General features: G+C 49.1%; 3 protein-coding genes across 6 annotated transcripts in view; 1 reads left to right on the forward strand and 2 right to left on the reverse strand.

Annotated features, from left to right (window-relative positions):
• Positions 1–1,511: 1,511 nt before the first annotated feature.
• Positions 1,512–38,730, reverse strand: LOC122385343 (protein lozenge-like). Of its 2 annotated transcripts, none has more exons than XM_043373548.1 (6): positions 38,063–38,730; positions 29,372–29,485; positions 13,665–13,811; positions 6,715–6,789; positions 5,974–6,093; positions 1,512–3,447 (listed from the first exon to the last, which is right to left on the reverse strand). In XM_043373548.1, exons 1-6 carry the CDS (start codon positions 38,439–38,441, stop codon positions 2,882–2,884), a joined length of 1,401 nt encoding a protein of 466 aa, XP_043229483.1. In that variant the 5' UTR covers positions 38,442–38,730; the 3' UTR covers positions 1,512–2,881. The 2 variants fall into 2 exon arrangements, with proteins under 2 accessions (XP_043229483.1, XP_043229481.1); XM_043373546.1 differs by having other exon boundaries at positions 13,665–13,814; positions 38,063–38,727.
• A 1,332-nt stretch (positions 38,731–40,062) lies between these two features.
• LOC122385334 (photoreceptor outer segment membrane glycoprotein 2-like) lies at positions 40,063–41,343 on the forward strand. The gene has a single exon (XM_043373534.1). The coding sequence runs from the start codon at positions 40,063–40,065 to the stop codon at positions 41,341–41,343; it is 1,281 nt and encodes a 426-aa protein (XP_043229469.1).
• Positions 41,344–63,044: 21,701 nt separating this feature from the next.
• LOC122385347 overlaps positions 63,045–72,089 on the reverse strand; it is a 16,467-nt gene continuing 7,422 nt past the window's right edge. For 2 of the 3 annotated variants that reach the window (XM_043373559.1, XM_043373560.1), the window contains exons 2-6: positions 67,891–68,056; positions 67,275–67,382; positions 65,754–65,865; positions 64,526–64,682; positions 63,045–63,845 (exon numbers count right to left, since the gene is read on the reverse strand). In XM_043373559.1, the coding sequence (XP_043229494.1) occupies positions 63,461–63,845; positions 64,526–64,682; positions 65,754–65,865; positions 67,275–67,382; positions 67,891–68,056 (928 nt within the window). In that variant the 3' untranslated portion in view covers positions 63,045–63,460. Of the gene's footprint in view, positions 63,846–64,525; positions 64,683–65,753; positions 65,866–67,274; positions 67,383–67,890; positions 68,057–69,056; positions 69,076–72,089 lie in introns of those variants that run through there. The other variant, XM_043373561.1, reaches the window with a different exon arrangement.

Raw genomic sequence — 72,089 nt, forward strand, 5'->3', positions numbered from 1 at the left:
GCCGACGAGGGTTAATGTACTAGTTCATGTAGTACATGTATGCGCAGGTATAGTATCATCTCAGCTAAAATATATCTCTAATTCATGTTAGACACATTCTAGTGTTGTTACAAAAATTAACTTATTATATTTCCAATTTATTTGACTATTATGCCTGACGAATATTTATTTTTCAAAAAAATAGGTGTTATCTCCAAAATGGAAATTTTTCAGATTTCGGGGACCACACCATCGGATTCCTCGCAAAATTTTGGTCCAGAAAACACTAAAATTGGAGATGGGTATTTTCAAAAGTTATTTACCGTCTGTTGGGGCAATGTGTCGTAGAAAACAGCGAAACTTCTACACTCGTAGAAGGCAAAGAAACTTTTACTATTGGACGTCCAGAGCAGACCTGACGCGACGGGCTCGCAGCCTGGCTGCATCTTTGTGCAATGTGCATCGTTGTTGTTGTTTTTGTGTCGCGATTTGATATATTGCTTTCATATTTATTATATGTTTTGCTGAGGGCGATAGATAAGCCCCATGAGCCATTCCGATATGTTTAGTGATAGTTTGGCACGTTTAGTCGCCACAGTCAAGCCACATCGATTCTCAGGAATTTATAGTTCATTGATTATCTAGTCAGATATATGAATGTTGTATTTTCGCTGAGCAAAGTGCATCGATGTGCTAGAGTCTGCATTGAGCGACGTGCATGCATGAAATATTAGCGTCATATTGCGGTGCAGCTCTTTATTTGCCCATTTGTGTTGTATGGGTTATGTTGTGCGACTTGTTTCGCAGCTCTGTGTGCAATATGTTGTGCTGTGCGTGCTATATCGACTATATATACAGTCGCTGTTTCCCCTAATCTGCAATGACTGTTGTTGGCCGCGTGTTCCCTGTTCTTTGCCGACTGCGCTGCTGTGTGTTAGGTGTTCTGTTGTGCTATATCGAAGTCCATCGTTGTATCTCTCGAGGCGGTGTGCGGCAGAGTATCAATGCGAGCGTCGCCCCTGCTGCCTTTGGAGGACCCAGCCGTGCTCTCGCTACATGACAGTGAGCCGGCAGAAGTCATTCCTCCCTTCCCTGTACCACATTCCAGACACGGTTGTCGCCACTACTGGAGATGCCTATGCCTATCTGCCCTGATGTGTTTGTGATATACACCAAAAATATTGTTTATCGATGTTTGATGTGCTGCTATTTTGTCTCTGGAATTATTGAATAAAAAATTACAATGCCGATGCATTTTTCGAGAGTGACGCCACCAAACGTGATTCAATGACCCGTCTTATGTAACTCGCATTCGTTTTCTGGTCCTGGTCTAACGTTTTCTCTCCATATTCGGAAATTGCAAAACATGCATTGTATGGTTTTCTGTGAAATACCTGCCAGGAGATATAGAAACACTCGCCCAGAAATGTTCGTAATTAATGGTATCATGGACTTATCAACTGTCAATGGAATAGTTGTTTTAGTGACTTGTGCGAGGTGATACGGGGTGGATTCAACTCAACAGACGTCGGTAAAATGTTCGGTTTATTATGCTCGAACACAAACAGCTCAGCCGCCCAGTCGGCGGGCGCACCAGTCATGTGCTGAATAAATACGACCGTATGAATGCACAGACACCCACACACCCAACAGTCATCTCCACCTGCATGCATGCACAGAAATACGCAGACTCATACACGTACACTAACAATCGGCATATTCCCAACTCGATATATACGCAAACACACAACTAACATAATCGCTCGCGGCCAGATCAGCACAGTTGTCCATGCATGTAAGCATTTTTGGACGTACGATTGTCGCCCGCGACCGCTAATAGTTCTTTGGACTGACTGTACAGTAGCGGCAATGTACGTGAGGAACTGAATGCCACGGCCGGCTCACGCTAAATACATATACAACAACGGCGGCGGTGGCTGTGACCGGCGGCGCGCGCGCTGGGCCGCTGGGTACGGGGTGCGCCGCCGGCCCGGTCTGAAACTGCAGCCGGCGGCGACCGATTACCGCTAGGGCCGGCCGGTCGGCCCTCAGGAACTCTTACCTCAGGAACGGCTCCACTTGCCGCCCCCAACTGAAGCCGAATTGCATCCGTCTGTACCATCACACTAACTCGACTATCTCGGGAAGAACACAATCGCACATAGCCATGAATCAACAGGCACACAGGGACGGCTGTATGTGGCGGACGACGGGCCGCCCCCTCCCCCTCCCCTCCTTTCGGAAAATCCCGGCTGGTCGGCACCAGGCACTTCCAGCTCCCCACTGACGCATCGGACTGCTCTTGGTGCACAAAGTCGCCGGGTCAGCTTAGTGAAACATAAGAGCAGAAGAACAAATCTGACGCACCGGTCGGCACTGCACCTTACGCATCAGGCTTCACGAAACACCCTGCCTCCGGCGGCTCCTGACGCACCAGGCAGTAAAAATCAGCCCAGCTGTTTCAACGGTGAAATACGACCTATGAATGACAGACACTCGACGCTTTGATTTACATCGGCGATGCCAGCTGTCCTCTCGATATCACTAAAAAATCGTAGCATTAGATTATTTCACATTGGTGGGATTTCACACTCGTATGAATACATCATGTGGTGTCAGTTATTTGCCTTTTGCGACTTTTCGGATGACGCGTACCAGAATTACCTACACAGTACACTCTTTTGATTTTTGATGCTATAGCGGTTCTAGTAGGTACTAACAACGCCACTTACGGGCTAAGTCATGGAGAGAAAATTTACCGACTACATGATCAAAACGTCAACAGATAAGACTCTTTGATTTCCGGGAGTGGTGCGAGCCGCTGTGCCAGCGCGGGTGTCTGACGGGGCGGCGGCGTGCGGTGAGTGGCAGCGGTGGTCGCCGGCGCCCCGCTCACTACCGGCTACTGACGGTGCTCAGACGGCCACGAGTAGGGTCTCCAGACGGACGGATCGCCGGCGCCGGCCCGGTACCTGGCGTCCAGGCCGTCGGCGCCCATGGCCTGCTGGTGCTGATGGTGCGCCCAGTCGGCCGGGTAGTGCTGCTCACCGGCGGGACGGTACTGGCCGGCGGCCACCCCGCCGGAGCCGTCGCGCTGCTCGCCGCCGTGCGCCGCCAGCTGGCCCTGGTACAGGTGCGGGTACAGCATGAGCGGCGCCGCGCCCAGGTAGGAGGGCGCCGCGGCCGCTGCCGCCGCCGCCTGGTAGCCGCCGTACGCGCCGGCCGCCGAGTAGCCCGAGCCGGCCGCCGCCGACGACGGGAAGCCGTCGGAGCGGGGCGGAGAGACATCGCCAGCCGCCGGCGCGCCACCCCCCTCCGGCTCGGACTTGAAGCCGGGCGGTGTAAACGAGCCCACCGGCGGCTGGCCGTCGTGCTGCTGCTGCTGCTGTTGTTGTTGTTGCTGCTGTTGCTGTTGCTGCTGCTGTTGCTGCTGAGATGGGGTCGCTTGCTGGGCCGGGTCTGACAGCACTGAAACGATGAAGCAAATTAAGGATTAGCATGCTTAGTGTAGCTTTGTGAAGACTCACGCACGCTTAAATACTTGCACAAGCCATGTAGGTACTGAAACGGTGAGCAACGCACACTTGACAACAACGTGAAGGACATGTATCCACACGGGTACGCTTCATTGGCCTTGTGAAGCAGGCATGCGGAGTGCGGACGGCCCGGCCCGGGCGCTACAGCAGCGGTGTGGGTGCGCGCACCAGTGAGCGCCTGGTTGAGCGGTCATGCGGACACTGGAGGGAGGGGATACTCTAGCCCCTGGCGTGCCGACATCGGCCGCCTGCGCTGTGGCACAAACGGACCGGACGAGGCCGGCCGCCGACGCCCAGTTGCAGTGCCGACCCGTTCGCGCAATGCGCGCTTTACGAAAGCTGAAGCTAAACTGGGGAGAAAGTGTTGCAAAACTTATCCTGCAAATACCTACCTGAGTTAAATTTCCAAAAAAAAAAAAAACTTTTGGTGAGCGGTAGGCCGTGCGGGCAGAGCCGTACTATTATCGTATCTGTAGACCGAGGTCGGTAATTTATGTACATTTAAATTTTTACACCTGTCAGAGGAGCACCTCGTGATGGTCCGCTGTCACTTTCTCTTCACCAGTTTGAGATGATTTAGTCATTCACACACGAACAGCATTTATAGGTCGAATAATTTTTCACTAAATTATAGGTTTAAACCTTTTGGGTTGTCGCATGTGTCGAGAACTCAGTCTTTTTGAACGAACCGTCACTCGCCAGTAGTCACCGACAGTGCTAGGCACTAGTTTCAGCTGCTCCTTTCGTCACGGGATATATTACCCGACCGCGCAAACCAACCAGTGATTTTCGCTGGAAATATTATTCACGCAAGGAACCGTGACTCGCAGCAAAGTAGTTATTACCCTGCCAGCATGTTATTCATATGTCTCGTGACCGGTCTTACGAGTATATGTCATCAGCCGAATGCGGTGCCGGCGAGGGCGGTCATGCTTAGACGCTCTGCAAGGCATTGGGAGGTAACAGTGCGCATGTTTGTAGATTCTCCTCGTCATCCTTGGGCAATGTGCAATGGTTCTTTTTGGTCCTCAGCTTAAATTGACCCGGTGTCGGTCAGTGAGTGCAGCTGTGCCTTTGGCTGATAGCATAGCATCATCAGGGCAACGAGCGGGTCGGGCGCTCTACAGCAGGTCAGCTAAACTTATAAGTACACTTGTAGACGGGCTCAGTGACTGTTCGAGACGGTGACGTACTTACGGTTTACCTGCCTCAGAATCGCGAGTGCTTGAGAGGAGAGAGGGCAGAGAGAGAGAGAGAGAGAGAGAGAGAGAGAGAGAGAGAGAGAGAGAGAGAGAGAGAGAGAGAGAGAGAGAGAGAGAGAGAGAACAGAGAGAGAGAGAGAGAGGGAGAGAGGGAGAGAGGGAGAGAGAGAGAGAGAGAGAGAGAGAGAGAGAGAGAGAGAGAGAGAGAGAGAGAGAGAGAGAGAGAGAGAGAGAGAGAGAGAGAGAGAGAGAGAGAGAGAGAGAGGAGGGGGCGAAAGTTAGCCCGGTATCCGCGGTAGCACATGTGACATGTGTGGGTGTGGGTGGCCGGGGCTGCGCTATATGTGGCAACGGTGAGGGCCTGAAATGTGCATGGGCGGCTGTGGTCATAGATGGCCCCCTATCAAGCTGCGCATAAGGATAGTTCGGCTTTTCTCTCAGCTATTTGTCCCAATGCTAAGGATCTATTCCTAGGCAGCTGTGTTGTAGGCTGTGGGGTCCCGTGTTCCGGTCATTATACGGCCGACCGCTATAGGACCAGCAGCCTGCCGCGCCGACCACCGCGGTGCCTGTCTGACACAATCAGCCAGCTCGTACCTACAACCCGATCGGGGGGACCTCCGCCACACTCTGTCGGCCAAACAGTGCTCGGCACGCCATGTCCGTATAGCTGAATAATACATACGAGAGGCAGTTAATCCATAATTCATACTGTCCCGCCAGTGTGTGGATGGTCGGAAGACATTAGCGTCGATTATATGTGAAACGGCACTGATCGTCACCACATGGCATCAACCGTCATCAATCCAATCCTCCACAGCCATACAAATCCTTCCATTGATTGAAAACGAAAAGTGGGCCTAAACCTGCGCCCTAAAGCAGACGTTTTTATGCTCCGTATCTCGCGGTATTTTGTGCCGATCAACGATTTACGTTACATCCCTCTCCTGAAGTTTTCCGGCCGTTTCTGCCGTTTCAGCAACCCCTTATACAACAAACGGCATCCTCACTCATGTGCCGTGTATGATTGTGGAATATATGCCCTGTCTTGTCTATATTGAATGTGCAGTAGGCATATACGTGGCCTATGCGACCCTTATGACCCGTTTGACCCGTCTCGTATAGTGTGTAGTAAGCAGTAGGCACATTGTGGTCCGTGTGGTCTATGTGGTCTGTTGGTCCTGTTTTGGTCTGTCCCGTACATGCACAGTCGACATGTGCGGTCTGTAGATATACCGCCGGCCGCCCTGACTCACCGGCTGGCAGGTGGTGCTCCAGCGCGCCGGAACCCTCCTGTCCGGCCGTCTGGTAGGTGAGCGCCGCTGCCGGCGAGTACCCGGCGCCCTGCAGGGCCGCCGCGCTGCCCGCTAGGCCGCCTGCAACAGAGACAGAGCCAGCGTGAGAGGGGGAAGGAGAGCCGTAGCCGATTCCGGCAACTAACTGAGGAACATAAGTACCAAGTGAAAACAGTGATGCAGCACGCACTACGCAGTAGATAATTGTGAGCAATATGAGGAAAGAGCACACTCGTGTTGTGTATAATTATGACGCAATCTGTAGAGTTCCCCGAGCTGTTTTATTTTTGTATCGTACATAAATGCAGACTTGCTTCCAATATGTTGTAGACGTGCGTGTGTTATCGGGTTTCCACAATTGTGCAGCGTTTCACCACAATCTCGGTGAACCACCCGGGTCGGTAGGTATATCCGGCAGTTGCGGTGGCGTGCTGCTATCGTCCGGACTGGCCGGCCGGCAGTAGCTGAGGGACTGCCCAGAGGGACAGTCCGGCGGCCCCGGAGACGGATGTGTTGCACTGCCTGCAGTAGCTGAGGCCAGTGGACCGGGGCGGGGCGACGGTACTGTGGCAGCGGCCGGATTCGGACGGATAATGGGTATACGTAGCGTGGGTGCTCATGCTATTTCACACAAGTCTCTCATTAACCCTCCATCCTTCGATCACCGTCTCCTCCCCCTCTAGCCCACTCTCACTCACTCACCTGGCAGGTACGAGTAGGGCGACGGCGCGTAGCCGCCCCAGTGGCCTGTTGACTCCTGCAGCAGTTGACTGGCTTCTGCGAACAACACAAGGAACACGTCGTCACACAAAGGAAGCGCCGGCAGAGCAAACGACGGCCGTCGTCCGCGCGCGCTGGGAAACACGTCACCAGCCGCCTCGGGACAGACGATAAAATACACCCTGCAGAGAGGAGGGGAATAGGTCGCAACTGCACGCGCCGATTTGTCGAACAAACGGCGCTGGTTTGTTGCCAAGGAGCTGGGACTTTCAAGTCTGAGTCGGTGATGGTCGGTGGCAGCTGCCCTGTGGTCGGCAGCTGCAGCTATTTTGCCGCTTTCGAAATGTTCGGAGACCAGCTGCCACCGGTAGCTGGTGGACCATCACCTCGGCAGTCGCCACGGGGCGGACACAGCTCGCCACTGGTGACGTGCAAACGGATGGACGCAACATAAACAACGGAAATGGCCAGCCTAGGGGGACTTGTGCTCCCGGCCGCTGGTCCGGGGAGGCTCGTGCTCCCCGGTGCCGGCGGCGGCGGAGTCAGAGCTGACCGTGAAGTCAGCTGGCGTCTCAGTCATGTCCGGACCGGAACGGGGATGGTCGGTTCCTCTGAGCTGACCGGGGGTGGGGTGGGGAGGGGGTATGACCATTGACCACAGAACAAAGACCTTTGATGGTTGTCTAGCGAGCTCAACTCCATCGCGCCTTTCTTTCGACCCACCGGTGAACGGTGAGCTTGAGCCGCAACAATACAGTAGTATTATAATAATAATTATTTAATTTACATGAAAGTGCCTAGCCTGCAATTATTTGAAACTGTCTTCTTGCGCGATCAGCAATGAGCCCAATCAGAAAACCCGTTTGACAAGCGGGCTGACACCAAATAGACCCTGGTACTGCCGTTTCTACTCTTTCTTAGCCTTCAGTCTACATTCATCAACGCCGTGTCGGTGTCTCCTCTCACGGGCCCGTGACACAGACCTCCTCTCGCCGCCGTTCGAGCGCCGCCGGCGAGGGCGACCGTCTCACGTCCGGCTGACATTATGCAAATGGCGCCGGCCGTGGACGTCGGCGGCGCCCCGGCGCGCCCCCCGGCTCTCTCTAATGGAGATAATTAGACGGATAATGTGTGAGAAATGCCCTGATGAAATCAGAATTGGTTTGTTTAACTGATTTGTTATGGTGATGCGACCGTCTCCGAGCCGTCACTGGCGCCGCCCTGTCGACCTGTCACCGATCCCGTCACAGCGCGGGTCACAGGTCACAGGGCACAGGTCACATCGCAGGTCACAGGTCACATGGTACCGGTCACGGGCCACAAACGTCCGGCACTGATCCACCAAACTGGAACTATGTAAGATACAGATCAGCTCGTCGCCACGCGATCGGTCGTATCTGCCGCTCGTGTATCATTTGAAGACACGACCAGCAAATCATGACCACTTAGGCATAAACCGGAGAAAATTGAACAGGTGCACTAAAGATCTTGCACTAAAGCTCCCCTTCCCTTCTTCGAGAGAGGCTAGGAGGGCTCCAAGAGCACTGATTGCCCGCCCCGGCGCCGCTCCGTCGCCTCTCAACAGCCCTCCAGCCGCGCAGCACACGTGCGCGTCGGATGTTGATGTTCCCGCTTCGCAGAAGAGCTGCGGTCGAATCACCGCTGAGGTCATGGCGCCACCCCGCGTCGAATCACTGGCCTCGCGGTGACATGTGCGGAGACTTCCCTGGCACAGTTAGACGTTAGTACGCTCGGCAGGGATGAGGGATGGGAGAAGATCAGTTGTGAGTGACGGCACCGGCTGAGGAGGAGCGGCAATCCGCCGTGGCTGCCGTCCAGGGAATGGGCAATGACTTCTCAATCACCACCAACAGCCGAGAGAGACAGCACATGGAAGCCGTAATCGCCACGCCATATGTGGAAGGCTTTTGGTGTCAATACATACATACATTTTGGTGTCAATACAGCACCGCGCCGGCAGGGTCATGGCGACCATGAACCATGACAGGACCATGGTCATATCTTTCTCAACTCTTCCCACCTCCAACACATTTTCCAACTCTTCCCTCTCCTTTAGTTATACCATCCTCAACCTTGCATCCTCGTTGTCAGCCCTACCTTGCCTCAGTTATGTCACGTCACACACAAACGGCGCACCTGAAATAGTCGGCCTTCATCAGACATTCCTAATGCTGATGCATTACAGGAGCATTCCCACACAGTGCACGACTTATCGTGCAAGGTGGCGTGCAAGGTGTGGCTCCTCAACTGAGTCATTCACATGATTCGCATAAGCATCCTTAAATTTCAATATTTGGTTTTTAAAATTATGAAAATTCAGAAACGTCTTCTGACGCTGTGAACGGCATTTGTTCGTTTCGAGATAGCACTAAATGGATAAGAGAGGCCGAGTTAAATAGGCAAGAGCTCATGGTTTTTGGCAAGTTTAGCGATTTCAATAAGGTAGAAAACTTAAATTGATACGTGCCTTTTTAAGCGCATGTGACATAGACGTTCACGGAACATTTTCCAACATAGTTAGGTCCCAGGTGACGCCTTCCAAGCAACTTTTGAGTATCTTTATGACCCACTGCTTTTTTCACTGCTCTACAGACGTTCCACACATCCAGAGCTCCCTGTGTGGGTGGTATGCCTCGCTCAGCAGGTACCAGCACGGTAGCCAGGCCTCAGTAGCCGGTGCCGAGCGGTTCACCGTTGGAGCGGCCGGCGGCCGGCGTTCCGCGGCGTGGGAGTGTGTGGTGCGTTCAACCCGCCGGCGGCGACGGCGCCGAGCCGCCGCGCCGACCGACAGCGCGCCGGCACGGCAGATGGCACACTGTATCAGAGACGTGCAACGCCGGAACAGGAGCCCGCGGCTGAAATGGACTGGAACGATATGGTGACAGGCTGGACGGATCCACCGAGAGAGAAATCCTCGATGAGTTTGGAATACATAGGCACTGGCTTACCGGGTTATTTGTGTCTCAATTCGAGCCCCAAACACAGACCGTTTAGAATTATTTGTGTGGACACTAGACAGGGTTATACCTATATAAGTGTAAAGCGCCCCGCATGACGCTGACTCGAGGTCGACAAACGGCAGCTGAGCGGTGAACGGCATCAAAGGCTCTGTGCGGTGGCCGTTTATTATATATATCGGCTCTGTTATGGAAGTCCCTTGCTTCAGTGCTACTCGGCCTTCGTTGGCGAACAGCGCGATCCTTTGCGCCTCATTTACAAGCTGGCACGTAGTCACCCAGCATTTTGTGGAATCTGTTTTGACAGCTCGGCTGCCGAGCAGCGCTGATGCGCAGCCGACCAGCGCCACCCGCCAGTCCGACCGCGCCTGACCGGAAGATACCGCACCTCACTAAACGTCGCCGCCGCCGGTCCACCCACCGTCGCCGCAAAACCGACACGGCCGCCGCGGCGCACCGCTCTGTGGCCGCCGCTGTGACCCGCTCGTTAGCACCGACTCCAGTCCGCCGCGGCCGCTGTCCGCACCATAATGAGCGGGTTTAATCGGCGCCGCGACTGCCCCGACCCTAATTGAGCCGCCGCCAGGAAGGCGACTGTCATTGCCCGACAATTGATGACATTTGCGGCCCCGACCAGCCAACAGTGCGCTCCCGTGTGCTCGCCGCCTCTTTAGTGCACTCATTTGGAGATCATTAACAGCTGGAAAGGGTGCAGCAGAGGGCTGGGCCGGCGTCCCATATTGGGCTGTTGGGTGGCGGCGCGGTGGGGTGATACTGCGAGGGCTAAAGGCTGGTCCCCCGTCCCGTATCGCTCGTTGGTGACAGCACGGTTGGGTGATACCGGTGTCTGCGGCAGCCGGATCGCCTGGCTGACGCGGCGCCCGCGGCAACACTCACCGACCGGCGGACGGCGGGCCGATCCGCGCCGGCTGTCGGACCATCGAGCTAGTTTGGAATCAATTCGGCCCACAGTGGGCCGACTGAAATTGGGTAATTTCAATAGGACCGCGTGTAATGATGACGCATTGTTGGGCGCCGGCCGCCGAGCGGTGATGACAACCAGGCCAGCCGCGCATGAAATGACCACAACCGCCGGTCGGAGCACCCAGACGGTCGCGCGCCGCTGAGCAGTACATACAGACACAATGGGACGGCCTGGGTATAGCACAGCGCCGCTGAGCAGTATACATACAGACACAGCCGGCAGTACAGACCAGTAGGCAGTACAGAAGCAGTGAACACTGAGCAGTACAGTCACATTGAAGCCTCAGTTTGCAGCACAGCACCGCGGTACGTGCGCCCGACCCCCGTGCCGTCCCGACTCCCGGCGCCGCTCTCTGTCGGCTCGGTGCCGTTCTTTGACGCCCGGCGCCGCTCTCTGATGGCGCTCTGACGGTTCGGCGCCGTTCTCTGACGCTCAGCGTCGCTCTCATATCGGTCTGTTGCCGCGCTCTCTGACGGCTCGGGAAAGTGGAGCCGGAGCGTGGCACCCGGCTGCGGTCGTCGACAAGCAGCGCGGCCGTTTGTTCCGGCTGACGGCCGGCCGCCCATGGCCTGACGGAGCGGTGCGGCACCGGCTCCGAGCCGCACAGACCGCAGATGGCCACCGAAAACAGGCCGACTGCAACCGGCAACAGCTAACTGTGTCTGTCTCTTCAGACTTAGGGAACACGTGGCCACGCCGAGCTGGCTCCCTCCGCACTCGCGACAGCCGGCATAAGGTGGAGATTCGTTTTAGATTTGAGTGATAGGTATGATTAGAAATGCATGATAGCATTGCTAAGCCAACACGACCGGGACATAAATAATCGGCCAGCCGCAAGACCATGATGCTTGTTTGCGTATACCTCGAAGACCCAGTTATCATTTCATTGCTCAAAGTCAAAGCGACATACTGCACCAAACTTGACGAGGAGCCTGAAACCGATCATCCATAGCGTTTTAATAACCCAGAACCATGTTGAAAGGCGACAGGCGCCTGGCGCTGCGGTTTGGTTTTCAGTTTCCACCATAACTCCGGTAAGCATTGGTTTGGTTTCGGTTTCACAACCGCCCAAAATTGACATCTCGCGCCGGGCCATTATTAGTGGCAGCCGGCCGCAGTGTCGCGTGCCACCGACCGGCACAGCTGCATATTTCACGTGTCGGACACCGCAAACGAGCCTTCAGGTATACGGAGCGGAGCGTGCTGCCACCACTGGGGACGGGGACCGGGACACTGACGGAGCGGTACGGGGACGGCCCGACGCACAGTGGGACATCGGGCCGACAACACGAGCCGCACAGTGGGACTACAAATCGACAACACGAACCACACAGTGGGGCAACGGATTGACAACACGAGCCACAGAGTGGACCGGTCACCGTACTCAGCCTAAACCCCAGAGCACAGTGGACCTCCCAATGTATCCATCATTAGGCTCATGACCCTGCAACCCCGGCGCTGATTGCAGGTACACAACTGACACCCGGCGACCGGAACGGTGCGCGGCGTCCCGCCTCTTTCCGCACTAACCGGGTGTTTATTTTTAGCGGTCGCTAATTTTGGCACAATTAGCAGGCGTGAAGTGCGGCGCGGTCGGGCGGCGACGGTCGGCGGCCGGGCGCCGGTTGCAGCGCCGTTCCGCCGAGTGCTCACACGTTGCGCGGTGAGTGCACGCCGCCGCGCCGCCGCTATTTGCCGGTGATACAGTGGGCGCCGGACCGGCGCGGCGGCACACAGGAGCCGTTGTGAGCGCTGAACAGCTAGAGGCAGACTGTATGTCCGCTGACTGCACACCACCGCGCCGATGGGGCCCGTTGAAAGCAGCTGAACCCGATATAATGCTCGATAACAACAGGTGTAATACCAGCAGCATAATACAAATGTATGCCTGTTGAATGCGTCTTTCAGCAGCTGTTTTGACACCCGTCAGATCAACGAAACTGAGCGGGAGTTCCCCACAGAACTTCCTCGCTCAGAGCTTCTAATCGGATTTCAGCTCCACCTCTAATCATAAGCGCACCTAAATGTGTGCTATAGAGTCATGGTCGACTACCAGTCCGCTTCCGGCTTCCGTTTTCCAATCTGACGTGCAAACGCGTAATAAACCTTCATTTGGCAAGCGGGCAAGAAGGGGTATACCTAATTAGGAGATCGTGGATGTAAGCTATACCTAAAACGAATGATATACCTCTGTTAGACAGAAATGCCTACTAGCATGCTATAAAAAACAGCATGCGCAGTCCACACCCTCCCATATTTAATTACCATCGCGGAACATCAAAGAAACTGGAACACCCTGGCACGTTTGGAACTGGAACGTCTTAACAACGTCACGACATCGTCAATTAACGTCACACCACCGTCAGTTAACGTCACAACACCGTTACATCACCGTCACACCAACGTAAGCTAATCAGGCGGTATACCGTCACATGGTTGCACTAGCAGGGCGGTTGGGCTGGGTGTTAGAAAGTAGGTATCGGTTGCAGACCCCCTGTCTTCCGGGCAAATGCCGGCGCAAACCCGTTGCGACCTGCTAAGATTGGTGATTGACGTAAACATCCATTTGATGCTGATCCAGGGAGGACGGCTAGCGCTGTCAGATTGACCCGGCGGGCATATTATTCGATATAGTGACCAGGGCACTGGGCAGTCCGCACCCTTTGACGTTGACCGCAGGGCGGGTGATGCCGAGGCTGACCGCATGGCCGTGCTATGGGACTGAACCGGCGCGATTACTGCGAAACTAGCCCGCTGGGCAAGGCTGTCAGACTGACCCGGAGCGCTATACATACTGTACAGTGTAAACTGACCCATCGCGCTGTGCTGCGCTGTGAGACTAACTGTGAACTGTGCTGTGCTGTAGGACTGACCCTCTAAACTGTGCTGTGCTCAGAGACTGACCCTGTGAACTGTGCTGTGCTATGAGACTGACCCTGTGCTGTACTGCACTGTGCCGTAGGACTGACCTGGTGTGGCGGCCGGCGCGCCGTGCACCTTGAACGGCAGTCCGTCTGACTTGCGCCGGTAATGCTCCAGGTCCCTGAGGTGGTCCGAGAACCGTGTGTCCAGGAACGGCCGCTGCCCGATGCCGTAGGCCCGGTACTGGTGCTGTCCTGCTGGTCACACGCCGGCATACAGGTCAGATAGCTCTGACAAAGGTTAGATAGCTCAGACACACAGGTCAGATAGCTCTGACAAAGGTTAGAGAGCTCCGACAGACAGGTCAGAAAGATCCAACAGTCGACACACAGTTCAGTTTTGACACACAGGTCATGGAAAGTCCTAACACACAGCTCCGACAGCTGCGACGCACAGCCCACAGGCTAGGTAGCTGCAACAGACTGATAAGATCCGACACACAGGTCAGAAGTTGTTCCAACAGACAGGTCAGCTCCCACAGCCAGGTTCGATAGTCCGACAACGGTCAGACAGTTACGGCATAGCCGCACAGAGGTCGGATAATTCTGACGGTCAAAAGTTGCTCCAACAGACAGGTCCGATGGCTCCGACAAACGCCGTCATGCAGGTTATATAACTTCCATACATAGTCCTCAGTTCCGACACACAGTCCTGACAGCAGCGTCACAACTCCACCACACAATTCTAACCAAATCCGACACCTAAGAATGACAACCCGACAAACAGGTCAGACAACTCCATCACACAGGCTAAATATGTAGCCCCGACAAACAGACCATGTAATTCCCATACATAAGTCATAAATAGTATAAATCGCATAAGTCATATAATTACGACACATACCAAGAAGTCAGACGGTTGTACGACTCCGACACATAGGTCAGATAACTCCGACGAGGTCACAAGTTATTGGCGGCGTTACAAACATTACAACTAAAAATGTACGGGTCCGATGACAGGTAACCCCCGACACAAACCCCTGTTCCCGTTCAGACACGACACAGTCGATACAATGAGTAACACCAGGGGTGGATTAAATTTATATTCCTCGTCTTAAAACACTAGCGGGTCCTAAATAGAAGGTATACATACAGGTATACATGTACTAGCCCGAATTATGAGCCACTACCGTTCAGACAAGCGTTCATAAATTGGTCGTGTGGTGTATTTCATTTGCCGGCCATTCCTCCAGTTCTCTGTGGCGGCGTTCCGATGGGGGTTCCGCAGGGCTCGTGACGGTGGCCGCTCACCGCTCGCTCAGGGCTGCAGGACGGCTCAGTAGCCGGCTGGACGGCCCCTGCTGCTGCCATTTTTGGGACAGTCCGTCTAACGAGGCTACCGGCTGGTTTTGCACAAAGACACGGCTGGCCAGCCAGTACCTAAGCCGGCTGGCCGCCGAGAAAAGCCGTGCTAAAACCTGTCCGTCACGAGAAAAAAGCTCATCAGACCAAGGAAGCTTTTCCAGGAATGATATGGCCAATGCCCGCTCCGGCGAAGGAGGTGCCCCCCGAACTTTTTTCGGAGCGAGATGCTGCCTCGGTCGGTTGTTTTGTCACCTGTTTTCTCCGATGAGGCTGACGTATTGCAACATGCATTTTTGTAGAAAGTTGAGCTTGCTAAGCCTAGAACAATAGTGGTTATGATTTCAACACAATTAGGCGTGTTCAACAAACAATGCAGAAGTTATTTGGAATGACAAAGCCGTCGACTTTCAGACCTTTTGAGCTTATTCCTACCGGGCAGGTGAGTCTGATTGCGTGCCTGTCATGCTATGCATGCCAACACATTTTATGACAATGCCATTATGCCGTTTACCCGCATTTCACCCGTCTTTTTATCTACCTTGATGTAAACTGACAGTAGCTGAAAGTTCGCTTGGTATGTAGGAACTCAATGCATATTGTAGCATGCCAAACCGTGCATAATCGTATAAAAGCGTTCCTTTTTCGGTCTGCAATTAACATGGCAATAGGTGGAACGAAATGATAATACCTAATAACACATTTCGCCCGCAAATGGGGGCCAACCTGTTGGTGATAAATTAAATAAATAAGTGATACTTTTTCTTTTCTGTCCTTTCCTGATGTAACTACTGACATGAGGGAGCCCATTAGGTATTCTAAGTTGCATCATTATGTTTATGTCGATAATTCCAGCTTCCACCTGGCGATGGGGACCGCGGGGTGGTGGTCCCTCTGACCATACCGTCTGAATTAGCAGCCCCTTCTGTCTCCCCTCTCACTCTTTCCGACCTTCAGTCCTGCTGCACCGCGCCGAGTGGTCAGACCAGTCAGCCGGTGTTCCCGGCGCGGAGCCTACCTCCCCTGTGTGCCCGGTGAGCCGCCGTTCTAGCCCCGACTGACGTCCGTACCGACCCGTCCCGTTCCGTCCCGTACAGCCCCGCTCACCACCGCGCCGCTCCGCTCCGCACGCCACGACGCCAGTTCCAGAAACACTAGCGCGGAAAATACAACCTCTTGCTCACTGCAAATGATTCACTTTTGCAACTTGGCTGCAATTTCCGGAATGTATAAGCCACACGTGGTCCGTCCGGTGCTGGCGCCCCTTTCATGGTTGATGGTCGGGACGGCCGGCCCCCTGCCGCGCGGCCCGGAGCGATGGCCTGTTCCGGTCGGGTGGCCCACGGCCCGGGGGAGTCGGCCCACGGCCCGGGGCAGTCGGATGGCCCACGGCCCGGGCAGTTGGCTGGCCCACCGCCGGAGGTAGCGCGGCGCACATTGCAGTTCCCCGTTCGGCGTCAGCTGGTCGCCGTCCGACCAGCGCGGCCCACAGCACACACGGTGAAACGGCGAGAGCGGACGGCCGGCCCGGGCGTAAAAACGGCACACGCTCCGGGAACAGAGCCGGGCCGGAGTCCGGGCCGGAATTACCCCCGCGCCGCCGCAGACCGGCGGGCAGGGGAGGGGGCACGGCCGCCGATCGCGGCGCTTCCATTCACCTGCCGCACTTTCAGTCTTCGGAGGTGCGAGCGAGCAAAAATGGAACGATGCATAAAAATAAACAATCGAAATATCCTATAAAAATAAAATCATCTAGAAATGAGTGTTTCCTGCAATTGCAATACATGACGTTGGCTGTCACCGGTCGCTCTCGACTCACAAGGTCATGGACTCATTACAGGTGTCACTCAGGAAGAATTGACGGGCTTCCCTGGCGGGCTGGTCCGTTGGTTATGGTACAGACCCGGTGCATGAAGGCGCGGGGCAGGCAATGCGAATGTCGTGTTGGTCCTTCTCCTATAGCAGGAGGCGATATGAAGAATGCGACGTAGCACTAAACGGATTCATTATTGAGGATACTAAGGGAATGAGACCACCTTTGGGATTGTTGAATGTTTGTGTGCCCTCTCAAAAGAAAAGCTCCCAGCTCCCTGAAACAGTAAACCCGAAAGAGTTATGGTTGGTACACGGTTTCGGCGGCGCTTGCTAAGCGGAGGGCAGTCCGGTGACGGTGGTCCCACTGGGGCCGTATGTTTGGACAGCAGGACGTCCCACTGCCGTGAACGAGCCCACAGGTTATCCGGTGAGCGGGCCGCCGCTGCCGCCCTCAATATTTACACGTGCAATAAGGGGCCGTGGGAGCGGCGGATGAAGCCGGCGCCGGTTTGTTTGGAGCGGTGATAATATTAGGGCGGCACCGGCACAGGGCTACCGAGAGGAGCCGGGCGGCGTCAACCCTTTGCGACGACCGGCCAAACTACTTGCCAAACAATGCGCCGACCGACAGTTAGCGTGCATCAATTTTCACAGAGCTGCACTGGCGCCGCCATCGTGCAGCTAATTGTGGACGGCTCCTGCAGTTGATGAGTTTTTAACACGGCCTTTAATTGCAGTTTCATATGAATGTGGGTGTATTAGCGGCGCGATAAAGACCGGAGCCGCGCGCATGGCCGACGGTGAGCGAAATTTGCGCCATAACTTTGTCAGAAGAATGCCGCGCATCGGCGAGCACGGCCGCCTAGCTGTGCATTCACAGATAGCGCTCGTAAAACCAGCGCCGGCTGTGTCTGCTACAGCGCCCAACTCTGACACGGTCTGACGCTTTCCCCATGGTTCACGAGCTCAGCCGCTCACCGGCTCACGAGCTCACCGAAACACAGCTCACCGGAACACTGAGCTCACAGGCACACGAGCTCAACGCTCACTGAGCCCACCGGCTCACCATCACACCAGCTCGCCGGTCCACCGGCACACCGGCACACGGCACGCCTCTGTTCACCGGCACACGAACTCTTGCCGCTCGTGACTCTGCGTCAGGACAAGTTTTTAGTTTTTTTTTGTACCACTCGTCGGTACCATCTGGCGGAAAATAGGGTATAATGAGTCGTCCGGCGGTGGCGCGCGCTGCTTTTTGTGCCGCTGCTGTCGGCTCGGCTCGGTACAGCAGAGGCTCGGTGCGCGGCAGAGCGGTGTCGCGCCAGCCACCTGGTGCCGCGTCTGCCGCGCGGCGCAACGAGCGTGGCCCGATGTCGAGACTCCGAGAGGGCACTGTACTGTGCACGGTGCAAGCTGAGGCCGTCGGCACAGCAAGGCACCACACCGAATGGCTTGCTTTCGTCTCAATGCTCAGTTACAGAGCCCACACAGAACGCACAGAGCGGCTGCCGTTCGACTCAGTAGGTAACAGCACTCACAGAGCTCTATAGAGGCTGGGAGGAGCGCCATGAGCCGGCCGAACATCATCTCTATGGCGCTATCAGCAAGGCCATATCAACACAGCGCCGTATGTATGTACTTTATATTTACAGCGCCTAACGCGGTATGCACCGAAATACACATGCCAGCAAAATTGAGCTTCTGAAATGAGTGGATAAGTGTAAACAGCTCTACTGCGTGCAAACAAAACCCATGATGTGTGTAAAGTTTATGTGCATCATGTGTCTGATGATTATTTGAGAGCATTTGCACTGAAAAGCTCAGCGGCGCCCATTCCTGTGACTTCTGCCTTCTGGTCTAAAAAAATGAAGAAAACGACCGTTTAAAATAAGATGCGCATTGCGCACCTACGATAAATAATCGTGTTGAGGAAAAACGTGACAAGGTGCAATTTTGCCATCTCATGCGGTGCACATTTGAAAACAACAGCAGGTTTAAAAATTTAAGCTGTTTGCCATAAAACAAGTGAAGTTTATTCCTCACTCCTGCACAGCGCAAGTCGCAACTACTGCACTAGGCTATATTTTGATACGGCGGAGAAGGGGGTGACTGGATGGTTTCAGGAAGCAACAGGGCCCAATCTCACCAAGTGCGGTAAACTCAATTTGGGGTAAAATACCAAACTACCCCACTCCGTAACTACAAAAATACTACCCCGAAATTAGTTAAACTAGCTTGGTGAGGTTGGGCACTTGGCCCAATCTCACCAAGCTAGTTTAACTAATTTCGGCATAGGCGTAGGAACAGGGGGGGGGGGGCCGGGGGGGGCCATGCCCCCCCCCACTTTTCAGCCATTTTTCAAAGTAAAATCTTTATTTTTGATTCAAATACAAAACTAAGAGCAGGAAATCGTTCAGCAAGGTGAGATGAGCACAAAACTGCAAAGAATTTCTTCATAGGGGTATTGGGGCTCCCACAAAGTGACATTAAAGTTTCGCTGGCCCCCCCACTTTTCGTGAGGTTCCTACGCCCATGAATTTCGGGGTAGTATTTTTGTAGTTACGGAGTGGGGTAGTTTGGTATTTTACCCCAAATTGAGTTTACCGCACTTGGTGAGATTGGGCCCAGGACAGACAACCACTCTTAAATGTCATATAGACCAGTATAACGCCTATTGTGGCGACTAACGGAGCGAGCGAGAGGGTGGGCCTTGCACGTGCGAAATTGCGAGGGGTTACCTCCAGCTGACTTGTGCACGGCACCTTACTAACCGGTCTCTAGCGATGTGCCAAATTTGAGCACAATCGGCCCAGCCGTTCTCGAGATCTGGAAGCGACACCCTGCACGTGCGCACGTGCAAAATGGGTCCCAACTGACTTGTGCACGGCACCCTACTAACTGCTCCGTAACCGTGTACCAAATTTGAGCGCAATCGGTCCAGCCGTTCTCGAGATCTGGAAACGACCCCTGCACGTGCGCACTAGGGGTACCCATTTTTGGGTCAATTTTCCAAATTTTAGGTGGGGGTGGATTTTCCCATTATTTGGTCTATTCTGATTCCACCTGTGCCAAAAATACCGAAATCAAACGATTTCTAGGGGTCGCGAATTCAAAATGAAAATGCCAATTTTAGCGAAAAATAGACAAAAATAATGCTATTTAATTTTGAAACAAGATTACCATGCCAACAGGTTGGGGTCAATTTTCCCATTATTTGGCCTATTCTGATTCCATCTGTGCAAAAAATAACGAAGCCAAACGATTTTTGGGGGTCACGAATTCAAAATGAACATGTTAAGTTTAGCAGAAAATCGACCAAATTAACATTGTTTTATGTTGGGACAAGGTTGTCATGCCAACAGATTGGGATCGATTTTATCATTAGGGGAGACCCGGGAGGTATGGGCCCCCTGGAGGTATGGGCCATCGCAGTTTTGAGGAAGTGTTGACTGTTTTTACACATTTGACGGCGTTAACTGGTAGCAGCCATTCCATTATACAACCCACGTGATTTTCAAAATCTTCCTCAATCTTCTTTGGCAATGAGCGGTGATAAACCGTTTTTGCCCTCTTCGAGTTAAATACGGTACATACAGAAAATTCATGATAAATTTGAACCAGGCTCGTTTTATGATGTCAGACCATCGCTAACATAAAGTTTAAAGTATGGAAATTATGACTGGATAGACAATTTGAAGCTTTCTAGCAAGATTATGAGCTGAGATGCTACGCACATTCTGGCGTCCTAACCGGGAGGTTCGGGCCATCCACCCCGTTGATCCTAAATAAATAAAAACATGCTTTCATTGAATGTCCCAGTCAATAGGTTTTAGTTTTGTCGCGCAAGGTCGAAAATTTAGTTTCAAATTTCATTCGAACAGAAAAAAATATTATTGATCTTATTTCATGGTGCATGATTGAGTTAACCAAAATACATATGTGCCCAAGTGACCTTCATGAAGTAAGCTGTTGGCCGCTTATGCGGTCCCTGGGCTCTAAGAGAGATCAAGGTAGATAACAGCAACGAGTATTGTTCTCATTATCGAGAAAAGAATATGAAACATGGCGCCGGCCCATACCTCCCGAGCCATGGCCCATACCTCCCGGTGTATTTTGGTGGATCGAAAAAGCACATGATGTATTGAAAGTTATTTCGAGACAAAATAGTTGATCCCCGATGCCTAATATCAGGCACACGTTGCAAGCGAAAGGCAATTTCACGTACACAGAGTGAAAAACCGTGTCTAGCCACTGCCCACTGGAAGAAAATTGCCTTTTCACAAAACCGGCCCATACCTCCCGGGTCTCCCCTATTTGCTCTGTTCTGGATCTATAGCAGTGACAGAAATAACGATTTTAGACCACTTTTATGGGTCGCGAGCTTCCATTGGAGTTTTAATTTTAGTGGAAAAATGATTTTATTTGAACGACTATGAATATGCAAAGCCAATGTGTTGCAGTGGTATTAATGACTGTTAGACACCGTGCAACATTGCTTTAGTTGTATATTCGACGTGCAGCGGTAAAAGAGAGCACCAAAAATATTTTGGTCAATGAACAGCATATGCTCATTTACACTCACTCTGGCTTAGACCGTCATTAGTAGCTAAAGACCGCAACTCTTAGAACGAATGGCTATGTAGTCAGGAGGGCCAAAATCAGCAATCGAAGCTTTCTCATTGGGACCACCTAATTTTCAATGAGTCGTCTCATTCAGCAAAGGCAATGACCGATCCCCAGGACATGAGCATTGACCTATCGATACAATCTGGGTTTGAGGGGCATTAAAAACCGTTACGGTATGTGACGATATAACTCGCATGCCGTTTTTAACGGAAATATGGCATGAAGTAGATAAACAAGTTATCAATTGCTTCTGTATATCTCTATACCGACATAAAAGCAGCACTAAGCTATGCCGGTATGCGCGACTGATGACCTTTGCCAATTTGCTAGCTGAACTCCCCGAGTCCCGGAGTTGCAGAGACGGCTGAGAGAGAGAGGCGCAAGCTTTACACCACCGTCGGGTGGCTGATGTATGAGTGTAGCTTTGCCCCTGCCCCACAAACACCCAAACCCGCACACAGCCTGTGCGTTTGTGCATATGGAAAGGAAGCTGGCTAAGAACATCACAGGACAGTAACACCGAAACTCCATCCTCACCCCATTATGAAAGAAATATGTTTGCAATTTTGCTGATGACGGACAGCACTGGCCTGGCCGAACGCGTGCACGACTGCTCGTGACTCCAGTTCTGGGCATGTGCCACTCCTATACCAGCTGATGACTTGAGACGGGTGCAGATATCATGTTATGGAACCAGTGCCTGGTGACGGCCGCTGCCAGCAGTATCCTTGCAAGATAACGGACCTTACACTGCACACTGCACTCTACAGGCTCAGTCCAAACCCTCAGCTGATGCTGAACTGAAGTCGACGAATGCCATTGCTTAAAGCTGAAAATTAGGAAGGTGCCAAAGTCTAGACGGCTCAGCCAACTCCGAGGCAGAACCGTTTACTGACTTCTGGCATTGGCACGCACACTCCCTTATATGATGCGTCCTGGTACCACCATACGGCCCATGCAGGATGAAAATATCCTGCTACATTAGGTTCTTCAGACTCAGACGCCAAATAGGTACCTGAGATCACAAGTGATCTGTGCAAGAAGCTGTGAAAGGTCTTCGTCACATATCAACCATGCACGTATCAGCGCATGGCTAGTCGCGTGTGGTCGAATATGAACTCGTGAATGATCTGCAGTTGTATCGGAAACTCTTACACAAGAACGGTGTGTATCTGTCCCCACTGAAGAAATGGAATAGTACGTACATGGTGGTTGGTGGGCGTGGAAAGAATCGACGATTTGAAGTTTATGTTTTCGGATTAGAAGTTGATATTTTTGGGTAGAACACCCAGATTTATCCTACTCTGTCTCAGAGGTCTATTACATCGTAGCCGTGAGCGATCAGGACTGCGTTTCTTGTGGAAGCATACGGTCAAAATGGTTTGATCGTTTATTAATTACATTATTTGAAGTCCATTCGGAGCTATAATCTGTGAGATGTATCCTGAGCTTATTTGCACGGACACAAAGAGCCTGTCATGAACTGAGACGTGGCAACTGAAAGGTCACATTTTAATTTGACGTCACAGGTCATCAAAGGTCACCATTACAACTCATGACCTTCAAGAGGCAGAAGATATCAAAAATGATTACACGCTGAACAGAATGATACCAACAACAGGAGCAAAACATCCCGGGCCGGGATGTTTGCTCCTGTTGTTGGTCGCCGGGATTCCCGGTTTCACCAAATGTTACAATATCGACATCGTAATGATCGCTAGTAAAGCATTTAACCGGAACCACGTGATGGAGCACATCGATCTGGATGAAAAAGGAGCGCTCAATGACCCCTCAACCCGACTTTCAAAACAAAAACTTTGCCTTTAGTGTGATTTATTACCAGCGTAAAATAGGCATATTTCTAGGTAAATACGCAAATTTCAGTCTCAATTCGCGACCCCTAAACCACCTTTGATTTCAATATTTTTGGCATCATTGGAATCACAAGCCGCGAAATAATGGGAAAAACCACCCCCATCCACAAATTTCCAAAATCGGGAAAAATGGGTACCCCTAGTGCGCACGTGCAGCAGCACCCCAACTCTGGCACATGGATATGCATTGCCTAGTGGGTGCCTACCTACATGCCAACTCTCAGCGCAATCGGCCCAGTAGTTACCGAGATATTGCAACAATTACAAAAGTGACACCTCTTGGTTTTGCACGTGGCACGTGCATAAGCGGTCACCCACATGCATCGGGAATAGTGCAATACTTGGTAGAAGGAATGAAGCTACCCTACAAAAATTACCGCATGTAAATCGGTCAAGTGGTTGCTGAGATATAAGCCTCCCAAAAGCGTGACCACGGCCGGCCGGCCGGCCGGCCGCTCATACTCAGAAATTTCCGTTAATCTAAGGAAAGACTACGCTCGCTTCGCTCGCTCCGTAATAACAAACCAGTATAACGCCTTTTGGGGCGACTAACGGAGCGAGCGAGAGGGTGGGCCTTGCACGTGCGAAATTGCGAGGGGGTACCTCCAACTGACTTGTGCACGGCACCCTACTAACTGGTCTCTAGCGATGTGCCAAATTTGGGCACAATCGGCCCAACCGTTCTCGAGATCTGGAAGCGGCACCCTGCACGTGCGCACGTGCAAAATGGGTCCCAACTGACTTGTGCACGGCACCCTACTAACCGGTCCCTATCCGTTTACCAAATTTGAGCGCAATCGGTCCAGCCGTTCCCGAGATCTGGAAACGACCCCTGCACGTGCGCACGTGCAGCAGCACCCCAACTCTGGCACATGGATATGCAGTCCCTACTGGGTGCCTACCTACATGCCAACTTTCAGCGCAATCGGCCAAGTAGTTACCGAGATATTGCAACAATTACAAAACTGACACCTCTTCGTTTTGCACGTGGCACGTGCATAAGGGGTCACCCACATGCATCGGGAATAGTCCAATACTTGGTAGCAGGAATGAAGCTACCCTACAAAAATTACCGCGTGTAAATCGGTCAAGTGGTTGCTGAGATATAAGCCTCGCAAAAGCGTGACCACGGCCGGCCGCTCATACTCAGAAATTTCCGTTAATCTAAGGAAAGACTACGCTCGCTTCGCTCGCTCCGTAATGATCGAAGGAGTTCAATTGCTAAGCGCGCTATACCTTAAAATTGTGTTTTCATTCAAAACAAACCTGAGTGGTAGGACATTTAGCGATAAAGGATGCCGAAATAATGGCAAGGATAGGTTTTTGAAGCTGCACCAGCGCTTGACCCAGGCACGAGTTGCCCCATCAAGCCGCCTGTTATGAGAGGGCACAAGATGAAATCGATGGCCAAGTTATGAGCGGCGGTAACTGTGTGCTTTTCCACTGGTCCCAAACGTCATTAGTCATCTGAACGATGGCGGCGTCGATACTCACAGATTATATAGGGTGGCCATGTGTGACCGTGTGGTCTGGCGCTCGTTGCTATGAGAATTGAGGCCACCTGGGACATGCCGTTCGCTGCTATGGCATATAAGGCGTTTCGGTGATTAATTGCTCAGATATTCCGTCCTTAATGTTTGTAGCCTAACAATAGAGGACTCCCGGAACCAGAAATGGTCAATGCATGATATAATTTATGCCTGTCCTTTTAAGTTGCTACATCCAAACAATTTTTCACGATGGTGTTAGATGTTTAACCCTCGCCCTGGCAGGGGGGGGGTCGATGCGACCCCCCCTAAGGTTTTTCGAAGATAGCGTAAAAACGGCGGCGCGCAGCGCCGCCAAATTTGGCACAGCCTATGGGGCAACCTTTTTACATATGACCTGAAAATTTCAGGTCCGGGTGACCTTGGGTCAGGTCACCAGGTCAGAAAAACCGGTACAAGGTCATGGTCAAATTTTAATTTTCTTTTTGCACCTGTCCAACTCACAGTTTTTGACTGATTTCCTTCAAACTTTCAGGATGTGCTAAGTTCACCGAGTTGTATAACATATAGTCCGGCTTTTTTGAGGTCACTGACCTGAGGTCAGTTAGAGGTCATTACGTCGTAATGTTAAGCCTATGGGAAAATACTAAATTCGGAAAATACTGGAGATATCCGCTTCGTTCTATCACTTTTGTGCTTTGAAACCACGGTACTTAACAGCAGGTCACTTGGTGCTTCTTTGTTTGGTGTACTTATCCATGGGTCAGGTCAAATGAGGTCAACTGAGGTCAAATGACGTTATTGCCAATAACTTGGCACATAATAACGCTAGAGCTTAAAAAATGGTATCATTGTGTTCCTGGTGATCAGTCGAATTGAATGATATGCGATATGATGCAATTTGGTTAACTTGAACTTAATTTATTAATTTAAGTTTACTTAAAATTTAAGAAAAACTTTAAGTACACTTAAGCAAGTTAAAAAGTATATCATTCGACGCGCCTTGACGTGCTGAGTTCACTGGTGCTTTTCTTTTTGCTCTATCTTAATTAGATCAAAAGTTATAAGCGAAAAACTTTTGACCGTTTTTTAGCGAAATTTTTACATTTATACCCCCCAAAACCCCCCTAAATATTGACCTAGAGCAACCAAATTTGCACAGGGGCGAGAACTCCAGGGGGCCCACCTACCTACCAAATTTGGTGTTTCTAGGTGCCATAGGAGCCAATCGCGAGGGGGGGTCGCATCGACCCCCCCCCCCCTGCCAGGCCGTGTTATGAAAAATGCCCTGCCAGGGCGAGGGTTAACTTATTCAAAACTTGATGAAAAGATTGGATAAATCTGACGTGAAAAGGTTTGGGTTTCCGACAACCTACAGCGCTATCAGTGTTGAAAGAGCTGGGAGCTTAGTGCTTACTGATTTACAGGGATTTGTTTCCCTTCAATGCCGTCATGGCGGAGTTAAGCTAAGCTATCTAATAAGACTATAAAAAGTGCAAGCTATCTTTTACACGACAGATATGGGTATACCACTTCTCTTAGACCTGTAGCAAGGGAAAACCCATAACACTTTATAAGCTTTGTGATCGTGAATTTTTCTTAGGTTAATTGATTTCGTTTCGCAAAATATCTTTTTAATTGTCGCTTTGCAGCACCAATTTCACTAACACGAAACGATGTGGCGATTTAAAGAGTCGTTTTAATGTACATTGTCCTTCAAAATGACCAAGAAAAACATATTGCAGCTATTTATGTTGAGTTAACTTAAATTTGAGTAAATATAAAGAAGAGCTAAAAACGCCTGATAATGTTCCCTCACCAGAAGAAACGTAGGCTGAACGATGGTCCAAATGTAGACTGCACGCAGCAGTTGTTGAGTCATTCCATAACTTAGCGTTCCTTTCTAGTTTCTACGACCATGCACGTACAGAACAGCTGCTCCACGAAGTTTTCACTTTGTCGCAGTAGCGGCGGAACACCTTCAATTAAGGGGAGGGGGGGGGGGGGGCACCGCCGACTTTTGGTCCCATTCTTTTCATGTAACGCCCATAGGGCTGATGTTAAAATGCCAAAATCAAAGGGGGTACGGTGCCCCGGTGCCCTCCCCGTTCCGCCGCCTATGCTTCGTCGGCCCAAACATTCTCTCAGAAAATACTGCTGTCCGGATTTTTGAAATTAAAGATGTCTTTTAAATATACCTATTTTAAATAAATCGGACGGTAATACGTGACCCCGGTAAAAAGTCAGAGCCTCTGGAATTACTGCAGCATTACTCACAATGCTGCCATAATTGCATCTGATTATATCACTACGTATTTAAATTATAAAATAAATTCGCTCAAAGGTTATCAGCCTCAGCTCCTGTAGGGGAGAGCGGGGCCAGTTGAACCACTTTTTATATATTGACATGCACAGCGAGATCTAGTTGTCATATCGAAAAATGCACAATGCCATGAAAAAATATGCTCTTTTGGCTTTATTCTAAGATATGTAAAATTATGTTTCAAACATATTTTGCTGCCAAACGCATGCTTATAAAACAGCTCTACGCCCGTTTCAAATGACCCCGATGCGAGGGTCAATTGAACCAGCCCATGGGGTCAATTGCACCTATCCTTAACAATGGGATGTTCTCCTCTTTAAGGCCACTTTCTTAAGGAGATATTTTGTCCGGTTTACTTTTCCAAATGCTACATTCAATAGGTCGTTGGAAAGCTAAAAGTGCAAAGTTCCTCATAATAGGTGACATAAAGTACATAGACTATGGTAAAATGGGCGGATGAGAAAAATGAGAAATATATCAGACTATAGTGTGCTTTCAAGCAAAAGGCTGGAGAAAAAGGGGTCAAAAATTGAGCTCTATTAAACTACTATTTCAGTTTAAAAGCTCATTTCAAAGGTGGACTATTTCCTTTAATGTTTACAGCCCCTGAACAATAGCCATTGCAAAGGTCACCGGGGTCCATTGAAACGGCCTGTGGCCCTGTTTCAACCGACCCTCCGAGAAGCGTTTCAATTGACCCCATCCGCTCCCGCCATCTCGCACGTGCCGTAAAGCACATGTCAAACGAGCTGGAGGGACGGCATCATGCTGAATGAAGGGCCAAATAAGGTGTTATTCCGGAGCCAGGAGTTCTTCTTTCAGCAAACAAAGGCATATGAGATATCACAAAATATTCATAAAAACGATTTCTCCCAAACGCCCCTCAAAAACACAAAAACAAGTGTCAAATCAAAATTACCGTCCGTTTGCCGCCCAAACGCCGTTGACAAAGGAAGTGGTCGAGCGCGGATGCGCAGTGGTGTCGGCAACGCCATATGTTGCATACTGTTGAAAATAAAGCCATGTTTCATCTGACCCCGTGTTTCAACTGGCCCCGCTCTCCCCTAAGCGACCGCTCCCGTTTAGACGAACAAGATTAAATAATTGTGATAATGTATATTTAGAATATTTACAATCCATTTACGTGGAATACAATCGTTCTGATACAGCAGTGAAAGTAAGGCCCGAATGGCGGCCATCGTCTAGCTGGCAGCCGATCGCCCCGCCCTCGGCTCCGCCCACCGCCGGCGGCCCGTGCGACATGAAACGACGCCGACGCGCGGGCATCCGACACCTTAGACTAAATCGCTACTGGGGATCAGTCAAATTCGACACCTTAGTCTGAACTCTGAATCGCCACCGGAAATACGGCATCCGCCACCTTAGTCTAAATCGCCACTGGGAAACGGCATTCAGAGACTTCAAAAGCAATAAAATCCATATTTTTGTGATTGAACGTTACATACCGTAACCGGCATTTGCAAGAGGATGAGGAAGCAAAATAAAAAAGAAAAACAAAAACAGAACACAACAAAAACAAAGACGTAAACCAATTGGAATCCAACCAAAGGAAGTTGGGCAAGACTGGAAGTGCGTTTCAAATCCGACACCACAGAGATGTACCATCTAGGTATCCGGATCCCGGCTAAAGAAGCTTCTTCACCATTGGCGAATTAAAGTATTATAATTACCTTATTATTATAAAGCATTTTGATTAGGTATCTAATTATTCCGCTTATATGCCAAATACTATTACAACACATTATGCTAAACAAAAAGCGCAAATAACAGAGGATAGCGTGGCTAATGACGTGCTTTTCACGAAGCCGTTGTCTCATTTTGCGTCTTTGAAATATGTACATTTAAGTGGCATTTATGTGGCATGATTTCGTCTTTATGTAAGCATAGGGTGTAATAAAACTGGTGTTTATCACTTGATTTAAAAGGTCAGTTTTACTATATCTATCAAAAATAAAATCGGAATCGGTTTGTATTGGTAATTCCAAGATGTAGGGAGCGGCGGACGGAGGGAACAGCGGGAGCAGCGGGCAGCGAGTACGCTCATGGCAAAGGCTGCCAGCCGACTGCTAGGCCGACGGATGGGGTCCCGATCGGGGTCATGGAAAATACTAGCCCTTATTCACAATGGTCATCTCCCTTAGAAATAAACAGCAAAACTCTAGAGAAGTGGAGGCCACGGTACCTACCCTATATCCCTTCAGGTGCCAGCCAATTGGTTCGGGTAACCCATGGTGTTAGTGTCCTGAATGAAAGGACTTGATGTCACTGAGACGAAGGGCCAGACCACTGCACGGGTAAGGTACTCACGAGTTTTGCTGCGTGGTTCCCGAGGTCCGTCGACGGTGACTTTCATGCACTTGTTGTACGTCATTATCTGAGGAGGTGATGTCGAGATCTGGATGGTCAGGTTGAAGCTCTTCCCTGAAAAAGAGAACGTATTTAGTGCAAGGATGGCACAGACCACAGAGCGAAATATGTGCAAACAAGGAACAACGTGAGCTGTTCCTGGTTCTGTCGTAACTGTACACATAATTTTATGTAAGATCACATCTTACATTAAATTATTAACTACTCTGGTCAGTGGTCACATCTTCAGCGCTGATACGTTTTAAGCCGATACCCGACTAAACTACACTTATACGGTCAGATAAGGTCAATTGCAGACCACTTACAGATGCCAAATTAGAATACTTAAAAACGGGTAAATTTATGTTCATATTTCATAAATGATATCAAAATATCTATGATGTCCGTTTAAAAGCAGAGACGAGTGAAGATGGATTTGAATAACTGCAGCAGTGGCCAGCGAGGTCCGTTTGATAATCGCCAATGAACAGTGATGCTCATTTGCTAGACGTCAGAGGCCAGAGAGGTCCGATTAATGAACGTCAGAGGCCAGAGAGGTTCGATTTATGGCCGTCAGTGGCCTGGCCAGTCAGGTCCGATTTTAGCATCTCGGCTGTCCGAAGCAATGGGCCGGGGAGAGGGAAGAGACATCCGAGTAAAAACCGTCAACAGCCGGCCGCCCGCGGACTTGACAGCCAACATGGCTGATACGGAGCCTGTGCAGGGATTCACGTGTACCGACCATGCTACCAAAAGGAAAAACGCTGCTGCAGAAATGCAGCGATGGTATAATTTTTACCTCTCTCCTGTAATCGGCTTATACAGCAGCGTCCGTGCATTTCTGAGCGTCATGCAGCTACCTGTTCCAATGTCAGCTGGAACATGGACGGCCATCACAGATATGGCATTTCCTCAGCTGCAGCGGCAGCGGCAGCAGCCATTTTACTCTGCTGGGACTGTGTACACCAGGAGAAAACAGGCCTCGGACAGATCACCCTCCCTGCTCGCTAATGACAGCACGGGACTCAACAGTGAATATCTCGGTAATAAATCATCACCGCGTCTGCAAAGTCACATTGCGTACCGGTGGATCCGCCTAGAGTCTAATCAAAATTCGCTAAAAATGAAAACAATCCAGACATTAAAGTAACAAATGAAATATCTTTTACAATTGATTTCACTTTTACAAGATGTGCGTTGCGATATATGTCGGGCACAATTTTTATTGATGTTTGACTACAGTCGGGATAGTGGCTGGGCCTGGTTTGGGTCTGCATGTATCCAGGAACCAAAACTGCAGGCGGCAGCAGGGACCAGGAACGTGGCAGTAGCGGCAGCCCGACGCCGTGGCGCAGGCGGGTCACGTTACTAATCGTGTTTTCACCGTAAGTGGATAGGTGGCGGCGGAGACTGAGACCTGTGGGAGGCCGGGCGACAGCCGCCACACGATACGGTCGCCAAACACAACACACGAACGGCACTGACAAACACAGTTATACAGCGCACGGGCGAGGTGCCCACGGCACCGAGGGTAGACACATGATTACGGTAAGACATAGGCAGCACAGCACATGTGCCCCTGTGCCACTGCCGCATGCTACACGACAAGACACTGCTGCATGTCACAAACACCACACGAGCGAGGCGTCAGACAGGACCACGAAAAGACACAACGCAACACTATTGTAATCCGTAAAACACAGCACATAAGCCAGGTGTCACACAGCACGAGCAATGGCACGTCCACCGGTACATACACACATAGCACGTGCCAGGGGGCCCAGCGCCTCAAGACAGTAAGACACCACTGAATTAAGCCCATGGAGAGGAGTACGACTTAAAGACCCGTACACTCAGCTGCCAACTAGAGAAAACAATAAATTTTTGCACTCCCACGGATGTATCCATTTCAGCTGCTTTGATTGAACGGGAGCCTTAACCCGCGCGGGGCTGGGGTCTCCAGCCGAACGCGCGGGGCTGGGGGGGGGGGGGGTAAATTTTACCCCCCCTGTTATCTCCCGAACTAATGGTCCGATTTGGAAGATTCAAACGCCAATCGAAAGATCTCATCACGAACAACTAATAACATGTACTTAATTTTAAGTTTGAGGTCAAGGTCAAGGTCAGGTCAAGGGTACAAATTGCAAGTTCCTACAGTATCGGCCTTGCACCGTAGTTGCCGAAGAATGGAGTCATGGACTGAGACTGATCGCCCAAAACGTGTTCTTAGGCTACCAAGACAATATTCGTTGCATACAATATCATTCAGAGGTCAAGGTCAAGGTCAGGTCAGGTCAGGTCAGGTCACCAAAAACAAAATATAGAAAAAGGCATGTGCGTCACATGTTTTATGGGTCATTTTACTCATAGAATTCAATAGGCACACTCAATAAGTGATATGGACTACCTCTGGATGAATTTCAGGTCGAGGTCAGGTCAAGGTCAGGTCAAGTGAGGTCAAATTTTGAAGTTGGTTGTTAAGGCCTAAAAAGGTGTCTATCTGATGCAGTTTTTCACGGCGAATCGAATGGTGCTACTTTTGTTTCCGTACGAGGTCTAGAACTTCCAAAAAAGTCATTTTTCAAAAATTTTGTGTGTCGTGACGTCATACAATTTTGAATAACTCCCACATTTTTGAACCGATTCGTCTAAAACTTGGTATGTAGGTGCACATAGACCACTTCTCTGACATATATTCCGTTTTTTTCGATACACTAAAAATTTTGGATTTTATAGCTATTTTTCCAAAAAAGTCAGTTTTTTTAAAAAATTTGGGCCAAAATCCAAAATTTTCAAAAACCGAGATAGCCATTTGATAGACAAAGTAAAATTACGTATATCCTTTTTGTTACGTCTTGATTCCTTTAAAAATGAAGATGTTAGCGGCGTTTGAACTTTTGCCGTTTTTGAGGCGAAAATGGCGAACATGACGTCACTAAAACGTCAATTTCTCAAAAATTTTCCGACGGATTTCGCTCAAATTTTCAGGGAACGTGTCAAATTGATGTAAGAAAAGGTACTGAAAGTTTGGCGGCGCTGCGCGCCGCCGTTTTTGAGATATTGCAAAAATTCGCGAGGGGGGGTAAAATTTACCCCCCCCCCAGCCCCGCGCGGGTTAAGCTCCGGGCTGGGTAGCAAATACCCAATGTCCGGGATTGTAATGGGACAGCCTCAAACCCCGCGCACGCCGCACACTGCTGACAGAAACGAACCAGAAAACAACTCTGTTATGCTCTTACGCGGCATAATCTCTGCGGCATGCTGCGGCCCGAACTGAAGTTAAGATGTCAAGATGTCTGCATGCTGCACGGTGCACACATTGTTGACTTCATTGCGATCGTGACTAGCCCGTGCCGGCTAATGTTTTGATCAGGCTTAAATTCGCATTATGATAATGATGAAGGATGTGGTGCTAATGTTGTCACGGCGGCCACGCGGTATCAGCGGCGGCCCGGCCCTTCCGGCCGCGTCCGCGGCTCCAATGGCCGCCGGTGACGTCACGCCGTGTCGTGACGTCACGGGAGCGGTGAGCCGACAGTCACGGCCGTCTGCCACCGCGGCCGGTTTACCACGAACGGGCTGGCCGGCGCACCAGCCGGTGCTGGCCGTGCTGGGCTGCAGCGCGCTGATCGGAGGGCGGTGCACCAGTCATGAGACACGGTATCGCGGAGAATACGGCAGCGTAGCCGGTACCTACTTGATATTCCGCGCGCGAATGTCTTCACTTTCATTGGCCGACAGGTGTTCGGAAACAATACAGAAGGCATGAGGCTATCATTTCCTTCAATCAGTCTGCCAATTTGTTTCCTTTACACCACAAAGCAAGGGATGCGAAATTTAGATGCAGATGACAGGTGGCGATGCCTCCCGACTCCGGTTGACCATGTGACTGCAATGGTAGGCTGTGCCGCACATCACGCAGGTCCCGAACAGTCTGTCCAGCTGTGTCTTGACGTTTACTAGGTAGGTACGCTTTATTGCTGGATAAGCGGCACAGTGCACATTTCAGTAGACTGATGGCAGGGAAGGAGTGGAAAATCTATCGCCTATATTTCTTTCCTGGAGTATGCGTCCTTTGCCAATGTTTTGATGTGTCTTGGGTCAAAATGATCTTCACTGGGCAGCAGCGATCAGTTGAAGATTCATGGGCCGCAAAAATGAGGATGTAGAAACTACGGTTGACATACAATAAGCATTCAGATCTTTTCCTTAACAAATCATCCATACCAACCAAAGGCGCTTGCTTCTACCTACACCCATGTCGAAACATACATAATAACATAACATTCTGGTAACGGCTCATTGCTGTTGCATCTGACCAAATGAGCATGTATGAAGGTAAATAAAAATGATTTATTATGTGTACAACCCGAGGTATTCCCCCAAAATAAAATTAAACGGATTCGTCGCATTTTCACCTGTTAACCATCGCATGACTGGGGAAAGGGGGGGGGGGGACTCTACAGAGCCCCATCCCGTTTTTTCCTGAAATCTGCGAAACGATGAACATATCGACACGAAAGTTTCATTACTCTCGGTTATATCAATGTCACACCTTATGTCCAAAGGAAAATTGCGCAGCTACCATAAATGGGTCAAATTTTAATAAAATAACGTCAGAGTGAAGAAATGATCGACCGATTTTGATGCAAAAACATGGGCTCACGACAATCTCTCTTAAGATCACAGCTTTTGAGCTAAAAACAATTAAGAACTTTGGAAATTATGCTACACGCATAACTAAATTATGCCCACACTACATTTTGCATTTTTTTGCAAGTTATCTTTGAGTTTGAGTAGAGGCGGAACGCCGGAACATATTTGATCGAACACATACGGACAACCTAATCTATGTAGAATGTTTTAGCCCCTTTTCTTAAAAAAATACACCTTATTTGCTTGCATATTTTGCCGTAGTCAGTTGCCAAGGCATTCACCAATAGCAACAATTCGGCTGCAATTTGTAATGCGTGTGACATCGCATACCAAAACAAAGAATACCACCGTGTTCCTGAGCATAAACTGCATCCTATAGGCAGATTTTTATTCAACAATTTGAACTTCAAAATTTGACCTTTTTATCTGACCGTGACCTGAACTTCGCAAAAGCAAGCTGCAAATGGCTTCAGATGGCATTAGATGACACTATTTTCGAACTCTGGCCAAATAGACCATAAAACATGTGCCGCATGACCTATACAAGCCTTAAAATTTCCACGATAATGTGTGACCTACCCTGACCTATAGCGTTGACCAGAAACATACAAAGTACGACCTCGTTACCATATCTTCGGCACACATTTATGAGAGAGTAAATCAAATATGTACCTACTCAATGTGTCTGATTTGGCGACGGCCAGAGGCCGAAGAGTAAACATGCCTAAATGACGATAATTATTACTTTGAACTGACGTGGGACGTCATCGGTGACCTCGCGGCCAATACAATTAGGTTTTAGTCGACAGTTTTCCAGGGATATCAAATGTCGTTGAAATTTTAAAATCGGATCAGCAGTTTCGGAGCGGAGGTAATGAATGTTCTGTCGAGTCCACATCTCAGTCTCTAGCATTATGAAAATACCGCAGTCGTGCGCGGGTAAATACCCTTCAGTTACTTTACCCAAAAGAAGTTGTAACCTGTAATTTACACATCACTTCAATGGTCAACAGAATGTAAGCATCCAAGTCGAATTGGAATACTTTGCTAAGAGCTAGGAATCAGGATGCTGCTTTAGATAGAATCATCACCGTGCTATTTAGGTATATGTAAGTGCATGCGGCTCAAAGGAATTGAATCACGAATATCGATAGTTGATGAGCGTTTAGATAGGCCTTTAACCCTCGCCCCATTAGGGGGAGGCCAATTTGCCCCCCTGTTGTTTTGCCTAAATAGCAAGAAAACGGCGGCGCGCAGCGCCGCCAAATTTTCAGTACCTTCCCGGGCATCAATTTGACACCTTCACACAAAATTTCAAGTCTTAGGTCACCTTAGGTCAGGAGTTATTGAGGTCAAACTGAGGTCATGTTCGAGCAAAAAATATGAGCAAAAAACATGCAATCTTGAAACGCTCACCAAATCTACAGTTACCAAGCAATTTCAAAGTTCTTTATATGGTCATGTAGACAAAAAGCGGCGCTACATAACTGCTATCTCAGATGTTTAAAATTTTGGCTTTTGACCCCTAAAAATTAAAAAAATGATTTTTTAGAAAAACTAAAAAATCCAAAAAATCCGAATTTCGAAAAACGGAATACATGTGATAGTACTTGCGCTCTTCTATATGCATACCAAATTTCAGATCGATATCTCGTTTTTTGCCCAAGTTATAGCGAAAAAACTGTTAAAAAATGATGACGTCAAATTTTTTAACTCAATTTTTAGCGATTCTAGACCACGTAGGGCAAAACAAAGAGCACCATTGAACTCCCCGTGACGAGCTGCATCGAATCGATACCCATTTTATGCAAAAATATCAACTTTGAAATTTGACCTAATTTGACCTGACCTTGACCTGACCTTGACCTGACCTTCACCAGAACATAATCATAACTGACCCCAAAGGCTGCCTGACCCACATAATCGTATTTGGCATAAAAAATGGACCATAATACATGCATCACATATTTTCATATTGTGACCCTCAGTGACCTGACCTCTGTGACCTGACCTGATATCAGTGACCTCAACTAGCAAAATATGTGTTTGAAGAACATTTCCCTATCGATGATTTTCAATGAAATGCATTTTACTCGATTTTACAACGCATTTCTTGAAATGCCTGTAAACGGTGATTATTCGACCTTTGACCTGACCTGTGACGTTATCGGTTTGACCTAGGTCAATAAAATTAAGTCACAAGGTATTTCCCTGATTGGGCAATTCAACACCGTTTGCGGCTTGTCGCTAGGTTGCGTGGTTCTCGAGATCTTAGGGGGGGCAAACTGCCCCCCCCCCCCCAACAGGGCGCGTTGCTCGGCAGAGCCCAACGGGGCGCGGGTTACTATAGGTATTCATTTGTTTAAAACTAAGACTGAAGTCAGGTATTAAAAAGTTAGGCATTGCCGACGTTTCGCATTTATTGCTTATTCATGGCATGTAGGATGCCCATGAATCATCTTATGTACCCATGAATAAGCAATAAACACGAAACGTCGGGCAATACCTCATTTTTCCATATTTAACTTCAGTCTTAGTTGTAAACAATTGAATATTTTATTACAAGGCCTTCCTAAACACTCAACACTTGTCGATCTAAACATCCTAAATAGTACCTAAATATCGATCGTATTCAATGTTTGACATTGCCCTTTTCATCGCAAACGTGACTACATCGGAACGTTCTCGCGACTTACCATCCCAATATCCTAGCATAGCCCTATGCCCTACGCATACGGGATAGGCCTATGGATTGCCAATGCATTTTTTTTTTGCCTATGCCTATAACTGTGCATTTTGTACGGTTGGCAGATGGTCCAATATCACCACTATGCACAGCCATGCTCAGTTGATACAACAATTATCTGCGCTACATTTAGTGTAAATGAATAGCATTTCATAATCGAAAAATTCTGCCACAGGTGTGAAACAGCAGGCAAACCAATGAGCTTGGCAAGTTTATTCTGTAAGAGTAATCACAAGTGCATAGGGAGAACTAAATTGTGTTTTTAATGTGCAGATGATAGAATGGGTAACTACTTATTCTCATAACATATACAAACATCTTTTGAGGGAGCATTTACCGAAGGGATGGATGCTTTGCAGACATGGCTGCGGCTAAGGCCCATGGGTCCGGTTTTGCCGACCGATAGGTCAAATGCCACCCACTGATCACACCTAGGGCAGCCTACGGCTTCTTTATCAACATATTGTCGTCGATAGACCGATGAAGTGACATGCAGAAGTGAGATGTGACGTCTTCATTGCTTGTGTGGTACAACTGAGTGGTGTCATGGATTGAACTGAGTGCAGGCACGACTGAGTAATGTCATGTGCTGATAACACCACCGAGTGATGTCATGCACTGAGTGGTGCGACTGACTGATGTCATTTGACATCGACAAATCTCTGTACTTGCCAGCATCCTTGTCACTGCGATGTTTTCATTTCCACAGAGCGGATGTATATGTGACACGTGGCTCGTCAATGACGAATATAGGCATGGCTCGGTAAATGTCATCCGACCCCATGCAGGGAAAATAGCGGGCCACTGGCATAAGATGCGGCGCGCCGTGTGCCATGAGAGGGAGCGGACCCTGCGCATGGGATTGAGACGGCGAGTCCCGTGCAGGCCGACCGGACGATTCAGTGGTGTGACGTGTCGGCGCGCTCTCTGGAAGTAGCGGCCGTGCACGGCGCCCCGTAGGCCTGCCAGAGCGTGACTCAGCGGGACGTCCACACAGCAGGCACCCCACGCAGTGGCTGTGAGAGACACGGCGGAAACGGCCGCACGCCGCGCCGGATGCCGCGTCTCGGTACGGCCGTGTCGGCGGCTCCTACGGCCGGCCGTGCCGAGCACGGCTGGGAGGGCTCCCCCTGCCGTGCCGAGCACGGCTGTGGGGGCCCTCCCTGCCGTACCGAGCCGTGTCTATCGGCAGCTCAGCCGGTTGTCAGCGCGATAACTCCGCGCAAAGCGAGCCAATGCTCTGGACCCACCTCTGCCGCTGCGTCCGACGAAGCGCAGGTCGTTGAATTTGGCCACCTGGTTCTTGATGAAGGCCATGTTGTTGCGCAGCTCGCCGCAGGGGTTTTCGTCGTTTCCGACGCGCAGGGTGACGGCGGTGCCGTCGGCCACCTCACCGAGCGCGATCACCTTGAACGCCACCGGTAGCGTCTTGTTGGAGCGCCAGTGGGCCGGCAGGCAGGTGCACACGAAACACGGCGACCCGGTGCGCACCAGCTCGTGGCCGTGCTCGGTGGCCACCTGGTTGTAGGTGCGCTCACTCAGGTACAGCTCGGGAGCCACGCCGCTCATGATCGCGCCGCGCTGACGCTCCTGGTAGCCGGCGAACAGCAGGTCCTCCGTCAGATGCATCGGGGGCGCGGCACCGGCGGCCTCGCACCGACGGCCGGACGCGGGCGCGAGAGAGCACGGGTTGCACTGCAGCGGCGCGGCACGGCCTCCCACCTACACGCGCGGCGGCGGCACCACTATGAATGACGACCGCACCGCAGCCGCAGCCGCAACCGCGCCGCCGCCACTGACTCACCCGCCCGCGACGCGCATGCGCGCTGGACGTAGCGCCGGTCCCCGTCGCTCAGTGTAATTTGCATATAATTGGTGTATGGTGTGGCCGTGGTCCGTCTGTGACGATCGGTGTATCTCGGCTGATTGAAGATGTACGACAGCGGGTCTGTCTGTCGGCGGGGGAGGCCCTGCGCGCGGTGACAGCCGCTCAGCCGCCCGTCCGTCGTCCGCGCCTTGCTGACTGACGTGCACGGCGCGGTGTGACCGCCGCCGACCGTTCCGGCGTTCTGCCGACTACGGCAGCGTGCCGACTCCGAGGGCGTAGCAGCCTGCACGACAGCGCCCGCCGCCCACCTGTGGTGCGTGCCTACAGGGTGTCCCAGAATTGACCGAACATTGCTGATCAATGTATAACAGCGAAAAATTAATTACAATTTCTTCTTTTTATTGTCCGAAGATATCGTCTGAAACACCATGTAATGACACATGTACCTAATCGGCAAACTGGTCACAATATAAGACAAAAATTGCAGATATGAATGCTGACTCATGGTGGCTTCAGATGTTTCACACTTCTGACGAAACTGACCGTATAGGCCTTTCTTTTCTGAAGACTTGCTAGAGGATTCTACAAATATTTTCGATTGGATTTACGCCAAACTGTTGTCATGCCATGAAGTATTCTAAAAAAAGCAAAAGTTGCCTTCACAACTTTTGCGTTGCTTTTGAATCTGAAGTGCAGCATCTCCAGTCTCCATGCCACGGAGCATGGTGCACCGTTCTGGACTTCCAGCAACTTTAGTTTTCAAAACGGACCTTCCCTATATGTTACCACTACCATTGCCCATACCATATGCATTAGGTATACAATACATACCATACCATGGATACCTACCATACCTACCATTGAGTATTGACTACTTTTTTCAGTAGGCATCCTGTTGGATTTGTAGGCAGCTTGTTGCTCGATATTTTGCTGTAGGGCTTCTGAGCGTTACATAGATATTTTGGTAATTGGTTATAGGTCCTTTCAAGTTTCACCTATAGGTATGAGTGAACCGAAAGGACAATAGAGCGATAGCAAGCATTGCACGAGCCTTTCGACAGCGTTAAAGCCAATGCTTGCTCAGGATTGGTTAGAATAGAGGCTTGGTTGATATCGCTAACATTTGTTTGATATGATCCGATGGGATGTTTTATTCAATCTCACACAGTGCAGGCATCTTGCTGCCTGTCCAGCTTGCTTCGCTATTTTGTAGCAGTGGCGGGCTGACAAACAAGGCTGTGTCGGAACATGCGTTATGAATAATTGAGTGAAGAAAAAGTAACATTTGTGTTGCGTAGGACGATTTTTTTTTCTGATTCTGACCGCCAATTCAAGCGGTTGAAGCATTACTATGTGGAGGCAGCCTAGCTGAGCAGGTGGCGCTCGCCATGGCCGCGTGCCCAGTTGAGTAGGCCGCTCAGGATGTCCGGCGTGCCGTCCATCACGCTGTCCGAGGGCTGTCGGCAGCTGCTGCTCACCCTCCTGCTACTGCTCGCCGCGCTCTCCATCAACGCCGGAGTGGTCCTGGTGGTCATCGCCGCCCTCCTGAGACCGCGGCTGGACGAGCACGTGCCCGTGCTGCCCAAAGGAGCGCTGCTGCGCGAGCTACACCTGCTGGTGGGTGGCGGCGCCGCCAGCCTGGCCACCGGCTGTCTAAGCCTGATCTGGGCCACCTCGGCGCGGGCGCGGGGCAAGTCGCGCCGGCGCGCCGCGCAGCCGCTGGGCTGGATGTGCCTGCTGCTGCAGCTGGGCGCCGCCGGCCTGCTGCTGGCGCTGGCACTGCTGGTCGAGGTGCGGCTGCGCGCCTTCCAGACCGTCTTCCACGCCGGGTTTTCGCGCACCCTGTGGCGGTACGCAGATACTGCTGCGCTGAAGGGTTACGTGGACCGCACGCAGGCCCGCTACCAGTGCTGCGGCGCCCTGGGCTTCTCCGACTGGTTTGTGGTCGACTGGTACCCGGTCACATTGTTCGTGGCCAGGTATCTGGAGGTGGTGCGGCAGCGGCAGCGTTTCGCCAAACTGGGAGAGCGGCGCGGAAATCAGCTGCGCGCCTCGTTCGCGATGCAGCAGTACGGCTCGGAGCAGCACGCCCAGCTGGTGACGGCTGCCATCGAGGAGGAGATGAGCTCCCAGCAGCTGCAGGCCGACCTGCTCGCCGCCAAGCAGCTGGGCTTCAGCGAGGTGCCGTTCAGCTGCTGCGACCCGGAGAGTCCGCAGTGGTGCCGGCAGATGTTCGTCACCGAGCCGGCGCCGCACTACCGGCCACCGGCCAACCTGACAGTGTTCACGGCCGGCTGCAGCGGCCGCGTGCCGGCCCTGTTCGGCTGGTACCTGTGGCTGGCCGGCAGAGCGGCGCTGGCCGTCGCCGCTCTCCAGCTGGCGATGGCGCTGGTCTCGCGCTACTGGCAGACGAGCGCCAGCAGCGCGCTGGCCGCCGGCCGCCACTTGTCCCCGGCGCCCGGCTGGCTGATACCCACCTGCTCGGGCCGTGCCGGGTCCGCGGCAGAGCAGCTGCCACTGCTGGACCTGAAGAAGCGAGACCTTAGCAACCAGCTGGACACTGAGGACACTGAAGTGAGTGAACAGATAGAAGACGCCGGACAGCACGAGGATGATGATGACGATGTTGAAGATGGTGGAAATGGCGAGGATGAAGATGAAGATGACGAGGAAAATGACGAAGACGATGGTAATGATGAATGAAATACAGCATACTAAGTTTACTTGCTTTGTTCATCCCTGGTTGATGTTATTACGAACCTCTCCCATCGGAAAGAACTTTGTCGTCTTCCCTCGATATCTCCTCAAGAAATTGCCGATATTGCCCGGCCTCTTCAAACATATGTTAAACACATACATACTGACAACAAAAAAGAACAAAAGAACAGCAGAGCTCAGTTTGGTCGGCCAGAAATGACACAAAAAAGTTAAGTTCAGCTTTTGGCACTCTGACGCACTGTTCCCGCTTTGGCCGGTAGACATCTTAAGCATATAGGTAACTTCGTTTTTCATTGAGGTGACTGCGTAGCAGGACTTCTCAGTACCTATAGTATCTGTGAGGGACGTCACTTTAGACCCAACCTTCAGAGGCTTCTGGCCGTTTATGTCCAAACGTTAACAGTTGCGCAACGCGGGGAAGGGTTCTCTCGCATTATTTATGTAATGCATTATCGATTATATCATTTACACAACACCAGTTAAAAAAAATCCTTATGCTATTCCTGATTGCTTATATATGAGACAAGGGATGCATGCTAGTTGCATGGTTGAGGCGTTGCCGGCTCGTTGTGGCGCGCAGGAACCTCATAATTGAGGCGTTGCTGGCTCGTTGTGGCGCGCAGAAGCCTCATGCTTGAGGCGTTGCTGGTTGATTTTGGTGGCAGGAACTCTTATCTAATTTCATGAGACTAAATAACCTTTCAGCCGGACAACTAATCGCTGGTGCCATTAGACTGATCCCAACAAAATATGAAGGTTTAGTGCAAACGTTTTCTTCTGACCCGCAGTGGTCAATCAAAATAGAAATACCTAAAGTACCTAACTACATAGACCAGACATTCGGTTTAGCTGAAAGTTGAGCATATTGTCTCCAAACTCTGACAATGATGATTTTGATTTTCCATAAAAACTTGAAAACGACTTTTGTACAGAGTGTAACTCCATTATCTACGCTGTCTGCATCATCGACTTTGGGCGGTGGCCTGATGCTCCCAATTGCTGAACGCGTAGGCGCAGCTCCAGTCGATTGGTGTCGAGACCGTAAAGTCGGCTCATGCCGCGGGCCTTGTCCAATGTCGAAGTCACCGACCATTCTTGACCCCACATCGGCGAGCACACCTTCATCGCTAGTGCTTCCCGCAAGCCGTCGGCGAGGTTGTCTGGGCGCCTCTCGCAGAACCTACTCCTTTTCATACAGTTTCCAGGGGCATGCCACTTCTCGTGGCTTCAATGATGGGTCCTCTGCGAAAAGTGGCTCGCCATTTTTGTTTTGCCATTTACAAATAATTGGTTAATAGATTAAAGTATCTTTAATAAAAAACGATCAATAACACCATTTTTGCTCATCAACGTACAACGATATAAAATAGCAACAGCAACCGCGAACCGCATCTATTAAAAGCACGCGATCAATTAACCCGCGCCCGGGCTATCGGCGGCCCCTACCATCCGTAGGGTGGGGGACGTTTCGCCCCCCCCCCCTAAGATCTTGGAAATTTACCGGCCGATTTTCAAAATTCAAACGGCGTTCGTTAGTCCCACCGGGGAAATACCTTGTGACTAAATTTCTTTGACCTAGGTCAAACCGATGACGTCACAGGTCAGGTCAAAGGTCGGATTTTCACCGTTCACAGGCATTTCAAGAAATGTGTTGTGAAATCGAGTAAACTGGTAATTTATTGAAAACCATCGATGGTACATACATTGTTCATCAAACACATACTTTGCTATCTGAGGTCACTGATACCAGGTCAGGTCACAGCGAGGTCAGGTCACCGGGGATCATAATATGAAAGTGTCGTGTGATACATGTTTTATGGTCCATTTTACATGACAAATGCGATTATGTGGGTTAGGCAGCTTTTGGGGCCAGCCTAGGTCACGTTTTGGTGAAGGTTAGGTCAAGGTGAGGTCAAATTAGGTCAAATTTCAAAGTTGATATTTTTGCATAAAATGGGTATCGATTCGATGCAGCTTGTCACGGGGAGTCGGTGGTCTTTGTTTTGCTCTACGAGGTCTAGAATTGCCACAAATTGAGTTTGAAAATTTGACGTCATCATTTTTGAACAGTTTTTCGCTAAAACTTGGCCAAAAAGCGCGGTATCGATCTGAAATTTGGTATGTAGATAGAAGACGGTAGGTACTATCACACATATTCCGGTTTTTCGATACTCAAAAAACTTTTTGGGTTTTTGGCTAATATATAAAAAGGCTTTTTTTTATTTTTGGGGGTCAAAACTCAAAAATCTTAAAAACCGAGATAGCAGTTTTGTAGCCCTGTCAATTCTACACCTTTTATGTCTGGATCATTTCCTGTGTCTTCAAAGCTGTAGGCCTGGCAGGTCTTCTCTCGAAGGTCTTTTTAAATGACAGAACATGACATCATTCTGACGTCATTTGTGGCCAACCTATCATAGCCTCTGGAAAATTTTTCGGTCTCAATGTGTAAAATTGATGCCCGGAGGGGTCCTGAAAGTTTGGTGGCGATATCTCCAGCCGTTTAGGAGATATCGACGGAAAAGGACGGGGGGGGGGGGCGTTTCGCCCCCCCCCCTACGGGGCGCGGGTTTTAATAAGGGAAATTGAGTATCTGTAGTAAAATATTGAACATACCTAAAATGTAACAAATATCTGTAGCCACTAGCCAATCAATAGGGAGATCCCCAATTTCATTTGAGGTCTTAAAAAAGAGGTGCTGCATTTATGTTAAAAATAGCAGCTTTTATACTTGTTTTGTCGCTTTCTGAGATATTTCTTGGAAGTTCAGACTGTTCGCTTCAGATTTGAGGTCGGTTTTTAATACTAGCGTCGCTCGGGGGCTTGAGTTTCTCTGCTGGCCAATCGCTCAGCTCCCTGGGGCATGCAGGGTCGGTCATTTTGGTCGAGGACCGAAAGCATGTGTAGAAGGAGGGGGCTAAATATGCCGCGTTAGAACTAAAGGGAACTATAATATCTTGATTCTCAGAAATATTTTTTGCGCTTTTCTAACGCTAACAGGTCCTGCATTGGTTTATTTTCCAAGGGCTGTAAATTTACACTGTTGAAATAAAAATGCTAAATTTGTGACATACCTACCAAATAGCCTCGCTGGCCGGGTATTTACTATTTTGGCCAGTGGGCCGAGGCGTGAGGCTATTTGGGCGGTGTGCAGATTGGTGCGGCCCCAGCGCGGCCGCCGGACTACAGTTGGCGCCAAACTGTTTGAGACCCTAACTTGTCACGATTGCTTTCGAATGCGTGAAAAACTTTAAACCAAATCTAGGAAATGGTCGTTTCAAGACCTGCCAAAACTTTTGAATTGAATCAATGACCTATATATTTTGCTGTCATTCAAATATTCAGGTAAGGCACTTGTCAGTTGTCACTAACTCGTAATGTTCACTGTATAGTGTATATCCATCCTGGATGAGATGCTTTGGCCCTATTTTCTAAATAGAGGGACACTAGGGTGACCCGCGTGCTCCGCAACGCGAAAAGGGGTATTTTCGATTGACGGATGTTTGGTTGTTCTTGTGTCGGTTTGGTTATCTATCCATTTCGGTCGATTGCTTTTTGATGGCTAAATGATTTGGTTTGGAAAGAATATCCATCGCATCGAGGTGCCCGTGTCTGATAAGCATGCTTTTTACTTCAAAATCTGTCAAATGTGCTTTATAATTGAGGTGCGTAGTTTTAAGACAAATGAAAGGCGTAGATAATTTTCGCTAAAAATCGTTTTGCAGAGGTTTAAAACATTTATATTTTTAAGAATACTGTTGCTTGTCATGCAAACGTGATGATTGGATCTTGGAGAGAATTGAATGCTCTTTCTAATGATAGCATTTTCAATTGTCAAGCGTATCAGGTTAAGCAGCAAATCCCGTGTATCTTTTTAGTGGCACATTATGGACAAATACCATTTTAATTCAGCGATTTTTCCACATTGTTTTTGATCAATTAGCTGTCCACAATTTTTCCATGAGAGGCGGTACATTTCTCTTGGCAATTGACGTTGTTTCAACTCTCTCAGTCTGATGGTCACGGGAAAATAAAATAAAATCCAAAATCCGTTTAAAATGGCACTTTTTGAAATGAAATTGCCCTCACACTTGCACGTGGCGCGTGCCACCCCTGCACCGCACACTATTCGATTGCCCGTTCGATTCTCTACACGATGCTGTTTTCCCCGTGCCGATCGGGCGCACGGCTACCGAGATATTGCACGGGGAACGGACCCGTGTCGGGCAAATTTAGCCATTTTCGCCCGTTTTTGCCAGCCGATTTATACATGTAAAGTCTATGACGCGAATTTGCACTTTTTGGGCACGCGCCACGCGCTCGCTATCGATCCGATCGAGCCGAGACCGCTCAAAGGCACGTTGTCCATCCTTGTTCTAAAACTTGCGCAAATTTCAGCGCGGTAGGTGCAACGGTGTGATCTGTAACCCGCGCTACGTAGCACCATGTCGCGACCTTCGTAATAGACAGAAACTACGCCCTCCTCAAATAGTAATATAGACAAGCGGCTGCGCCACTTGCTGCGCGGCGTAGCCATAAAATGCGGCAGCAGCCAATTTGGCTTCGAACGGTGTTTGATTTAAATTGATCTGTCGTCTGGAAGCAGAGATATGGACGGAAACGTGCAGAGGAAAATTTTGAGCATAATAACTTAGTTGGATGAAATTTGGGTCATACGGGATCAAGTCAGGTCAAGTTGGTCATCCCCGGTCACACTGGGTCAGGCCACGTCGTATAGGTCACCACGTCACATTAGATCGGCCTGTACCACACTTCTACTACTTCTACCCCTACCCCTACCCCTACCACTACCACTACTCCTACCACTACCTCTACCACTACCACTACTACAACTCCTACCACTACCTCTACCACTACCCGTACCCCTACCACTACCCTACCCCTACCACTACCCCTACCCCTACCCGTACCACTACCCGTACCACTACCCCTACCACTACACCTACCCCTACCACTACCACTACCCCTACCCCTACCACTACCCCTACCACTACCCCTACCACTACCCCTACCCCTACCACTACCCCTAACACTACCCCTAACACTACCCCTACCCCTACCACTACCCCTACTACTACCCCTACCACTACTACTACCCCTACCACTACCCCTACCACTATCCCTACTAATACCCCTACTACTACCTCTACTACTACCCCTACCACTACCCCTACCACTACCCCTACTACCCCTAACACTACCCCTACCACTACCCCTAATACTACCACTACCCCTACATATACTACTACCACTACATCTACCACTACCACTGGGTCATGTGAGGTCACAGACTATCAGATAAACTGATAAACTAAAAAAAAGAGTTCCTAACCCTGCTCCTACTCGTGTCAACCCATTATTCTTTGCCCTATTTGGTGGAAATGGCGCCTTGTGACAAATGTGGCGCATTACGACAAAAGTGGTGCATTTTTAATTGTCGTTTTGTCATGCATCCTTCCACCGAATTGCACGTTTGTCGGACCATATTTGACAAAGTTGTGCGATTCGCGGCAAAATGGCACCTCGAGACAAATGTGGCGCACTACGGCAAACGCGGTGCATTTGTGTAAGCACATTGAAAACTGTCTTTATTTACCGAAAATCAACACCTTCATTCGCCTCTGTTTATCAAAATAAATAACTTGCCAATCTGCAAATGAGAGGCACCCGCCGCCGATCGTCATGCATTTTAGTTGCAAAGTCCATCAAACCCGGCTGCCGATGCCTTGAAGACTGAGCAAATTTGAGAGGAAATACGCACTTTTCCAGGGCGTGCCACGTGCGAACCATCCACCCCCCGAGACTCGAACCTCGACACTGCACGTGCCCGTGACGTCATCAACACCGTGCGAAAATTTCAGCCCCATCGACCGCACCGTTTGACCTGAGCACGGCGTCAAAGCACCCCTCTGCACGGTGCAAACACACAGAAACACATACAGAGTTTCATTCTACAAATAGTATAGTAGACAAGCGGCTCCGCCACTTGCTTTGCTGCGTGGTAGGAAAAAATTGCGGCACCAGCCAATTTGCTTTCGAATGGTGTTCGATTCAAATCGATGTGTCGTCTAGAAGCATAGATATGGACGGAAATGTGAAGATAATTAAAAAAGAACTGTTCTGGGGGCTTTGTTGGATAAAATTTGGCTGATACGGGGTCAAGGCGGGTCAAAGGGATCAGTTCCGGTCACTTTGGGTCAGGCCAGGTCACATATGTAGGTCACCTCTCGTTCGATGGGATCAGCCCGGGCCACTGTTCTACTTTTACCTCCACCACTATTTACCCCTACCACTACCCCTACCCCTACCACTACCCCTACCACTACCCTTACCACTACCCCTACCACTACCACTACCCCTACCCCTACCCCTACCCCTACCCCTACCACTACCCCTACCCCTACCCCTACCCCTACCACTACCACTACCACTACAGCTACCCCTACCCCTACCACTACTACTACCAGTGGCGGCGCCACGAATTTTCGCCAGTGGGGGCAAGATTGAGGTGACCCGACTGTTGTCTGATACGCCGATCTGCAAAATCCATGAGCATCGCGGGCCCGGAAGGGGAGGGGGCGTTTTCGCCTCCCCCCTGGCGAATATTTCCGATACCTCACGAACGCTTAGGGATAGAAAGACGGAACTTATTGTACCTTATCCCCCATTAATTTGACATCTTTTGAAGCAAACAAATTGGACCTAGCCTCCTTGATAACGTCTCAGGGCCGATTTTTCTAGACTCCTGCACGGCAAACTTCGGCGTCACAGACGTGAACTTCAACCAGATGCCCAAAATAGAGTTTCAGAGATAAAGACAAATTACGAGCACGGTTGTGTAGCAATTGACCAAGAAAAATTACTTAAGTATTTTTGGTGACCTCAGGTCAGAGGTCAGGTCAACGACCCTGAGCTGGGATTTTAGTTTAGTTCGCAAATAACTTCAGCAAAAATGGTCCTAGAGCTGCGGCAGTGGTACCTTCGCATTCGTCTTGTCGAGACGCGTCGAATGACATACATACGTGTAAATTGTTTGGAAAAGGTCAAGTTTTATGTTGACCTCAAGTGACCTCGAATGACCTTTGGTTGACTTTTACACGTCACATGAAAGGTCGTTTGTGATGATTTCGTAGCCACTGGTCATGATTCTGGCATCCATTTTGCTCTAAGCATTCATTTAGAGCATCAGGATGGCAAAACATGTCTTAATTATTATGCCTGAGTTGAATAAGTGAAATAGTCTCTAGCAAGGATACTCTTGCGACTTTGACCCTGTGCTCTGTACCAGCCTTGTATCGTAAGCTTAAGCACAAATAAGGGTCCGCTAAGCTCCAAAACATTTCAAAACATCTCGGAATCTAGTATACAAGATATACCTAAGAAAAATGCAAAGTTTGTGGTCAGTTTTGCGAATAACCGTGACCTTGAATTTGAATGTTATGCACATCATCGGAATCCGAATCCCGAGACTCTCTTCGTTCGTTTACCACCCATTTTAGCCGGTTTTATACACCATGCCGTCCTCTGGAACACGTACTTTGAGTGAGACCACTACAAAAGTGCCGTTTTTTTTGCCTTTGACCTTGACTTCTGACCTTGAAAATTGGCCTGAGGTCAAAAAGTTTAGGTGCTTTAGAACCTTCTCGTAGATACCTTTCGTTTGGTACCATTTTTGTTTCCGTAGCTGCCTTATTAACGTTGTTAGACAGGTGGGGGAGGGGGGGGGGGGGCTACCCCGGGCTGCGGTGGTTAGGATTACCCCCGGGCCCGGACGGGTTAGGGTCGCGAACAAATAAAACTATAAAACTAGATTGCGACTTGCGTGACACAAACCTGTGAAAACGTTATGTTGTTCGTTGAGATGTAAAATGGTGTATTCCTCACAACAATAGTCGGTACCTAGTTCTCTCTTTCCCGTAGAACGTATATGTGCGATTCTCTCACACACGATTTTTTTTTTTATAAATTTAGTCCGAACCTTTTGAAGGGAAGGATTCACAAGGACAGAGCCACCGCTAAGCGAAGCTTGTTGCGATGACCCTGCCCTCTACCCTCCGATCGCGCAATTCCGATTCTATGGCAGAATTTAGAGTCCAAAGTTTAACGTGCGCACAAAGCCGCGCACGGCCGGTCCCCTCGCTGACTTCGCCTGGCTACGGCCTGCCACCAACCGCAGCCATACCTGTCAGGAGGCCCATAAATGTCGAGCGCCCGTCGCGCTTCGAACCCGGACTGTCATAATCGGGAACGCGTGCTCTCACCACGCGGAGTCCAACGCTCTAACCAACTGAGCTACGGGACGATTGATGCCTATACCAGAATAAGCTCCATTAGGGCGACCCACATACATACATTTCCAGATAACCCGAACATACATACCTATCACATTTTGTCATACCTCCCTGAGCTCAGTCTCAGTGTCAGTCTAAGGGTTCCCAAAAGAGGGTGATCTCTTCTCTGGCCGACTTTTGACAAACTGCCTCTCAACCTCCTGGAGGTCAATCTCGAGGGGCGAGTGCAGCCTTCTGGTGAATGAAAATGAGTAGGAGAATGAGTGGGAGTAGGAGAAATGCGACAGACGGTCCGAGAACGAACGTTCTGCTGATGCACTTGATACGGGGACCGTCAAAAACAGGCATACTTTTATAACCATGAATGTTGCACCGGTCTTCTGTTCCCTTGTCAATATCAGCCAAATTTTGTGGGGGCAAAAACATAGTCTTGCCCCCACGGCCTCCTGCCAGTGGGGGCAGCCTGCCCCCACTGCCCCCACGGTGGCGCCGCCCTTGACTACTACCCATACTCCTACCCCTACCACTACCCCTACTACTACTCCTACTACTACCCATACCACTACCACTACACCTACCCCTACCACTACTCCTACCACTACCCCTACCCCTACTCCTACCACTACCACTGCCCCTACCCCTACCGCTACCACTACCACTACATCTATCCCTACCCCTACCACTACTACTACCCATACTCCTACCCCTACCACTACCCCTACCACTACCCCTACCACTACCACTACCACTACCCCTACTACTACCCCTACTACTACCTCTACCCCTACTGGCTACTACTACCCCTACCATTACTACTACACCTACCCCTACCACTACCACTACCCCTACCCCTACCTCCTACCACTACCACTACCCCTACCACTACCACTACCCCTACCACTACCACTACCCCTACCACTACCACTACCTACCACTGGGTCATGTCAGGTCGTATAATAATTGGATTCAATGAGTATTAAAAAAACAGACTTTAAAAGTGCTTTTAGCACTGCTCCTATTCGTGCCATTCCATTACCCTTAATCGTATTTGTCGGAAATGGCGCTTACGCGCTTTGTGACAAATGTGGCGCATTGCAGCAAACGTGGCGCATTTTCACCCGGTGATTGAGCATGCATCTTTGCACCTAATTGCGCCCATATCGGACCATATTTAACAAAACTGTTCGATTTGCGGCAAAAATGACGCCCTGAGATAATTGTGGCGCATTGCGGCAAATGCGGTGAATTTGTAAAATCGTATCACAAACTGTTCCCATCGAACGAAAATCAACACATTCTCTCGCCACTTTTTATTCAAATTAAAAACTTGCCCATCCGCCAATGCGAGGCACCCGCCACCGATCGGCATGCATTTAGTGCACAAAGTTTGTCGACCCCGGCTCTCAATGAAGATCTACGAACCGATCAAAATTTCATTGGCGTTCTTCCAGCGCGCGCCACGCGCGAACCGTGCACCCCAGCGAGTCGAAACCTAGAAAAGGCGCTGACCCGCTCTGTCACCTAGAAGGTGTGCAAATTTCAACCTCCTACGATATACCGTCTGCCCTGTAGGCGAGGTTAATTGAACCCACTACACGATGTGCGGACACACAGACTCACAGACTCACAGACAGACGGATTCTGTTGGAATAGTAAGTTAGATATGCCATCTAACCGTTACTTGCAGCTTATAATTTTTTAAAACGAGAATTTTTAGTGGGCAGTTGCATTGCCATTGTATGTACATCGTACATATAACTACATATAATATACAATACGCATTGCTGGCTCCTCATGTGGCACTTTAGGCACGGTCAAACAAGGCGTTACTCGCAACTTCGCAGGCTTTCGGCATCGCCCGACCCTCCCGGCTGCCTGCCACAGCGCGAGTGACCGCACGCAGGCCCCAAATAGCCGCAGGCAAATACCATAGGGGCGGGGCTTAGCTGTGACGTCATAGCGTATCAGACCAACTGGAGGCAGCCTTCACGCGCAGGGTGAAAATCTTGCCCGAAATTCTGCGAGTCAACAATAGAATATTGAAATGTTTTGTTGACGGCAAAATATCTGAATCATGCAATTGGCAAATGTTGAAACGGCTATTTCTTAAATTAAGTTAAAATTCGTCCATGCGTTTAAACATAATCGCGAAAACGTAAAGGTTTCGTTTGCCGCCAACGGTAGGAAGGTTTTGCTACGCGAGCTGCCGCCGTTGTTTGGCAGCGGTGGTGCGCCAGGTTCGTGTTATTTTGCGCCACGTGGTGGGGAGGTGACGTCGGGGGCCCCCGGCCAGTTTCCGGGTCATTCTCGCTCGGTGGCTCGCGGGGTTCGGGCGGCAGCTGTTTGGGCTGGCCGCTCGGCATGTTCCTCACGGGACAGGCCGGCTTTGCGAGCTTTGTAGACATTTGGGTCTCTAACCTTTGATTGTTTGTTAGGCTTTCCGCTTCGTCCATGGTCGCTCACTGGGTTTCGACGTCAGCTATAATTTGAGCTGGTTGCCATCTGTCCCTCCGCGTGTCAGGTCGGCTTTGAAGCGGGCTCGTTCGGGTCGTCTGGCGTTGTGAAATTTTGTTAGTTTATTGGGAGTTAAGATTGGAGTTTGCTCATTTTGTAGGTTTCATTTTGTTTTCAGTAAATCATTCAGTTCAATCCGCCAATTTCGACTCGTCTGATTGCTATTTACTAGCACCGTACGCTTCGGTAGTGGCCCCTAATCTCGACAGTATGTCGCAAACCCCGACGTCGATAACTTCGGATCCGCGCCCAGCACACCTTCATTTATTGTTATTGCCAGCCCAGACGGTCTAGAAGTCGGGTCAAGGTCATGTGCTGGTCATGCCCGTCTGCACGATGGCTCCCGTGATCCTGGTCGTTGTCGGCTTCTTTTGCCGCACCGACACTGATGCGAATTCAGTTAGCTGTCCCGGTCCACGCTTCTGCCTTGTTGGTGTGGTGGCTTGAGGTTTGCCGATGCATTCACAGTCCGCACCGAAGCGCCGAGCTCGAGCCCCTGAAGCGTCCGCCCCCACTCGTCAAGCTGACGCTCTGTTGCCGTTTCGGTAGCTACGATCAGGCGCAGGAGCGTCGACCTTACCACCGCCCGACGTTGGCCGAGGGCCTCGAGTGCAACGCACAGCTGCTCTTCGGGTGCACTTTTCGAAGGGCTACTTGAAAAGGCGGCCTTACATATATTAAGTATGCAACCCCTTGGATTCACCAGTATCCATAACATGGTATTCCTTGACCATGGCATTCGTCGACTAAGTATTAGGTCTTTGAGTAGGATTATGGCAATTTACCGACTCTGACGAACTGCTCCAGTTTCTGTAGCTCGTCTGTTCGATGCTTGCCGAACAGTGACTGAGAGGGCGGCAGGACGCCGAGTTGCGTCTGTAGCATGTGCGTGTGAACGCACCTGAGCTTTTCCGTGAGAATCTAAGATCTCTGCATTGTTGAACGATCCGGTAATATGCATAGTTTATTAGAGGTCTCATGCAACTGCAACATACGAAACATTGCCGCATTCATTTATTTTTGTGATGTCACTGTTAGGTCGAAGGCTTTGTAATTTGTAGTGCTTTAGCACCGTCCGTGCACGAAACATGTGAACGGCTAGCGTATCGTAAATAGTTTCTTGTCGGAAATGAGATCATATAGACACTCAATAATTCAATATCAAATCTCCCGAGCATCTTTTAAACTAACACATCATTAGTTTTGATGTTCGAAAAAGCGCTGAAAGCCTGGCTCGTCTTTTCAGAAGGTAAGGCATGTCGACGGAAGTGAGGTCGACTTTGCCTTCCTAACAACGCACGGGTGAAAAGCGTTTCTTTTCTTTCAATTACAGTATGCTTTCTAATCATCCTCTTGGTAGTCCGGAGGAAGGCACTCTTCAGCTGGCTGTGCCAGCTCTCCAGCGTGTTGTTCGATGTTATACCGGCCCCTCCACGGAAGGCAGCCGCCCACTGCACTGGCCTGCCTTCCCGGCCCACTCTCCATTAAAATACAGCCCGAAGGCCCTGGTTGTCTGGGCTAGCAGCAACTCCTTTCCAAAGGTGGAGGCCACCCGAGCTGCGACGACGTCCGCCTCCTCGTCCGAAGTGGCGCTGTCCAGCTCCCCGCCAGACGCAGTGAGGAGCACCTCCACCTGTGCGGCGACCCTCTCACGCGCAGACGCGTCATATGATTTAAACGTCATGAATGGAAAATGCCCGAGATGAGCGCAAGGTCATTTTTACATTTACATATTGATGTGTTTTTAAAGGTTTTTAGCATATAAACATTTTCTAGTGAAGTAGCGCACTTCAGTCGGTGGTTCTGCAGGTCCGAGTCAAGTCAGTCGCTCGGCCAGATGGGCTGTCAGTTGTCGTCAGTTATCGGCTCTGTTATCGCAGCCGTTTATATGCAGGTGCACCAAGAAACGCTCAAGCCTACCCATGGGTCGTTCTGGTTTCGTATGAGAGCCTCGATTGGGATACTTTCGTTTACGGATGTTGGTCTTTAGTTCAAGACCCGCATTCCCCATCGCCTGCTTCTAGGGCGCCAGCTATTTGGTACGGTGTTCGCGTTCACGATCGTTCCCCATTCCCTTCACTGAAAAGGGTTAGAACAGGCAAGTTACCTTCATTATTCATGTCGCCATGGTCCACGAGATCGCACATAATGAAGAAATCCAATCCGTTTATCGCGGCGAAGCCATGAAGCCTCGTTAGACACACGCTCACACCGACCGTGTCGGACGGCTAATTCGGCCGCCCTCTGAAACGTTCCCAACTTTGCCAGAGCATCTCTGCAGGTCGAGTCAGCGTCTACTCTCGCTGGGCAGCGACTGGTGATCCTCACGAACTCTGACCAGCTATGAAAAAGCGGCAAACGCTATTTCGATGTCCTGAAACTATTCCATTGCCCAGGCCACTTCCTCTGAATATAACCTCAACGATCACTTTCCTCTATTAGATGTTTAAAAAAGAATGCAAAGTATCGTTGGATTAATTTTACAACAAAAAAAAGAAGTGAAAAATGAGCTTGGAAGACGGGCTCTGGGAATGCATTCCAAAGAATAACACGAAAATAATAGCATTATGCCCTGAAATGGCGTACTGAAAAACATACATTTAACGCATTCTCAGCTTTCCTAAAGCTTACCTTATCACGGGAACAGGCCCAGTGGAACATTTCCAAGAACCACATCATCGGCAGCGGACAGTGGGTGAGCTGACTTCTTCTTTCGGCGAATGTTTTGATCTTCAGCGATTGCCGCACTATAGTGCGGCCATCGTTACACTGCACATTCTTCCAGAGCCAGCAGCCGTTCTTGCACTTATGCGTTTCTCCGCTGCGTGGCCATCGAGCGAGAACAGGAATAATCGTTTTCAACATATCGGCTGCCAGATCCCCGCGACCTAACCCAAATAAAAAGTAGGTATATCATTCGACGCGCCTGAGCGAGGCGAACACGATGCTGCCATCTGCGGCCGTTTTTTGCGAAGCAATTCACCGAAAACGGAACCGTACCTTGGGGCACTTGACCTGACCTCAGAGGTCACCGGTTGACCTAGAACCTTAAATTCGGGTATCAATCTCTGCGTCTCGTAACGGCGCATACGCTCGTTTTTTTCCGCGACGCGCTAGCTCCACCATGACCAGGGGCGAACGGCGAGGGGGGGTCGTACCCGCCCCCCTCGGCCGACGCGTATGTAGAAAACCAGAAGGTCCGGCGAGGGTTAAGGTCAGGTCACCAGGTTACGTTAACCCGCGCCCCACTGGGGTCTGCATATAACGCGCCCTACTGGGGGGCTCTTCGTAGCCCCCTCCTATCTCCGAAACTACTGGGCCGATCGTCAAAATTCAAACGGCGTCTGATAGCCCCGAAAAAACTGTCGTATGAAACCTAATTTTATTGACCTCGAGGTCACCGATGACGTCACAGGTCAGGTCAAAGTAAAAATTATTAGCATTTTGGCTTGTTCACATTTTTGGCTCTGGCCGCCGTCTTAAAAGTCAGATTAGGCTCATTCTTGGTTTGCACACTCGTGAGCAGATGCTTTAGATACCCTACTTTTACTTTGATTTTCAGGTCAGGGTCAGGTCATCACAGGTCACGGAAATATATCATGCGTCGGTCACGTGACACATGTTTTATGGTCCATTTAGGCCATAGATTTCGAATATGGTGTCGTTTGTGTCATTCGAGGTCATTTTGAGTTGAATTTAGCTTAGGTCAGGTCAGGTCACTTTCAGGTCAAAAAAGGTCAAATTTTGATGTTAAAATTTTTCAAGAATAAAGGTGTCTATTGGATGCAGTTTGAGCTGAGGAACACGATGGTACTATTCATATTGGTGTACGATGTCAGATACTTACTGAGAAATTGATTTGAATAATCTATAACTGAGAACGTTTTGCAATAATGCTTATACCTACCTGGGCCATTTTTGAAGATATTTAGCTAAAACTTGCTAGAGTAGGTCATACCTAAGCATGTGTTCTAGCACATAGGTATATTCCGTTTTTAAGGTCCAAAAGTTTTTGAAAAAAATATAAATGTTGCATTTTATTATATATAAATTTCACAATTTTCAAAAGTTTGAAAATCCGAGATAGCAGTTTGATAGTGCAGTCTATTCCGAGTCCTCCCATGCCAAGAAATTTGATCTAGCTTAAAAACTAAGCTCTAAAACTAATGCCGTGGCCCAATGTTTCGCGTCGAAATCGGCCGAACATGACGTCACTCTGACGTCATTTCCGGCCGACCTATGGTAGCTACGAAGTTCATATTTTGATACAAGTTGTCAAATTGATGCAGCCGAAGGTAGGTAGGTACTGAAAGTTTGGCGTCGACCCGTCTAGCGGTTTGGAAGCTATTGCAGAAAAACGGGGGGGGGCTATGAATAGCCCCCCCCCCCAGTGGGGCGCGGGTTAAGTGATCTTACCCCTGAAAAAGTTCAAAGGCTCGCTTTAGCTACACCGACTGAACGATCACTTTGAAACTTTCAGCGATTGATATTAGTAACAGTATGTATTAAATGTATATCTCGGATTTTTTTTATATCTGTGACTTAAGATCAGGTCAATTTTGCGACCACTACCTACTGGCCACTTAATAATGGAAAGGTCGCAAAATTCAATGATCATGGGAGAAAATTGAAATGCGCCTCTTTTGGACGAATGTCGTTCAAAACGCTCTCAAACATCACTTCATGGGTAAACATGGCACATTGAATCGGAAAAATGCACCTGTAACCCCTCTGTATGCCCCTGAGGTCATCTCAAGTCATGAACGGTCACCAGCAGTTTTTTTGGCTATAACTTTTGATAGAGACGTGCTATAGCGGTGAAAACACGTCAGATGTGTTCAGCTCGACGATACGGATCGGCTGACATGCAACATGACCCTTTTCAGTCAGGTGATGACCTTGATCTGAGGTCAAATTTTCAAAATGACCTTTCAAGGTCAACAAATAGTTCGTTCGACGCGTCTCGACAAGAGGTACACGATATGTACTGCCAAAAGAAATGTCGTAGCTCTCTTGAGTCAAAAGCTATTGCCGAAAAAAACATTTTTTCGTGAAAACGGTTATTTTTACAATTTTGGCCCACTGGAGGCTAAACCATTGAACTGTGGTCAAATCTGAGAACATTATTCAGAAAGGTCTGTAAAAGGGCTGTCGAATGTGTTTTCCGCAGTGCTGTAGCTCTATATTGGTTCCCGAGTTAGCCTGTGGCAGTTTCCAAAATTATTGAAATTGACTAAATTTGACCTTTGATGACCTCTGGTGGCCTAACCTTTGACCCGACCTTAACCCGCGCGGGGCTGGGGGAGGGGTAAATTTTACCCCCCTCGCGAATTTTTGCAATATCTCAAAAACGGAGCGCCGCCGTTTTTTACTTTTAGTACCTTTTCTTACTTTAAGTACTTTTAGTAAACTTTTAGTACCTTTTCTAATTTCTTACATCAATTTGACACGTTCCCTGAAAATTTGAGCCAAGTCCGTCGGAAAAGTTTTGAGAAATTGACGTTTTAGTGACGTCATGTTCGCCATTTTCGCCTCAAAAACGGCAAAATTTCAAACGCCGCTAACATCTTCATTTTTAAAGCAGTTAAGACGTAACAAAAAAAGGTTATACGTAATTCTACTTTGTCTATCAAATGGCTATCTTGGCTGTTTGCAAATTTTAGATTTGGCCCAAATTTTTCCAAAAAACTGACTTTTTTTGGAAAATAATTATGAAATCTAAAATTTTGAGTGTATCATATATGTCAGAGGAGTGGTCTATGTGCACCTACATATCAATTTTTAGAAGAATCGGTTCAAAAATGTGGGAGTTATTAAACATTTTATGACGTCACGACACACACAAAAATTTGAAAAATGATTTTTTTGGAAGTTCTAGGCCTCGTACGGAAACAAAAATAGCACCATTCGATTCGCCGTGAAAAACTGCATCAGATACACTTTTTTAGGCCTTAACAACCAACTTCAAAATTTGACCTCACTTGACCTGACCTTGACCTGACCTCGACCTGAAATTCATCCAGAGGTGGTCCATATCACTTATTGAGTGTGCCTATTGAATTCTATGAATAAAATGACCCGTAAAACATGTGTCGCACATGCCCTTTTCTACTTTTGTTTTTGGTGACCTGACCTGACCTGACCTTGACTTTAAATTAAGTACATGTTTTAGTTGTTCGTGATGAGATCTTTCGAGTGGCGTTTGAATTTTCAAAATCGGACCATTAGTTCGGGAGATAACAGGGGGGGGTAGAATTTACCCCCCCCCCCCCAGCCCCGCGCGTTCGGCTGGAGACCCCAGCCCCGCGCGGGTTAACCCGCGCATGACTGGGGTATTTTCCATAACGCGAGTGACTGGGGGGGGGGGGCGGCCCTATCTCCGAAACTACTGGGCCGATCGTCAAAATTCAAACGGCGTCTGATAGCCCTGGAAAAACTGTCCAGCGAAACCTATTTTCATTGACCTCGAGGTCACCGATGACGTCACAGGTCAGGTCAAAGTAAAAATTATCGACATTTTTGCTAGTTCACAATTTAGGCTCTGACCACCGGACGGCCGGTCCGATCAGGCTCATTTTTGGTTTACGCACTCCTTGACGGATGCCTTAGATACCCCGAGGGTACCGACCTTTTACTTCGAATTTTAAGGTCAAGGCCAGGTCATCCTAGGTCACGAAAATTGTATATCATGTATCGGTCACGTGACGCATGTTTTATGGTCCATTTTACTTTTAGATTTTGAAAATAGCGTCGTTTCTGTCATTTCAGGTCATTTTCAGCTGAATTTACCGGAGGTCAGGTCACTTTCAGGTCAGAAAAGGTCAAATTTTGAAAATGAAATTTTTCAACAAAAAAAGTGCCTATCAGATGCAGTTTGAGCTCAGGAACACGATGGTGCCACTCATATTTCTGTACCACGTCAAAAACGTACTGAAAAATGGATTTGAAAAACATAAAATTGTAACATTTTGACAATAATGCGAATAGCTTGGCTATTTTTGAAGATATTGGACTAAAACTTGCAAATGTAGTTCATCAGTTTGTGTTCTATCACATATACCTATTCCGGTTTTGTGAAAAGTCAAAAACTTTTTGAAGGAATAAAGAATATATTTTTTGTAATTGTAAATACATATTTTTCAAAATCGTCAAAATATCGAAAATTCGAGATAGCAGTTTTATAGCTACGTGTATTTGTAGTCCACTCATGCAAAGAAAATGGATTTAGCTTTAAAACTGAGCTCTTGAGAGCGTTTGCCGTAATTCAGTATTTTGCATGAAAATCGGCCGACATGACGTCACTCTGACGTTATTTCCGGTCAAACTATGGTAGCTAGAAAGTTGAAATTTTAACACAAGGTGTCAAATTGATGCCTTTGAAGGTAGGTACCGCAAGTTTCGTGTTGATCTGTCAAACGGTTTAGAAGATTTTGCTGAAAAACGGGAGGGGGGCTCTGTAGAGCCCCCCCAGTCTTGCGCGGGTTAACCCGCGCCCCGTTGGGGGAGGGGGGCAGAATCTGCCCCCTCCCGTTTTTCGCCAATAACTTCTAAACGCGTTACGGCAGCGACGTCAAACTTTGCGTACCTTATCATACATCAATTTGCCACGTTTCCTGAAAATTTGAGCGAAATCTGTCAGAAGCTTTTTGAGAAATTGTCGTTTTAGTGACGTCATGTTCGCCATTTTCGCCTCAAAAACGGCAAAATTTCAAACGCCGCTAACATCTTCATTTTTAAAGGAATCAAGACGTAACAAAAAAGTGTGTAGGTGATTCTAGGTACTTTATGTATTAAATGGCTATCTCGGTTTTTTGAAAATTGTGGATTTTGGCCCAAGTTTCTTTTTTCAAAAAATTGACTTTTTTGGGAAAATAATTATAAAATCCAAAATTTTGAGTGTATCGAAAAAAACGGAATATATGTCAGAGAAGTGGTCTATGTGTACCAACATACCAATTTTCAGAGAAGAGTCGGTTCAATATGTGGGAGTTATTCAAAATTTTATGACGTCACGACTAGAGGTGGCAAAATGTGGACCCGAGGACCCGGTTCAAAGAACCAGTCTGGACCCATATGGGTCCAGACCGGTTCCTGGAAATTTTCTGACGGGTCCAACCGGGTCCTTCCATAAACTATACATCTTGCACACTACACATTATTGCAAAATATGAAGTGAAGGAAGTGAATGTTTCTTTGCGCACAGTAGCTCATGAGTATTCCCAGTGGGACATAGGCTGTTTTACATGATGCAACTAATGATACTTACAAGTAGTTTGTATTAATTGACTTTTGGGGAACTGGTCCAACTGGGTCCGATTCCAACTAAGACCGGGTCCGACTGGTTCCAGAAATGTCCAGCCGGGTCTGGTTCGAGTCTGGTTCCCAAAATTTTCATCTTTTGCCACCTCTAGTCACGACACACAAAATTTTGAAAAATTATTTTTTGGAAGGTCTGGACCCCGTACGCGTACGGAAACAAAAATAGCACCATTCGATTTGCCCTGAACAACTGCATCAGATAGACACCTTTTTAGGCCTTAACATCCAACTTTTTGAAAATTTGACCTCACTTTGACCTCACTGACCTCGACCTGAAACTCATCCAGAGGTGGTCCATATCACTTATTGAGTGTGCCCGTTGAATTCTATGAGTAAAATGACCCATACAACATGTGTCGCACATGCCCATTTCTATATTTTGTTTTTGGTGACCTGACCTGACCTGACCTGACCTTGACCTAGACCTTTGAATGACATTGTATGCAACGAATATTGTCTTGGTAGTCTAAGAACACGTTTTGGGCAATCAGTCTCAGTCCATTCTTCGGCAACTACGGTGCAAGGCCGATACTGTAGAAACTTGCATTTTGTACCCTTGACCTGACCTTGACCTGACCTCTGACCTACTTCAGCAAAAAATGGGCTCTTAAGATCCGCCTTGTTGAGAGCTTTCGATTGCCGTTTTCCCCGTCTTCCTACAACCATCGGTTCGGAAGTTTGACAGGGGGTGGGGGCAGATTCTGCCCCCACCCCTAATCTGCCCCCCCCCCCCCAGCAGGGCGCGTATGGCTGAATAGCCCAGCGGGGCGCGGGTTAACCCGCGCCCCGTAGGGCTACCGGTGGACCCTACGACCCGTAGGGGGGGGGGCGTTTCGCCCCCCCTAAGATCTCGGAAGTTTACCGGCCGATTTTCAAAATTCAAACGGCGTTCGATAGCCCCACCAAGGAACTACCTTGTGACCAAATTTCATTGACCTAGGTTAAACCGATGACGTCACAGGTCAGGTCAAAGGTCGGATTTTCACCATTCACAGGCATTTCAAGAAAAGTGTTGTGAAATCGAGTAAATTGGTAAGTTATTGAAAACCATCGATGGTTCATTGTTCGACAAACACATACTTCGCTATCTGAGGTCACTGATACCAGGTCAGGTCACAGAGGTCAGGTCACTGGGGGGTCACAATGTGAATTGTGTCGGGTGATACATGATTTATGGTTCATTTTACATGACAAATGCGATCATGTGGGTCAGGCAGCCTTTGGGACCAGCTTAGGTCACGTTTTGGTGAAGGTCAGGTGAAGGTCAGGTCAAATAAGGTCAAATTTCAAAGTTGATATTTTTGCATAAAATGGGTATCGATTCGATGCAGCTCGTCACGGGGAGTCCAATGGTGGTCTTTGTTTTGCCCTACGGGGTCTAGAATTGACAAAATTTGAGTTTGAAAATTTGACGTCATCATTTTTGAACAGTTTTTCGCTATAACTTAGCCAAAAACGAGATATCGATCTGAAATTTGGTATGTAGATAAAAGACGGTAGGTACTAACATATATAATCGTTTTTTTTTTACTCAAAAAGCTTTTTGGATTTTGTGTCTAATATATCCAAAAAATTGCGTTTTTGATTTTTGGGGGTCAAAACTCAAAAATTTCAAAAATCCGAGATAGCCGTTTTGAAGCCCTGTCAATTCTACACCTATAATGTTTTTTATCATTTTTCTGTATCTGCAAAGCTGTAGGCTTGACAGTTCTTCTCGCGAAGGTCTTTTTTCGGTCAAAAATGGCAGAACATGACGTCATTCTGACGTTATTTTTGGCCTCTGGAAACATTTTTGGTCACAATGTGTAAAATTAATGCCCGGAGGGGTCCTGAAAGTTTGGTGGCGATATCTCCAGCCGTTTAGGAGATATGGACGGAAAAGAACAGGGGTTTCACCCCCCCCCCCCACGGGGCGCGGGTTAAAAATGACCCAAGTGTTTTCTTCCTTATTTTTGACGCTCTTTCTATTGCCGCTTACCGCGTGTCGCTACGTGGCCCAGGAGCCGAGTTAGACGGGGGGGCGTACGCCCCCCCCCCAGCACTCGGCGGAAAGTTCAGGCCATCATCACGTCGCGGGTTAACTGTTTCCGCAAACAAAACGTGAGTTTTGGCAGTTCTTGCCCTCTACAGGCCTTTGGTGAAATATTTGGGCAATCTTCAGAAATAATGTTAAAAGTCAGAGTTTCGGAGTGGTAGCAGCTTTTAACTGACTTCACATCAGACTCCGACTCCGGGCTTTCCATCGGCTCCGACACCGATTCAGGGTCAAGGAGCCCCAGCAGAGCCGCGAGTTCGATAGGAGCGTTCAACCCCCCCCCCATCCCACCCCTCCTCCCACACATATGGCATGCAGGAGCCCCACCGGGGCGCGGGTTTTAAGTTATGCCTTAGATAACATGAACTCATAATTCACAATTCATAAATAACATGATTTTTGTTATCTATGCTGGAGCCTTTGAGCATTGCGTCATGCTGCTGTTTGCCACGCGTGAGACACATCGTTCCTAGTCGTAGAGAGAAAATAGCGCCGATATAACTCGTCCCTTTCACTCATTCACATTTTTTATTAACCAGTCTCCTCTCCACAATAAGACAAAACTGCCACGGCAGTCTTGCTGCCACACCGGACCCCGCACATCTGCAAATATCGAGCCGATTTCGACATCGATCACAGCGCCCGTTGAGCAGCCGTTCAAAATATAGCCGTGTGCCCGGCGTCTGATGAGCAGGCCGCTTGTAAAAATCAGATCACTGTCAGTCACAGAGTAAATAAATCAGTCACAGTTCGCAGTCAACTCCTATATCATATAGGCACGCCTATTGTTGATGAATATAAAACGAAGAGAAAAGCTCCTTTCTTCAGAGTAGTGGCCTTAACAGCCACCGTCTGCCCCACTAGAGATTCGTGTCGGGCGTGCTAAAGCCGACCTAGCTGCGCGTGCGGCCGCGCCGGAGCCCGTTCAGATGTCGCTCTCTGACGGCCAGCGGCGGCCGGCCATCGCCTGGTTCAGCTCGGCGGTGAACTGGTGCGAGCTGCCGGCCGGCGCCGGCTGCGCGAACTGCAGCTGCTCGTACTGGGGCGGCGGCGCGCTGTACGGCTGGCGCACCGCCGGGGGCACCGGGGCGCGCCGTTTGCCCGTGCCCGTGCCCCTCTGTTCCGGGTCGAAGCCGGGTGTGTCCGGCAGAGAGGGCGCGCTAGCGGCGACTGGAGGCGGCGGCGGCGCCTTGCGCACCGAGCGCATCCTGCGCGGCGGCTGCATCTCGATCGGCTCGTGCAGCCGGTCGCCGGAGCCGTCCTCGCCGCCGTCATCGGTCCCTTCGCTCGGCGACCGCGGCTTGGCTTTCCTGAAAAGGTCAGCAAACTGGTCAGCTGGGCACCGCCAGTCAGCTCTAGATGCAGGGAGGGACGCATAATGGGACCGGCCAGCACCAAGAGCGCATTTACCAACTACATTATCTCGGCTCTCTGTCTGCAGCTAACATGTATGAAATCACGCATGTCACACATTTTGTATCAAAATTCTAGATCGAGTCCGTCCCGTATATCAGTTGGTAGAAGCTTGGACCTCCGGCTCTCTGACTGACTGGGATAGTGGCAGTTGATGGGAGCAGCCACGGCAAGTTGAACGCTAAATTTTGGCCTCCAAACTATCTCGACTCGATAACCCATAGGTATGTATTCCCGATCGAACGATACGGGTTGAGGCTTGAGCAACAAGCTCTGTTTGTCGTGCAAACTTCAAATTTCTGCAATAAGAAGCAATTAACTAAACAGACTTAAGCACGAATCCCTGAAAACTTAAACCGGTCAAATTGAACAAAATGAGGAAATAGGATCCCATGGAGAGGAAGAAACGTGAAAGAATCGGGTCACAACAACGAAGACGCAGAGTGTCTGGATGGAACTCAAGGAGGTAGGGAGTGCTGCAAATGCAGCGGCTATGCCTGTGCAATGCAAGCGGCTGTCACTTGCTAAGTAGGTCTGCCACGCCTTTGTGTTGATAATCTCGTAGATAGTTACATACCCGAAAATCGGCATCATGTACTTGGGTGCACGCCTCGTGCGAAAGCAATCGCAGTCGCAGATGAATTCCATGAAGCCGAGGAACGTATTGCTGTAGCAGAAGTTGCCGCACCGGCCCGCCGGGCGGCCCGAGAGGTTCTGATTGGGCGGCAGCTCGTCTGTGGGAGGGCAGCCCGGGTCAGCGACAAGCAGTGGCACGGGTCAGCGACAAATGGCGGAACAGGTCAGCGACAAACCGCCAAACAGGTCAGCGGCAAACGGCGGCTCGGGTCAGCGACAAACAGTGGCACGGGTCAGCGAGCACGGGTCAGCGACAAATGGCGGAACAGGTCAGCGACAAACCGCCAAACAGGTCAGCGACAAACAGCGGCTCGGGCCAGCGACAAACAGCGGCCCGGGTCAGTGGCAAACAGTGGCCCGGGTCAGCGACAAACAGTGGCCCGGGTCTGCGACAAACAGCGGAATAGGTCAGCGACAAACAGCGGCTCGGGTCAGCGACAAATGGCGGAACAGGTCAGCGACAAACAGCAGCCCGGGCCAGCGACAAACAGCGGAACAGGTCAGTGTCAAACAGGGACCAAAGTCAAAGACGGATAGCGGCCATTTTCCCTCTGTCTCGCATCAAGATCATGTAAACCTACATAGCCAACAACCAGCATACATGAAATACCGCTCCAGACTGGCCTTGATTTTAGTTATTCCAGTCGCTGACCCAAGCCTGGATCTTCAACACTAAAGTCGCTGAATTCGGTCGATTCTCACACACAATTATAAGTTTAAACATTTGACACTGTCGTTTGTTATCTAGTCACAACCTGGCATGATCGAAATACACCTGCCTTACTTGACCTTAGTGAACTCTCAAAATGAACTTCCGCGCAAAAAAGTTATTATTCCACGCGTCTGAACATGACAAATGCATACGGTGTTAACAAAGTCGCTATACGACCAAATGTGCCAACTTTATTCACCCCAACTCTTTAATCAACAAACGAATTTTTGAAGTTACCCTAACTCGCAGGTTAACACTTGGTCTGATCTCAGACGTCAAAATTGTGTACCAACCATTGTGTCTTGCAGTCAAAACGCTCGTTATTCCATCGAAGCTCTGAGTTAATTAGGAGTAGAACACGAGCTTGTGTTTACTCAGATCGGCCATCTGTAGAAAATCGATACGATCTATTAGGGGTCACTGAATAATTATGGATTGGGAATAGAGCTGTACATACCCAGTCGTGATTTGGGATGTTTCTGGCAGCAGACACAAAACATTCTGGTGCAGGCCTCATAGTGTTGACGCATGCCAATGCTGGAGAACATTGAATTTAAGCATCGACTGATCTGTAACAGATGTAAACCGGCACATGCCTGCAGTCACAACCATTAAGAGCTGATTGGACATTATAGCCACATTGAAAGAACATAGGCTGGAAAAAATAATTGCTTTCGACACAAACAGTAAAACCATAGTGAAAACATAAAAATAGCTGAGTGGTAAGGGAAAACGCCGGCCGCACAGCATAACACAGCATAAGAGTTATTAACAATGCGAACATATAAGCACATCATAACAAACATTAAATCAAGAGGTACTGACGACTGAAGCAAGCAAGCGACCTGGCGACGTTCTCATGGCATTAAGGCTAGGATCACAACACAGAGAACACCATTGCAGGATGATATACCTAGTGCATTAGCCCGCGGTCCGCAAGTCTTCCACGCAGTGCTCGTGATGCAATCTAGTTATAGCCATTCCTTCTAGTTATAGATATTCAATCCCAAGCAATGTAAGGAGAGTGAGACAGGTAACTACTATAAACATCGCAAAAATAAGGATAAATAGATAATATTATTTGTTATTCTTTACTTGATCATTACTTAATGTCATTTGATAACTGATCAACATAAAGATCACAACCAAGTAATCAAGAGGCCGTTCTGGGACTATAGTAAGGATTTGTTACGAAACAGCTGCTGATACTCTCCTAGCCTGCCAGTGTCGTCAAAGGCGGCGGAACACCTTCAATTAAGGGGGGGGGGGGGGTACTGCCGACTTTTGGTCCCATTCTCTCCATGCAACGCCCATAGGGCCAATTTTAAAATGTCAAAATCGGGGGCACGAAGTTCCCCCCGTTCCGCCGCCTATGAGCGTCGTGTGTGCGTAGGTAGGTACCTATAGTAAGTTTTTAACCAAGCGCTTTTCTCGTTGTTATCGGCGGCCGGCAGAAACACTGTCAAAAGTCGCTGACTTCACTTCTTTACAGCTGTACTTGTATTGCGCGTCCTGGGCCTCGTTTCATAAAGCGAGTCCGTAACTTACGGCGGTTTTTGGTCTTGTATTGCAAGTGCAAGTGAAGCGATGACGTTAGTTTGAATCGATGAATTTATTTATCTTGCAAGCAAGAACAGAAGGGAGAAGGGGAGATAAATTTATCGTTTCATATGCACTTGCAATACAAGACCAAAAACCGGCGTAAGCTACGAACTCGCTTTATGAAACGAGGCCCTGGAAGTGGAGGCATTTTATAAGACAGCGTCTCGCAGAAAAGCAGGGATATGTTTCGGAAGAAACAGCACAAAGCGATTCTGAGCGTTGACCGTTGCGACTTAACTAAAATGAAAATGCACGTCTCGAATACACGATGTCCTTTGATGGTGTTATAAGCAAAACCGTGGCACTAAGTGTTAAACCAATGAGTCATCGCCACTTCAAAGACCGTATCACGATAAGTAACATAAAATAAGCTCACCTGCACTTTAAATTTTCTGTAGATGAAAATTAGCAGGAAAAGGAGAACACAAACACCAAGAATTATGCCAACCGTTTCACCAGCCTCCTTCATGTGTTGTGCGGACTCCTGCGGGAGGGAACAGATCAGTGTTACGTACAAAATTGCAGGTTGCACAAACGTTCAAACACTGTAATGTATCCATAACCTGCACACGCGTTCATAATCCCGTACCTATGTAAGAACTAAGGAGCGTTCGTAGATGGGGCTGGCGTCATTTTATCATTATCACTTGCCCAGCATATCCAGCGTTTAATTGCATGAAAAATTCCGCTGCAAAGACCTGTCGAAATGAACTAATGCCGTAGGGGCAAGTGCACAAGCACGGCACGATGCCTTTCATTAGAACAAGTTAAATCATCGTCATTAAAACTTAATCGTGATGTGAATCAGGTGATGTAATTCCCACACTAGTTTTCATGAATATTTCAACAATCCCCAAATATATTTGACTGAAATTTCACACAGCTTCGTTTTTCTCGTCGGTCACAGCATACAAATAAAAAGTGTACCTAAATGCCCACAGCAGGTAATACGCATTAGTTTGATCAAGCATATCCAAAATTGATGACTATACCTCTTTCTCCAGGTCCGCGGCTCGCTTGCAGAAATAGTACTTGTACCGTGTGTAGGCGAACGAGTCGCTGGTCAGTCCCGAGCACAGACACTGGTAGTACGGCAGCGTGGCGTTCTTGTGGTGCTCGGAGCAGCGCTCCACAGCCGCCGTCATGTTCTTCTTGAAGCTGTGGAACACAAATTTCAGTCGACAAAGGTTGGTTCTGAACAGTGAGTTCATGACACAAATTTAGCATCTACCCCCGGGCCCCGTGAACCCTGTCCACACGTCTACTATTCATTAGGTATGGTGGTTACACAACGGTAAATAATAATCTACAGACACATTTTCTTCATCCGTTCTCTTTGAACATGACGCGGTATTCAATCGATTATTCGAGTTCGCGGGAAGTTCAAATTATTGTTTGAAAAACAACTATGCTGTACCTACTTTGAAGTGACCCTCATGGTTTATTTAGGGTGATAATTTCAGGGCCGCGTGAATCGTGATTCAAGACATAGACCAAGACATTGACAGAGACTTTAGAGACGCCATGTCATTGATGATTGACAGGACCGTGGGAAAGAGCAATCTTTGTGCTGATTAGACTACCCAGCCAGTGAGCCACAGCGACTCATTCTGTTCCGTTCATATAAGGCGTGCCTACCCCGGTGGGACAGGTCATCAGGCTCCTCAAACGGTCACCACGGCGTACCCGGAGGAATATGCTGCTATAAAACTGACCCCAGCGATTGTGGAGTCGAGTAACCATCGACTGGGAACTGCGAAATATGATCGAGGATGATGTGGCGTTGGTCGCGCACAGAGGCGGATCCAGCTCAGAGTTTTTTTTTTGGGGGGGGGGCAAACCATAACAATTTATCGATTCTTTCCATGCCTCGTCCATAGGCGTAATGTTAAAATTATGCCGTTTGGGAGGGGCAAATGCCCATTTTGCCCCCCCCCCTGGATCCGCCACTGGTCGCGCAGATCAAAAAGACCAATGAAAGACGTGCCTATCGCCGTCATAGTGCCCTGTCGACAAACAGTAAACCTCTAGTTGATGTTGCTCCGCCCCTCTGCATGACGTCACACGTTATGACCACGAACAGCTAGGCTCTGATTGGCTGACGAGTCCAATCCCACGAGCAGCTGTTTACACTTGGGAAATTTGCACCCCGGGCTACACAAAGCATCACATCGCAGTCAGAGCGGTGGGGAATGTGTAAAGCAGCGCCGGCAATCTAGATAGATGAGCTGCAGCTGCGATGTGGCACGGCCGACCGGCTCTATATACATACAACGGCGGCCTGCCGGCCGGGCCTGCCTGGCGTCCTGCCGGCGCGGCGCGGCGCTTCACTGGACCGACGTCCTGCAGAGCCCCACCGGCGCTCAGACGGTAAACCACCGCGCCGGCCTCGCTCATTAACTCAGTACACTGACATTGCTGCATATTTCTTAGAGCTGAGCGGTAAACGGGTCTACTACAAAGCAACATAATTTTTAGTGCAATCGAATAGTTTTGTGCGTCATCGTGTTAAATAACTACAACTCAAGAAACTGCTATGTAAGCTGACTAGCAGTCGACTGAGGACAATATGTTTCACCTTTCACAATCTATCAATTGATTGGAGCGCTATATATTGTGCCATTTACCTAGTGTTTATGCAGATCGTGGGGTCAAAGAAACGAGCTGCCGCTGCGTTATTCAGCCCGTGCCATGCGGCACAGCCTACCATTCCAGGCAACTGATTGCCTGTGAGAAACGGCACACCATTCTGCAGTCAAACTTCCTGCTACCGAATATCCATTTTAAACATAGCAACCGCAAATGCGTGATATCCTTGAAGCAAAATGTAAGGGACGGTATAGGGTCAAGCGGAGTAGCTTAGAAATGTCCTAAGCCTGCGCTTAATTAATTGGCCGCATGGATCTCCAAGTAAATGTCTATGACTTTTGTCTGTGTCTGATATAAAGTGACGAAATTTACCGTAAATAAAACGAGACACGTTTTTGATTTAAAAAAAATCGCGGGGCAAAGTGAACCACTGTTGGTTCACTTTGCCCCATTTCGCCAGAATAATGCTAGCCCGCCTGGACCACTTTACCCCATTTTCAAATTTCTCGTTTGATCACGCATTGCAGACAATACCTATGCGGCAAATAACGATTGCTGCTTTAAGGACGCAATTACAGCCATACAAATGCATTTCCCAAGTACATACGTTCATGAAGATAGAAGCATAAACAATGAAACATGGTACCGTAAGGTGGGGCTATTTGAGACAGTATTTAAAATTGTTATAAAATAAAACTCGTTTGAAATTTATGCTTAATTTTTGCTCAGGCGATTTACTGCTCGATTCCACACCTTCCTGAGCAAAAATATCACATAAAATCAAACGATCTTCATTTTATAGCGATTTTAAATACTGTCAAATAGCCCCACTTTACGGTACTTATGATGACATTTTTGTAACACTGAAATTAGAAAGGAAACTAAAAAACGCACTTTTTTGCTCTAGAGCGAAGGAACTCACCCGGATCAGGCTGCCGCTACAGTGGAAATACGCAGATGGGAAGCACTTCTAATGGCTATCTTAAAAATAAATGACGCTACTTATAATACGCACAACAGTATATAATAGCCGTTTTCACGACGGCCATCTGGTACACATTTGGTGCACATTTGGTGCAGATTAGGTACAGTTTTGGTCAAATTAGGTTCAGTGTGTCTCTTAGTACCTAGCTATCAGCTAGGGTTGCACTAATGGCTTATACGCCTGCTTTGTCATATTGTCAGAGTATCATCGATAAAAATACTGAAATAAATTCATAAAATAAAGATATTTGCTGTAAAAGAGATTAGGTGCAGATTTGGTCAAATTAGGTGCACTCGCCGGATAGCCCGTCGTGAAAACGGCTAATATAACACAACAACTTATAATACCAGGGCGAGTGGTTTGCTTTGCCACGGTGGTCCGCTAATCTATAGGTACCCCAATTTCCCATATGATTAAAATAGCTACAGCTAGACCCACCACCTGAAAGCCATCGACTTAACTATTTAATTAAAACAGATTCGTCAACGATAACTACGCTATACGTTCGTGCGGACATTAAGATAAAAGAACGTAAGTTGATGCAACCATATGTGGCTATATTAAAAAAAAAAACATTTCTGGTGACGGTCTTGATCTTTTGCCCATCTATCAACTTGCTCATCGTATCTAGTGTGACGCATCTACCTTATCCTTACTTCTTCCCTGTAATCCGAGCCGGCTGAAAGGCGACATGATGACGCGCCGAGCTACCGGATGCGCCGGGCGAGTCAGCAGCTCCCGTTTCGGGTGGGTTGGCCCGTACGGTAGAGACCTAATTTCAGGCCTGTCAGCGCAGCTGATTCGACAAGACTGTTCAGGACCCGCTGCTTCGGCAGTTCAGCGGGGCGTTCAGGAAGTCCGCTAGTTGCTTACCCTTGCCACTTGACTGGCCCAACCGTGGTACAATTAGGGGAGAGTGGGGAAAGATGCCCAGGGTTTTACTATGTCATATATTATTCGAAAATGACGATCGGAAAGCAAAAACTTGGAGTTTCAACGGAAGCCGACATCATTTTGCTCCAAAAATATCACACTTTCGTGCCTGAGATATGATAACTTTTTTGATATTAAGCATTTTCCTGAAGAAGTGAAAGGGGGCATCTTACCCCACATAGTGGGAAAGACGCCCCCTGGCGTTGGGGAAGATGCCCCCCTGCACTATAAGTGACATAAATGGGCACGTGAATCGCCTGAACGAATCAGTAGTCCCTTCGAGCCTGCAGTAGACACCAAACGTCATCGTAAGGGCCCTCAAAAGTAGTCGTAAGGGGCTTCAGAGGTCATCGTTAGGGCCATCATAGTTCAGCGCGGCCAAACAAGCCTCCGTGGTGGCGTTCGGATACCACTGTGGGGCCCTTATAGGTCTTCATGATGCTTGAGGGCCCTGGAGCCCATCGTGGGGACCTCAGCAGGGCCTATTTTAACATGTTAACTGGGGGGGCAAATGCCCCCGCACTCAACAGAATTGCCCCCCCCCCCAGTCGTCGAGATGTGCCCACTATAAAAATGGGCATAAAGGAACACGGTGACAAACATACAACTGTGACTTGTTTTGCAATGGATATCAAATGAGTCAGTCTGCAAGTAATGACCAGTGGTGGATCCAATGGTGGGTCA

The sequence above is a fragment of the Amphibalanus amphitrite genome, unplaced genomic scaffold (assembly GCF_019059575.1).
Source record: "Amphibalanus amphitrite isolate SeventyFive unplaced genomic scaffold, NRLGWU_Aamphi_draft 000215F_arrow, whole genome shotgun sequence".
Taxonomy (NCBI): Eukaryota; Metazoa; Arthropoda; class Thecostraca; order Balanomorpha; family Balanidae; genus Amphibalanus; species Amphibalanus amphitrite.

Coding starts and splice junctions, on each gene's coding strand:
- LOC122385343 (XM_043373546.1), bottom strand. CDS start 38,441: ATGCATCTGACGGAGGACCTGCTGTTCGCCGGCTACCAGGAGCGTCAG. Junction 29,486..38,062: donor CGTCGGACGCAGCGGCAGAG/GTGGGTCCAGAG, acceptor TCTCTTTTTCAG/GGAAGAGCTTCAACCTGACC. Junction 6,790..13,664: donor CGCGCCGGCCGCCACACCAG/GTCAGTCCTACG, acceptor TGTTGTTCGCAG/AAGCCAGTCAACTGCTGCAG.
- LOC122385334 (XM_043373534.1), top strand. CDS start 40,063: ATGTCCGGCGTGCCGTCCATCACGCTGTCCGAGGGCTGTCGGCAGCTG.